Below are 72,089 nucleotides of genomic sequence, written 5' to 3'. Positions count from 1 at the left end.
ACACTTGGCTAAAATGTAGTGTGTATAGACGTTTTACTATTTTTAAATTGTTGATCATTGGTGCCATTTACGCAATATACCTGTGGTTTTTCACTACACACACACACACACACACATATATATATATATACATACATACATACACAGTGTTCCCTAACTACGGTTCTCTTTCCTATAGAACAGGTCTACACCTTGTTCTTTTATTAAACAAACTAAACGGCCGTATGTTATTTATATTATCTTCGCAGCGGCATGTCATTTCTGTCTCTACATGGTCGCGGATTTATATATGGTCAGACTATAATGTTCATAAGGATATGCAGACAACAGTTTATGAAACACAACTCAGTTTAACCTAGAAGTGTTGACTTGAAAATTCAACACCAGAGAGAATATCAATACAGCAGTTTATCACTTTGCAGCAGGTTAAACAGATTATTGAAAGTATTTCCAAGTTATGATAATAGTTATTGACATGATCTGTGTTTGTCTTCATGATCGTTTGTTCTCGTGAACGGCCGAATGATACGTCACTTTGAATGTTGCCGCCGCAAGGAATTGTGGGTCGGCATTGTCTCCTTTCGTAAAGGCAGGTCCAGTGTTTCCTATGCTAAAGGAGCTAAGTTAGGAATCAAGAGGCTGAGCTAACAGTGAGCTAGCGCTAAGCTAACGCTGAGCTAGCTTTACGTTCACCAGCACGTCTCGTTTCAACAGTAAAGATAAAGCGAGTCAACCACACGTCGCTACAATAAGTACATCTGATACAGCACGACGTTGTAGTTCAAACTGAACACGTTTAAAAGTCACAATATGAACTCACCAGTCACGAGCTGTTTATGGAGCGAAGCATCGAGCGGTATCAAGCTAGCGACAACGACTTCCGGTGGAAAGCATTTCCCTTTTCAAAATAAAGTCCCACAGATTTATTGATAAGTTATTAACGGGTAAATTAATATATAACGAAAGAAATACTCATGTACAGATGTTTTTGGTGGCAAATCAAACGTGTATTATTACGGGGCTTTGACCTTTGCATGAGACAACATAGTTTAAGACAGCTTTTCAACCTTTGTTGAGCCGTGGCACATTTTTTTCAATAAAAAAAAGTCCACCAACAACCAAAAAAGTTACAAAAGTCACATTGTAGCATAATATAATGACAATGTAAGTCTCTTAATTAGTTGACACTTACTCAGTGTGAAACCTGGGCCTGTTTGGATGAACACAGAGCTGATAGACCTGAAGAAAGGCATACAATAAGTACATCTGATACAGCACACTAATCTCTTCTTCAACTGCTCATATAGAGATGAATGTAGACTTCCGAACCTCAAGAAAAGACACTTTCATGACCCCTGGTGGATGATTATTAAAGTAGCTCAAGAAAACAGTCCAGATGAGCATGAAGGAAGGTGCTGCATTTAAACCTCACTGAACCTCTTCATGTCACACTGATTTAAAATACTGTGTCAGATTGGGAAGTCCATCCTGTATACACCTCTCTGACACCAGAGTATGTAATGTCTGTATGTCTGCAACAAAGCAGGGGTCACTAATAGGAGGACCGTGGTCCGGATCCGGTCCTAGACGCGTTGTGTCTGAACCCTGAACCTAGAACCCAGAGATCATTGATTATTACATTTTGATGGAGCACTTCTATTTAAACTTTTCCAGCCTTCAGGGCACTCGTTCAGCGGTCCAAGAAACACACCACCAACTACATGCATGTAAATCATCTCACGTGACGCTACTCAGATAACCAAATATGTATTCTGATCAACTTCCTGCCTCGTGATGTCTCATATGTTCAGAGACCGAGATGATTATTAAAAGCAGCAATGTGAAGCTCCACTACGAGACAAAGCACAGAACCTTTGATCAAACGTACCCACTCACATCTGAGATGAAGTACAGGAAATAAACCTGAGAGCTCAATATGATCAGAATGCTAACATTCATTTACTGTCCAATAATGATGTAAACAGAGAGGAATAGAGCTGAAACAAGTGGTTTAATAACCACAGATGAAGTCCCTTTTTAGAATATGAGATCAATATAACAGGTTTTCAGTGAATTCAGTGGAATTAATTTTTTTTAAATGAATTACTTTATTTTAAGTCATTCATTTAAAATTCATTCATAAATACATCCCATATTTTAATTGAAACAAGATTTTATTTTATGATTCATCTAATTCAATTTGAAAACTGACTATCAATATTGTTGAGATATTATTTAATTGAACTTCATTTGATTTGACAGTCAGTTGTTGACTTCATACAGACGTTAACACAACTGTTTCACACAATACATGCATATATTCAGAGTCCTGGGTTTCCTCAACATGAAGAGAGGGTTTAAGTGAAGGACGAGGCATATCAGGAGCATACATTATTATAGTATAATGCAGTAAGTACACACATTCATAGCAAGTTCACACTGTGTAAAGACAACATGACAATAAGACACTTCAGTACCACCAACCCTGAAATCTCATTAATCACATGACTGTCCTGTTTTCTGTTTTACAGGCTGGGGACTCTGGAACGATGCAGCATGTCATTGGTGGAAGCCCTATGTGTGTCAAGTGAGACTCTAGTAGTTCAGAGTGAAACTCTAGTAGTTCAGAGTGAGACTCTAGTAGTTCAGAGTGAAACTCTCGTAGTTCAGAGTGAGACTCTAGTAGTTCAGAGTGAGACTCTAGTAGTTCAGAGTGAAACTCTCGTAGTTCAGAGTGAGACTCTAGTAGTTCAGAGTGAGACTCTAGTAGTTCAGAGTGAACATGAAGAGCTGCAGTTGGACTCGTCTTCATCAACTGTAACCACTGCAAGCTTTCACATTTACTGCAATAAATATCCAGCATCATAAAGACATGTTGATGGTTCCTGTGTCTTCTGTTTGTATTCAGCTGTATGACAGTTGATCCATCTGTCTTCATGTCATGGCATCAGTAGAAAACACAGCTTCATCATATCACTCATCAAGACAGACTGAAGGCTGAGAAACCAGAGGGAACCAAACACTGATGAATCAGGACAACATGAAGCAGGATAACAATGACATGATGAAGTCTGACTTTGAGACAGTGTGATGTATACAGTCACGTTTCAATGAATAATTCATTTGGATAACAACAAAATGAAGTAATTCTCATCTGTAGACTGTAGTCACTGCAGTCACATTAACACATTAGACTTCATAAGAGAGGGAACCCAACCTTCATGTTGACCTCACCTATACACCAGTAAAAATAATAAACTAGCATCTGGTTGCTAACTGTTTTAATGTACGAGTGGGCTGTGATGATGATGATGTTGATGATGACGCATTAATTTAGCGTGTTGCATTAATTTAGCGCATGAATGCTAAAAGCTGAAATGCATGAAAGCTAAAGTGTCAAATTAAAATGAATCAGCCTAAAATGCCGAAAGAATAAATGCTTTCATTAATTATTAGAGAGATGACCTGCACTGCTGAACGCAGGAGAGCTGAAATGTATTTGAAGTACATAAATGCATCAAAAGGTAAGCTAGTGTCAGACATGGTATCAAGCATGATCCAGATCATTCTGCATGAAATCATTATAACAATAATCACTACCTGGCAGTTTATCTCAATGTTCATGAACTCATTAATTAAACATGACATGGCCTGCAAGGGGCTAAATGAGGGGTGACACACTGATGTCCAGTGTACATATATACATCCATTTATAGAAATGTAAATGTATATGTAAGCAAATGTTTCTGTTCTTAGAACATACATCAATTTGTGGAATCAGCTTCCACTTTCAGTTCGGGGGGCAGGCACGGTCACCTCATTTAAGAGTAGACTTAAGATTTTCCTCTTTGATGGCGCTTATAGTTAGGGCTGACTCAGGTTTGCCCTGGTCCAGCCCCTAGATATGCTGCTATAGGCCTAGACTGCTGGGGGACATCTTAGGATACACTGAGCTCCTCCTTTCCTTCTCTTCCTCTTTCGCTCCTCCTTTCCTGCTCTTCCTCTTTCGCTCCTCCTCTCCTCCTTTCCTCTTCACCTCTTCTTGCTCTCCTAAATGATTGTCTCTTCAATGCATATTACTAACTCTACTTTCTTTTTCCATGGATTCATGGCTGCCTGGAACCAGAGGGAGGACCCCAGTCCTCCTGGCCTCCTGGCCCTGCTGATGCAACCATGGCCCTGCTGATGCAACTGTGGGACAGGGGCAGTGGGAGGAGAAAGCAGGGCCATGGCAGCTGGCAGGACCAGCTCCAGGTCCTGCCAGCTGCCATGGCCCTGCTTTCTCCTCCCACTGCCCCTGGGATGCCCCTACTCTCTACCTCCTTCTGCTTAATGGATCGTGGCTATCTGGATCATGGACCATGCATACTACTCATATGAATAATTTCTGTCACATTCATTGAATGTGCTGTAACTCCGTTACGTTATTCATTCTGGCCACATGACATCTATTGCTTCTGTCCATCCGGGGAGAGGGATCCTCCTCTGTTGCTCTCTCTCTGGTTTCTTCCCCTTTTTTTTCCCTGTGAAAGGGTTTTTACTATCTTTATTGGGGGAGTTTTTCCTGATCCGATGTGAGGTCCCGGGACAGGGATGTCATATGTACAGATTGTAAAGCCCTCCGAGGCAAACTTGTATTTGTGATGTTGGGCTATATAAAATAAACTGAATTGAATTTAGGGCTAAGAAACCCACATTACTCAAAGATCAAACTAGAAACAGAAGAAAATAACAAAGACAAAGATCAAACGCACGTTATTACAACTTTGTTCAAAGCTTTTTGTAATAAAGAAGACAAAAACCCAAAATATTTGCTCATTTTTATTGATCCATGAGAGGAGACATGTCGTGTTCATTTCCAGTTTCATACTTGTATTTTGGGTTTGTCCTAGAACACGTTTACACAGTTTAAAAAAAAAATCAGAGTGGCTTCGTTGGCATGAAAGCTCAATAAAATGAACTACTACATTCTGTCTGTTTAAATCTGTATTCATCCTCTGAAACCTGCGTTTGTGCAAGTTTAAACTGAAGTGTCGCTCAGCAAAAGCTTGGGTCCATGTTTACTTCCTGTCAGCTGATGTTATTCACCTGTTATTCAAGTCACCTGTTATTTAAGTTTAAAACTGTGAAATGGTCGATGTAATTATTGTTTAGTTGTGATCCTGACGGTTCGTTTAAAGGCACAGTGACTGAATACTTGTGCATGATTGAGCATCCCAATATTTTTACAGTATTTAAAAAAGATATATGAAAATCTCCCTTTTTATAATAGGGGACCTTGAAGCAAGAGTATCATAATTGACTTAAGTCTAGTCGTAAAAAACCTTTTGAAATGTAATAATAATAATAATAATACATTTAATTTATATAGCGCTTTTCCAGATGCTCAAAGACGCTTGACAGAGACAAAACAGAACAAAACAAAAATAGAAACAAAACAAAAAATCCCAAAAAAATAAAATAAGAAAAAAAAAAACTGGAGAAGCTGCAACAGAATTAGTCCTGCAGTGGAGGGTAGGGAGCAGGGGTTAGCAGGTGGAGGGTAGGGAGCAGGGGTTAACAGGTGGAGGGTAGGGAGCAGGGGTTAACAGGTGGAGGGTAGGGAGCAGGGGTTAACAGGTGGAGGGTAGGGAGCAGGGGTTAGCAGGTGGAGGGTAGGGAGCAGGGGTTAACAGGTGAAGGCGAGTTTGAAGAGGTGTGTTTTGAGGGCTTGCTTTAATGACGATAGGGTGGGAGCTTGACGAATGTGGATGGGGAGGGCGTTCCAGAGGGGGGGTGCAGCAGCTGAGAAGGCCCGGTCACCCCAGGTCCGACGCTTGGTCTTGATGGTCTTCAGAGTGTTCAAATTGGCAGACCTGAGGCAACGGGTAGGGGCGTGAAGGGGGAGGAGGTCTGAAAGGTAGGGAGGTGCCAGATTGTTTAGGGCTTTGTAAGTGGTGAGTAAGATTTTAAAGTCAATCCTTTATTTGACCGGGAGCCAGTGGAGGTTGCGTAGGACCGGAGTGATGTGGTCATAACGGCAGGTGGAGGTGAGCAGTCGAGCGGCAGAGTTCTGAACATACTGAAGTTTGTTGATGATTTTGTTGGGGGAGCCGTAGAGGATGCTGTTGCAATAATCAAGTCTAGATGTTATGAGGGCATGGATGAGAATTTCAGTGGTGGCAGAGGACAAGGAGAGCCGGAGGCGAGCAATGTTCCTGAGTTGAAATGAGGCAGTTTTGGTGATGTGGTTGCCGTGGGGTAGGAAAGAGAGGGTGGGGTCGAGAATGATGCCGAGGTTGCGGACCTGGGTGGAGGGGGTGACGATAGAGCCATCAATGTTCAGAGAGAAGGTCTGGGCTGAGCGGGTGAGGGAGTTAGGGCCGATGATGAGCATTTCAGATTTATTGCAATTGAGTTTAAGAAAATTCTGCTGTATCCAGGATTTTATATCAGTGAGACAAGAGGTGAGAGTGGAGTGGGTGACTGAGGTGATGGTCTTCGAGGAGAAATAGAGTTGGATGTCATCAGCGTAGCAATGGAAATCAAGACCATGACGATGAATGATTTGTCCAAGGGGAAGGATGTAAATGATGAAGAGAAGGGGACCAAGCATGGAACAACCAAGCACATGTCAATCCCCCATCGAGTGGTACAACCTTTCAGTGTTGATTATTATAAAACTGCAAACTGGTTACCTCTTTGCACCGGAACAGATTTGTCCTCACTAAAGTAAATTTCCTCTTAAAGGTGTAGACATTTATAAAGACACCCCAAAACTCGATATAGAATGGCAAACCCAATCAAAAAACCTACACGTAGTCAAATGTGATTAACTCAGAGCTGGCATTCTGCGTGCCGTCTTAGCTCTCAAATGTGGACAAAGGTTGGTATTTGACCTTTGTCACTTTGGCCTTGTACATGGCCACTGCACTGATCATGCCAACAGCTGCAAGAAGACATCCAGCGATGAATACCAGGTTCAGATTCAGGTGCAACGCTGGAGGAAAGAGAAGCGCAATTATACATTTGCTCTGGTCCAAAGTGGGGCTCAAACAAGTGAAGTGTGCTGGTAATACATGAACCCTCTCTGTTTTCACACCTGAGCTTTCGTTGCTCTCCGCTGATCTCTTCAGGCGCAGGGGACCCTGGGAAACGAAGTGCCTTGAGCTCTGAGTGACAGCCTCTCTCTTTCTGCGGTGATGATGAGGCGTCCGGCCGCTCGTCTTCGTGGAGTTGATGCATCCCTGCGAGCACCTGGTGTCGGGACTCCCTGCTTCACACATCAGGACATTGCAGCTGATGTACACCTGAATGCAACGCTGTCATGACTTCAGCAGACGGACTCTTACAGTGGAGAGCAGCTGGGGTCAGATCCAGTATGGAACCGACCGTCAGTGATGTTCTAGTCCTCAAGTCCATCCGTGTCAAGTGGTACAAGCTCTTTATTTAAACTGGTCCATGCTGAGTTTATAGAGGTACAATTGCTCTGTCATGATCATTAGACATCAGATTCACAATGTGAAGCCACAGGTTGAAACAAACAATCAAATTCATAATAACCACATTAAAAAAAGTATTTGAAATTGAAGAATTACAATTGAAAAGGTATGAAAGGAGTTGCTTCACGTTGTGTGTTTGATGCTTGATGATTCATTGCGCCTCTAATAAAGTTGCAGGAAGTCAACCTCTTTTTCACATTCCTTTGCACCTGTCCACTTCATCAAGTTGATTATCACTTATTATAATACGGGTAGATCAAATTAAGCATTCTGATTGGTTGAGAGTGAGTCACAGGTGTAGTTTATTCAGCCATAAAGTACTGTACAGCCTGTTTACATTTAGAGCGTTCCATATCAGTGCGCACTTAAAAATAACAGGTAGATTTAAATTGCGCGACCGCTAGTTGTCATTTCAAGCTTGACAGTTAAAACATGTTGGTGTAAACTTTGATATTGTAACGTCCGCAGTAACGACGCAGACGTTGGTTTCCTTAACTTGCAGGTGTATTGCTTGAGTGTTCACAGTATTGCAACGGGGCTCTTCGCTAACAGTAACGTTAGCTCAAACGGAACAGCTAACAAGCTCACGTAGCATCCCCCACACTAGCATAACGAACGACAACACACACGTCACTTCCTCCCCAAAAATGAGATGAGGAATGATATTATGATGCATTTATCCCGAATAAACAAATAAAAAGAACAATATTCACCTCTGAGATGTAGTAAAGTAAAAAGTACAGTACGTACCTCCAAGATGTATAATAAAAAGTACAATATGCACCTCTGAGGTGTAGTACAGTAGAACATTCAAATATGTACCTCTAAGATTTACAGTGAAAAGTACAATATGTACCTCTGAGATGTAGTACAGTAAAAAGTACAATATGTACATTGTGTTCCATCAGTGTAAAGTGATGAAGAAACAAACAGAACCAACTTGCTCTTTGTGTCCGGACTTCCGGGTTGAAAACAGCGTCCAGTAGTCTCCGTTGTCGCTCGTTCTCCTCTTTTGATCTAGAAAGTTCCTCCTCGTTCTCTGCTGTCGTTCTTTCAAACAGCATTTTGACTTTAGACATCTTCTCAACGACAGAAACGTTTCCTCCACACAAACTCTGTCACAAACCCTGTTTCCTCTCCATTAAACTGGGATGAGCTGACACAGGGGCGTTTCTAGGATTCAAGGAAAGGGGGGGCTTAGCCCCTAAGGATGTATGTGTGTGCACGCAACCCACGGCAATTCTTTTTGGGGCCCATTTGGGGCCGCAGATGTCCATTGTTTCAGACAGTTCATAGATTGGTTCAATCAGAAAGAGTGACATTTTGCCCTATAGTTTTGCATTCATCCAGTGTATGATAACAGAAAAGACAGACTTTCAGGGTCATAGTGAACACAAATATGAACTTTTCTCAAATAACGAGAGAGAAATACTTTTCCTGCTTGTAAAGGAAAGACGGATAAACTAGCTTTCATATCCGCGTCACTCCCAAATCCAATGGATGGAGAACGGACCATGTCGAGGACATTTTGACATTTGAAGACGGGGATCAAACTGTGTTTGAAGGATGACCCTCTTCGCCCACTGACCACCGACCAAATGGCAGGATCGTCAATATTTAATAATGTTTTAATGATTTATCGATTACTTGTTTAAAAAAGAAAATGACAATTATGATCCAACAACATATATTATTACTGCATCCAGGATGCCAAGGTCACCTGTTAAAATGACATGTGTGTTTGTGCTCAGGTGCAGTTTGAGGTCTGATTTCTATAAATAGCAGTAGTGCCAATTTATATTGTCACACCCTCTATAATAATAACATTATAATATAATATGACATCGTAATGTATTATTTATCAGAACTGAAATGTAACTAAAGTGGAAAGTGAGACATTTACCTCTGAATCGCAGTGTAAGCGGTAAATACTCAAGGAAAGTACAAGTACCTCAGTATTGTACTTGAGTAAATGTTTTCATGTTACTTTACACCACTAACATGAATATTACAATAAAAACTCAGGTTGAGTAAAAGATATACGAAAATCAGTAGACAGTTTTATTAAATTGACAACTTTTTATCTGAACAGCAAAATCAAACTTCAGAGATTAACGTCACGTCGTCGTTTCACGTGAGAATGTAAAAAATAAAAAGCACAGCGATGAAGTTTGTTCATAAGACCTTTAGAAAGTTTACACAAATAATCTGCAAATGTTTCTAAATGAGCAGAAAACATCCCATTTATGTCGTTCACAAATATTAATATTTCAACCAAAAGGCTGCAAAACAGCTAAAAAAGGTTACTTTTTAGAAATCTCCTTTTATTCTACAAATGAAAAGGATTTCGAACGAGGCTCGTTGTCCTGTGTATAAGTTTCAATAATCTCTTAAACCTGCTGGAAAACTACAAACATTACATTGCTGTTGCTGAAGACTGCTGTAAAGTGATCAAACTGCTGTAAAGTGATCAAACTGCTGTATTGATATTCTCTCTGGTGTTGTACTGCAGCTTCAGCCCTCATTCTTTTATTTGACTTCAGCTACAGAAGCTTTGATGAAAGAGTTAAACTGGACGAGCTCTTCAGTCTGACTCATGTTTCTGATTATCATCTTTTGAATCAACTATTTTGTCACATTACAATAAAACATATCAAGTCAACACTTCTAGGTTTAAGTGAGTTGTGTTTCATAAACTGTTGTCTACATATTCTAATGATCAGATTATAATCTGCATATAAACCATAACAGCATGAAGGGATATGAAACACACATATATGACACACATTATTAGTGATATAGCGTATTTAATTTAGCATGGTTGAAACTGAACAGAGAGACAGTTTAGTAGCTTTGTACTCTGTGAAAAATACCTTTGTTTCACTTTCATATACCTTCTTTCATTTCTATTCCAACCTCGTTAATAAAGTAATACTATGAACCAGGTTGTTTAAATCGTCTGCTACAACGTTGTAGTTTCAACGCTGCAGACTGACGTCACTAACATGCGCCTGCCGTCGCGTCATAACTACGTGACTTATTGAAAGTGGAGTCGGATCCTCTAAACACGCGGTTGTCTTTTCCTAACTCCTCGTGAAGTCTCCTTTCCATCTTTCCTTGACCCCGTGACGTGTCCACGGGTCAAGGAGAAGTGGTTTTAGACGTCAGGAGGAAATGTGTTGACTCGTCGACTGCAGCAGCTGAGCTAACGCTAAGCTAACGCTAAGCTAACGCTGAGCTAGCTTTACGTTCACCAGCACGTCTCGTTTCAACAGTAAAGATAAAGCGAGTCAACCACACGTCGCTACAATAAGTACATCTGATACAGCACGACGTTGTAGTTCAAACTGAACACGTTTAAAAGTCACAATATGAACTCACCAGTCACGAGCTGTTTATGGAGCGAAGCAACAAGCGGCATCAAGCTAGCGACAACGACTTCCGGTGCAAAGCATTTCCCTTTTCAAAATAAAGTCCCACAGATTTATTGATAATGTATTAACGGGTAAATAAATATATAACGTGAAGAAGAAGAAAATACTCATGTACAGATGTTTTTGGTGTCAAGTCAAACATGTATTATTACGGTAAAATCCTGACTTTGACTTTGCATGAGACGACATAATTTAAACTTTAAACACACACACACACACACACACACACACACACACACACACACACACACACACACACACACACAGACACAGACACAGACACAGACACAGACACAGACACAGACACAGACGAGCGAGAGAGGTGTTATAACCCTCAGAATATATGTAGGAATGAAAGAGTAAAGTTTGGTGATGTAAGAGCTGCTGAAGTGGAGATTTCTGGATCAGAGTCTGGGAACAAACTCATGGAGAGAAAACGTCCTAAAGCCCCAAGGCATTTTTTAGGATTTAGCTCGAAATAGCATACCCAAACTAAAAAGGGTGTATCTCTGCAACCACAAGGGCTATTTGAAAAATTCTGGTGTTATAATAAAGGCAACCCTTGTGAGCTTTTGGTCAGATGTGTAAATATTAGTATATATGTTGCTGGCTAAGAGTAAATAAAGATTGAAACACAGAACAAATAGAAGTGCCAGGTCCGCCTATAGAAAAAAGCACTTTCAGGATGATTATCTCCTTGAAATGATGCTTCACTAAGAAGAAGAAGAAGCCCTGAGGCTCTCCCAAATCATAGCACAATATGTGAACAGTCTCTCTGCACTGTTTTCACTTGAAAAAGTGAAGCAGAACAAAGTCAGATTGGGTATAGTACAGAGAGAATTCCAGCGAGGTTTCCAAAATTTGCATTTCGGCACATTTGCGCATCTGTGACATTTGAATTCTTTCATGTAGCAAACCTTATATTTCACTTTCATATGACTTATGGTGTTAAATAAACTTGTATCAGTGTGGATTTACTGGGGGAAATGCATTTTTTCAACAAAAAAAAATAAAATTTCAAAATGTGCTGACTCATTGACTGATTTATGTGGCTGTGTTCTTTGGTTCATATCTCAGTGATGCTTTGCAGCAGAGGGATTTGGTGAATAGATTTGGAATCTGTGTGGAATTGTCTTGCTTTTTGCTATTTGTCTTTTTCTGATAGCACCAAGCTACGGGCTGCTAGTTCCGGAAACATGCAGAGTGGGCTGACTCGTGACAAAATTATAACTATTTTATTTTAATAATTATTTTAGTTGGTGTTTGAGTTGTGTTGAAATGGCTGACTAATTATTGTAGCCCAGGTTCTCTTGTTTAATTTGATGTGTAGCATCAATATATTTGTTCATGATTATTGTAATGTTTTACACAGTTTAATTAAAATTTTAAAAAGGACCTATATAGGTCCATTCGGGGCTTTAAAGGTTAAAGAGAAGTTTAGTGACATTACATCATGATGAAGACTCTACAGGTGAAGAGGGTCAAAACATGAACTCATAGATATCACCATTTCATCACTCACATTAGGAAGAATAAATCACTGAAGAAGAGTGGCATAACATATTTTACAGTGTCAAGTCCAAACAATAAACTCAAGGTTCAAGCTTCTCCAGTATAAATGGGTGATGTTAAACAGAGCTTGACTGCCAGATATACCGACTCAACACAAGTTCTGAGAAAGCACCAAAACAACGTTTATTTTGCCCAGGTGCATCAGCTTATATAGACGACAGTCACATGACACTCACACCTGAAATGCATTGGCAATAATTGGGCGCAAAATCAGTTGCTTCAATTAACACCCCCACTTGATCACACATTATTGACAACCATAAATCATACAAACAAAACAAACAAACAAACAAGAAAACCATCTGCACTTAACTGGCTATGCCCCAAACAAGAACATGGAAAAAGTAAGTAGCTTTGCTTTAGTAGCTGGTTTTGTCATCAGGTCAGCTATTATCTGGTCTGTTGGGCAATACTCCAAACATACTTTACAGTCATTAACAGTTGATCTCACACAATGGTATTTTACATCAATGTGCTTACATCGCTGTCTGCTGACTGGATTCTTTGCTAATGCAATTGTACCTTGGTTATCTTCAAAAATCTTAGGTACATCATACAGACAGTCATCAAGATGTTCAAGCAGTTGAGTTGAATAAGTAAAGACACTCTTGTGTGGTGGCAGCCAACGCCATATACTTTGCCTCACAAGTCGACAGTGCTACAGTTGGCTGCTTCTTGGTCTTCCAGGAAATCAGAGGACCATTCTCACTCAGACTAACACACAAACCAGTTGTCCTGCATCTGTCAGTTGCATCACCTGCCCAATCTGCATCACTGTAAGCAAACAACCTCAGCTCATCACATTTTCTGTAACACAACATTTTGTCATTTGTGCCCTTCAAATATTTCAGTACATGCTTAACAGTTGTCCACTGCTCTTCTGTCGGCTCACTGAAATGCTGTGACAGTTTGCTCACAACAAAACTCAGATCAGGTCTGGTGCATGAGGTTAGGTAGATTAGGCTACCCACTGCCTCTCTGTATTTTCTGGGGTCACCTAGCTTCTTATCAGTGTAATGCAGCTTTGGTTCACAAGGTGTTGACCTGGGTTTACAATCCTGCATATCAAACCTGTCAAGAAGCTTGTCAACATAGCTCTGCTGTGACATGGTCACACATCCATTAAACTGGTCAAAAGTGATACCAAGAAAATTCTTCAGTCTGCCCAAATCTTTCATCTGGAACTTCACAGTAAGCATCTCTTTTACTGCTTTTGAAGCACTCTCATCACTGGCTGCAATAACCAGGTCATCAACCCAGATCAGTATGATCACCTTGTCATGTTCCATTTTTCTCTTATAAACACAGTGATCGGCTGGATTCTGTACAAACATGTTTTCACATAGTTTCGCAACATTCTGTTCCAGTTTCAACCTGATTGTTTAAGCCCATATAGTGACTTATCTAGTCAACACACCACCTTCTCATTTGTCTGAGATTTTACATCATAACCCTCTGGCTGTTCCATGTAAATCTCACAATCAATTGGTGCATGTAGGTAGGCGGTTTTAACATCCATCTGATGTAGGATCAGATCCTCCTGGGCAGCTTTCTGCATCAACACTCTCACACTAGTCAGGTCGTCAGTAGGAGAAAACGTTTCTCCATAATCTACACCTATTTGTTGACTGTATCCCTTGGCTACATAGTGGGCCTTGTACTTGTCAGATCCATCAACATTGGTTTTGAGAGTATACACCCATCTACCCCCCACTGCTTTATTGCCCTCAGGTAAGGTGGTCAGAGTAAATGTGTTGTTATTCCTCAGTGCCTTCATCTCCTCATCCATTGCATCTACCCACTCTCTTGAGTTGGATGAAGTCACAGCATCTCTGAACGTCTGAGGTACATTACAAACCATCCTGTAGCAATAATCAATCTTGACCTGAGCCTGATCACTCTCTATCCCATAGAAGTCTGGCCTCCTCCTCTCTCTAGCAGGGTATCTCCGTGGAGACTGGGACTCGGGCTTGACTTCACCTGTCTGTAGGCCTATCTGGCTTGGACCTGGCCTAGCCTCTGGGATGTCGTTCTGCTCGGGTTTGTCATGGTCAGGTCTGGTTGTGTTAGACTGCACACCACTGTCATCGTCGGACATGTCATCAGTCTGTGTCCCTCAACACAGGACATGAACCTCACCAGTCTGTGCTTCATCACCTTCCTGCTGTCAGGGTAGTAGACCATATAGGCTGGACTGTTCTTGTCATAACCAACGAAAATGCCTTTGTCAGACCTCGACTCTAGCTTCTTCCTGTCCTGCCTGTAGGCGTAACACACAGTACCAAACTTCTGCATCCTGGAGACATTAGGTCAGTGCGCAGTGCGTCTCGGACTGGAATCGGTCATCAAAGTTTTTGAACTTCGCCAGGTCAGTGATGATATGCGCCGTCGCACCGGTGTCCACCATCAAGCCCTTTCTGGTGACACTGCTCCCTGGCTCGCTGGTCACCAGCTTCAACACGAAGGTGTTGTCATCCGTCTCCTCGGACACTCTGCACGCGTTGTCCCGCTGCCACTGTCGCCATTCTCCTTGCCGTCCGATACTCTCACCTTAGTTGTTCCACTGTTGACCACCTGACAGTCTCTTACCTTGTGACCTCTCTGGCCACAACGGAAACACACAATGTCCCCGCTCTCGGTGCTGCGCGCACTTGCGCCTGCTGGGGCAGCCCTACTTGGATGCGCACGGGCCCCCATGACATTGTCATCGGCCGCAGCTGTGCGCATACCTTCAGTGCTCTCTGCGCAACTTAGTCTTGAACTCCGCAAAAGAGAGAGGATCATAACTTTGAGTGACAAAAATAGAAAAAAGGCTGAAATGAGTCTGGCAGCCCCTTCAAAATCATTGCAACCAATAGTCCATCGCTTAAAACCTCTCCAGCATTACGCAGCGCTGTGATCGAAGTCTCCGCACGTATGACATAGTCAGTCACACTCTCACTACTCATCTTTTGCAAAGAAGTCAGTTCTGTATACAGGCATACAATGCGGGGCTTACCCTTGCCTGCATAATAGTCGCGCAAAATCCTGAGCGCTCTACGCCCGTCATCCGCTGCCTCTCCCATGACCAGAGACAAACTTTTGTCATCAAGGAATTGGATCAGTTCCGTGTACGCTTCCGCGTTCTTCGCCACATCCTCAGCCAGTGCGTTTTCTTCTACGCCATCGGCGGGCTGATTTAAGATGGTGTCCTTCAGTTTCTGCAACCGCAGGTGTCCCAAAAACTTCGTCTCCCACAGTTCATAGTTCTTTTCGTCCCCATTAAAAACAAGACGAGACCAACGTGAACTCGTATGTTCGCTCATGGTGCTGGCACTCCAATTCGTGAGATACACACAAAAGCAAATCTGGGCCCATAACCTGTTTTACACAGAGCTTGATTGCCAGATATACCGACTCAACACAAGTTCTGAGAAAGCACCAAAACAATGTTTATTTTGCCCAGGTGCATCAGCTTATATAGACGACAGTCACATGACACTCACACCTGAAATGCATTGGCAATAATTGGGCGCAAAATCAGTTGCTTCAATTAACAGGTGATGAGAACATACATTACACCAGAGTTACTGCATGGCATTTACCCCAATACACCGGATGCTTGTGTTAAATGTGGTATACAGCAGTGGTGGGCCGTCAGGGACCATTGCCTACAGCTTCCGTGTTGGGGTCTCCACGGTCTCTAATATTGTCCCAGATGTTGCCACAGCTATTTGGGACTCCTTTGTGGAGGAGTTCATGGCTGTGCCCACCACAGAGGACTGGAGGTCAATCGCTGTGGGGTTTGAGGAGCGTTGGAGTTTTCCTCTCTGCTGGGGAGCATTGGATGGAAAGCACGTGGTCCTCAGAGCCCCTGCAAATTTAGGATCCCAGTTCTACAACTACAAGGGAACCTTCTCATTGGTCCTCCTGGCAGTTGTTGATGCGCAGTATTGATTCCGGCTGATCGATGTTGGGGGCTATGGCAGAACCAGTGATGGTGGGAGTCTGGCCAACTATCAGGAGCTGATCACCGAGGACTTCAGCCACACGTCTTGGTTGCTGACGAAGCCTTTCCAATGAGGAAAACCCTCATGAGGCCCTTCTCCGGCCGCATCCTTCCGAGGGAGCGCCGGATCCTCAACTACCGTCTCTCCCGAGCTCGGCTGGTTGTGGAGAATGCCTTTGGGATCATCAGGGTGAGGGAGGCCTTCACATCCTTCTTCTCTGCTGAAGGAACCGTGTAACACCGTTCCCAAGCACACCCCAAACAACCACACATTACTAGTAAAGAAACTTTCCTTTGTTGGTTTTCTTGTAAATGAAATAAAGAACATGGAATAAGTAACATTGAATAAATGTATACATTTATTTTAACACAATTATATTAACACATAATAATACTATTCACATTAATATATAATAATGATATATATAACATAATATATATATATATATATATATATATAATAGAATATATATACAATAATGTACATAATAATAATATATATAACATTATATATATAATAATAATATAATATATACAATTATATAATATATATAACAATATTTACAAAGTATCAAAGTATTTACAAAAAAATAGAAACACTGGTTCCTTCCATGGAAAGATTGTCCCCCAGAGATTACATTTAGCTGACGCTTTTATCCAAAGTGACTGATTGTTAATTGTTTTGTTTGTTCGCCTGGCATCTGTTTGTTTATCTGCAAGGGAGGTTTGAATGATTTGAGGTTAATGTTGGTTACAAGGATTTAAGTTCAGGCGGACTTGGGTGAGCTAAGGGGTCCTTCGGGGTAAAAGCGAGGGAAAAAGCTACGCTCGCGCTATTCAGTAGGGACTAGAATAGCCTGTTGTAGTACGTAGTGTGGAGCTGATTAGTGTGTTTCTGTACCTTTCAGGTAGGTGAAAGTGATTAAATGGTATAAAAGTAGCGACACATGGGCATAACTGTTAGGAAGGCAAATATGAATGTATGTCAGTTTGGAAGTTGAATGTCATGACATGTCTGAAACATAATGAATCACTTAGCTTAGCTAGCTAGCGACCGGAAAAAACGTAGTAACCACCTGTAGCCTGTGAGAATGACAGTGTGTAGAATGTTGCCAGTGTGAATGAAGTAGTTAGAGTAATAAAATACACTGATATGTATATATGTATAAGAAATTGTTTGATTCAGTAGGGACTAGAATAGGCTGTAGTACGTAGTGTGGAGCTGATCAGAGTGTGTTTCTGTACTTTTCAGTGTGTTCGGGTACTTTCAGTGCTGTTGATTAAAGAAATTCATACAAAACCATGCACGCCTGGATCTCCTGTGTCCAAGTGCGCAACATATACACCCAGGCAACGTTTCGGTTTCTTATGATTTATTCATCCAAAAACAGGCAACCAAAAAAGAAGAACAAATAAAATCCTAATTAATCGCTACCTCTCTTGCTCTGGTTAAAAAGAAAAAGTAATTTTGGTGAAAACATTGGCTAAACTTTTCAACTGGTTGAGAGCCACCATGAAATCAATTAGAACGGATTACTGTTTTATTACAACTATTACAATAGTAGTAAATCAAAGAGAAAGTTTGGTCAACTAAAGGTAAAATATTCACGTTCTAAAACAAAGGACATGAGATCAAAGAGATGCGATCAGTAGATGATGATGTTGAAGAGGAAGAAAGAAGGATGGAGATAATTAAACACAATTCTTTTCTCAATTCAGTCATTCTTCAGTTATGGAACAAAACTGCAGTTTCTACAGTAAAACTAAATCAAGGAAGTAATGAGTTTAAACTGGAGAGAAAACGTTGCTGAAGAGAAAGAAGGTTAAATATTTCCTTCAGTTTCATCACCTATGACAATTCAGCTCAAACAATAGTGCTGCATAGGGGACATGGAGCACTTTGACAACTTAAAACAATTATAATTAATATATACATGATAATATATACATAACACATGAGACAATATCATAGAAACAAATACCAACAGAATTGAAATGGATGTGTAGCTTCATTTTAGCTGAATACACTTATTTTACAATGGTGTAGTAGTCGTATGAACCCCAAATGAGTTCTAAAACTTGTTATTTTATATCATTTTTTTCAGAATTTATTTGTGAAAAAAACGTATATTTTCAAAATAAATCACGTTTATAACATATCTTGATCATAACTATGAACATCCAGCATGATATGAGCAAGATTTCCCCAAAATGCCTCCTGGACCCAACCCCGAATTTTTCCAACTCCATGGTTCAAGGCCTAAATCACAATAAAACAAAGCCATGGGGAGCTACCATGGAGTTTTAGTCAAAAAACTGTGTTGTTCGGTTCAAAATGTAAAAGTTACAATCTTTATGCCTAAACATGATCGGATTGGCGGATGCTGGGATTTAAAATTTGCTTACATTTCCGCTGAAGACGTGTGACGCAGTCTAAGAAACCTCCCCCGACCACAGAAGCCAACACAGTCGAAAAACGGAACAAGTAGGAAAAAAACTGTTTGGGCGCATTGGAATTTTTTAGGTACTAATATAGTACAATGAATGATTTTGAATGCTTTATTATACTCCTACAAGCTCATAGGGTTACAAAGAGGTGTCTTTATACTGTACTTATGAACGATCTAGTGAGACGCTACGGCCGCTGCCCTGAAATGACGGCGAGGTTACAGGGTTTATGTAATTACATAAACTTGACGGTACGTTTAATTATTTCTGTACGGCTAGAACTCTTCCCACAAGGCTTTACTGTATTCAGTAATTTAAATGAAGTAAATCAACGTTGTGATTTTGGTAGTCCTTTAGGTAACGTCGCTTGACTTATTCGTCTCTTTTTTTTTGTCCGATAATGGCCGCCGCGGGGCTTGAGGTGCATAAGGTTTTAACCCTATGACCTCGGGGACCGCAGTTTCGCGGAGTGACACCCATTACGTTTCTATTCGTATTCCACATCTGCAGCAGTGAACAACATGCAGCTTCGCTCCAGCTACGTCGTTGTGAAAGACTGACGACGACCCAGACACAGTTTACCAGGTAACGTAGGTACACAGCTCAATTGCACATGTACACCTGTGAACTGTTCAAACTGTGTAAAGTTAGGTTTTTCACAAGCGATATGAATAATTAAAAAAATAAAAAAAATAAAAATCGAGATTACATTTTTCAGCTTTAGTGTCATATTGTAACGTTTTTCTCTTTACACTTTTGCCTTATGACAATGGTGCCTCATTATATAGATAGCTGAGATTGTTCTGCAATTCATGATGTAAAACATGGGTATGTATCTTATATGCAAGTGGCTTAAAAAGGTGAATTGAAGACATTATGTCAAATCGAGAACATCGACTGAAAATGACCTGTGTCTCATATATTTCTGATGCTCTCATCAATACAATTGTGATTTGATCAATAACAGAGATGAGAGAATATTGTTGAGCAAACTCCACGACTAATTTGTTTCTCTAGTGTGGATTTTTAAATGTTTTTTCATATTTTGCTTTTGTGAACATGTTTTACCACAAACTGAGCAACTAAATGGTTTCTCCCCTGTGTGGACAATCACGTGATCGTTCAGGTGTCCCTTTCGTGAAAATGTTTTACTACACAGGGAACAACAAAATGGTTTCTCCCCTGTGTGGACATGCATGTGATTGTCCAGGTCTCTCTTCCGGAAAAATATTTTACTACACATGGAACAACTAAATGGTTTCTTCCCTGTGTGGATAGTCATGTGAGAGTTCATGTGTCCCTTTCGTGAAAATGTTTTACTACACACGGAACAACTAAATGGTTTCTCCCCTGTGTGCACACGCATGTGAACGTTCAGGTCTCCCTTTCGTGAACATGTTTTACTACATACAGAACAACTAAATGGTTTCTCCCCTGTGTGAACACTCATGTGAACGTCCAGTTCTGTCTTTCGAAAAAATGTGTTACTACACACGGAACAACTAAATCGTTTCTCTCCTGTGTGCATACGCATGTGAGTGTTCAGGTGTCCCTTTTGTGAAAATGTTTTACTACAAACGGAACAACTAAATGGTTTCTCCCCTGTGTGCATACGCATGTGAACGTCCAGGTCTCCCTTTCGTGAAAATGTTTTACTACATATGGAACAACTAAATGATTTCTCCCCTGTGTGAACACTCATGTGAACGTCTAGGTCTCCCTTTCGTGAAAATGTTTTACTACACACGGAACAACTAAATGGTTTCTCTCCTGTGTGGACAATCATGTGAGAGTTCAGGTGTCCCTTTCGTGAAAATGGTTTACTACACACTGAACAACTAAATGGTTTCTCCCCTGTGTGGACACGCATGTGAACATCCATGTCTCTCTTGCGTGAAAATGTTTTACTACATACGGAACAACTAAATGGTTTCTCCCCTGTGTGGACACTCATGTGAACGACCAGGTCTCCCTTTCGTGAAAATGTTTTAGTACACACGGAACAACTAAATCGTTTCTCTCCTGTGTGGATAGTCTTGTGACGTTTCAGGACTGAATTTCGTGAAAATATTTTACTACACACGGAACAACTAAATGGTTTCACTCCTGTTTTGGAGCTAGTGAGTCTCTTCAGACATACCATGTGGTCAGAGCTTCCAGCACATTCAGGCGAGCTGATTGATGTATTTCCAGTACTACAGTTCACATCAATTACAGGTACTTCATTGTTTTGCAGAGGGTTTGAATCTGACTGAGGTTCCTGGGTCTCCTTCCAATCCCTACCGTCATCAGTCTCAGGTTCAGACTGGTCTTCAGTCTCATAAGTATCTGGTTCTAATCCTCCACAATCCGCTCCATAAGCTTTTGTTTCCATCTGTTCAGTTTGTATTTGATGAAGCTGTGAGGAATGAGCTTCTTCATCTTCACTCTTTACAGGAGTGAATGAGAACTTGATACCAGCCTCCTCCAGCCCTTGGAGCTGCTCTCCCTCCTGACTGGTCCAGAGTTCCTCCTGTTCTTCTTTAATGTGTGGGGGCTCTGGGTCCTCATGTTCCTCTTTAATGTGTGGGGGCTCTGGTTCCTCCTGTTTCTCTTTAATGTGTGGGGGCTCTGGGTCCTCATGTGCTTCTTTAATGTGTGGGGGCTCTGGGTCCTCATGTTCCTCTTTAATGTGTGGGGGCTCTGGTTCCTCCTGTTTCTCTTTAATGTGTGGGGGCTCTTGGCCCTCCTGGTCCAGACTAGAGCTCCAGACCTGCTGCTCAGGGGGAACCTCTTCTTTAACCACCAACAGCTGCTGGACATCTGTGGAGAATAATAAAATACATTCATACGTCTGAGAAATCTTATATTAAACTCTATTATTTAAGAGGTTGTAACAATTCACCCTCTGCCTTAAATTGAGGGGGAAAAGCACAACGCTACATTAAAAAGGTCATGGGCGGATCTGTTGTCAATACTGGTAAATCGGACTACCTAACACATGAAAACAAAAACACCCAGAAACAAACAGGTGGTTGAGCGTCTCAGTATTATTAACAAATCAAATTCAATGCCACAAGGCAAGACATATGACAAACAATTAACCCCTCCCCCCAAACACAACTTAATCCCCCAGCTCCCAACAGTCCCAAAGTCACCCAGAGTCCCGGAGGAAGCGTCCAACGGCGAAAGAAACCCCCCCCCCAAAGTCGGTATGCACCGCTCCGCATCAGGCGGAGACGTGACGAGCACGCCTCGCCGCGTCCACCTGCCCCGCGCTACCTTATGCCGTGCGTCCGGCAGCTGTGCTTTGGCTGTCAGCGCAGTCCTCTGCTGTTACATCCACGCCCGATGGGTCTGGAAAATCGCGCAGGGCAGCCGCCGTAATCCCATCCAATAGCACCCGAGTGCCATGTGCGCCGAAATCCGCTCGGGGAGACAAAAAAAAACCCTCGCGTCACTTCCCCCCAGTCACCTTAAATACCCATGTCACAATAAAAGTAATAACAACAACAAATAATAAACGGTCCCGTTTAAACCCGTGTCCTTATTCAGGCCGCCGATAATATCATCGGTACAGCAATAACGTGAAAAAGAACGACCAAGGTGCTTCTTTTATCAATGCCGTATCCCAGGCGGACCTATGCGATCTTTACATTCACCCCTCGCCCCCAGCCAGCGGCTTCTCGGGGCCATAATAAGGTTTCATGTCAACCACATTTACACTGTCCACCTTCATCTTACCAGTCAACCATTGGACACGGTAGTTTACCGGACCTAACTTCTTCTCTACCCTGACAGGCCCTAACCATCTGGGTGCAAATTTGGCAGAGAATTTGTCTGAGGCTTTAGACAGTGGGTGCGACCTAACCCAGACCAGATCACCCACCCCAAAGTGTACATCTCTGCGGCGTGCATTATAATACCTGGCTTGTCTGGCCTTGGCCACACCAACATGTCTTTCGACCTTCCTCAACATTTGTATGTGTGTAGCATGTTGTATGTGGAGGTGTTGGGTGCAGGGGTCTGGTGCAAGAGATGTTCCAGCGGGCCTCTGACGTTGCGGCCCAGAGCCAACGCCGCAGGGGTCACGCCAGTGGTCTCATGCACCGCCGTGTTGATAGCCAACCGGAACTCCGGCAACCACCGGTCCCAGTCCTGATGGCGGTCCCCTACAAACGAGGCGATCATGGTCTTCAGCGTCCTGTTGACTCTCTCGGTCAGATTCGTCTGGGGGTGGTAAGCCGTAGTGAGCTTTTGCGTCATGCCCCAAGTCTCACACATGCTGGACATCAGATGGCTTGTGAATTGGGGTCCTCGATCCAAGACCAGGTATGCTGGTACCCCCCAGCGGGTCAAGATGTTGTTTTTCAAGATCTGACAGACCTTTGGCGCTTTGGCATCTTTCAGAGCAAAAAGCTCTACCCACTTAGTGTAATAGTCCACCACCACCATCAGGACTGAATTACGGGACTTGCTAAGTGGGAAGGGCCCCATGAAGTCCACACCTAACATCTCCCCGGGCTTGTCGACCTCAGTCGTCTGAAGCTGACCAGCCGGCTTGGTGTTAGAGCATTTATATTGCTGACACGTAAGACAGGCCCGAACATGCCCCCAAACATCCTTGCGGACTGTTGGCCACCATGCCACCTCTAGGATCTTTAAGAGGGTCTTCATCCTTCCTAAGTGCCCTCCAAAGGGGCTATCATGGAAGTAGGCCAGAAACTCCGGGACTAGTACGGCCGGAACAACTAATTGGTAGTTGAACCCTCCATACTTGGACGGTACACCACGATACACCACTCCCTGTTGTAGCTCATGGTGAATACGCCCGGGTGTGGGCTGGCAAACCGTCTGAGCCAGCTCTCTGCAGAACTCGTCGTTCTTCTGTGCCTCTTCAATGCCCTGCAGGGAATTGGGCAAATCGGACCAGCGCGTTTTGGCAACGGCCACACACACACACACACACACTACCTTCTTGTGGTGGAGGGAGTGCCCGGGACAACGCATCCGGAACGACGTTGCAGCAACCCTTCTTGTACTGCATTCGGAAAGAGAATGCCTGCAGGCGCAGAGTCCATCTGGTGAGCCGTGATGTAGCTTTGGGACAGTTGAAGGCCCAGGTCAGAGCGCTGTTGTCTGTGAACACATCGAAGGTCTCTCCTTCAAGGAAATGCCGCCACTTTTCCACCGCCCACACAACCGCCAGGCATTCCTGCTCCGAGGTGAAGTACCTCAGCTCAGCACCCTGCAGAGCCCTTGATGCGAAGGCGATGACTCGTTCGTTGCCCTCAATGGTCTGCATCAGTACGGCTCCAAGACCCACCCCACTAGTGTCACAGTGAACATGGAAAGGAAGGTGGGGCCTCGGCTGAGCCAGCACCGGTGATGACTGTAGCCAATCTTTCAGCTGCTCAAAGGCAGCCTGGCAGGTTGCAGTCCACTCCCACAATACCCCTTTTTTCTTCAGGTTGTTGAGTGGGGCCACAATGTCAGCCAGCCTTGGGATGAACTTGTGGTACCAGCCCACTAGACCCAGGAACCTCTGGAGACTTTTCAAGTCCGTGGGAACTGGGTAGGCTGCGATGGCATCCACCTTTGAGCGGTCAACTTCCACCCCTTTCCCGGATACCACGTGCCCAAGAAAGGTGAGTTGCGACTGGAGAAGATGGCATTTTTTTACATTGAGGGTCAGGTGAGCCTGATGGAGTTTCTGGAGAACTGCATCGAGGTCCCGCAGGTGCTGATCTTGCGTTTGAGAAAAGACGATAATATTGTCTATATAGACGAAGCAGATCTTGCCTTTCAACTCCCCAAGGACTCTTTCCATCAGTCTCTGAAAGGTGGCGCCTGCATTCCGCAAACCGAATGGCATGACCTTGAACTGGAATAGGCCGAGATGGGTGATCATGGCGGTCTTCTGCTTGCTCTCCACATCCATTGCCACCTGCCAGTATCCACTCTGGAGGTCTAGGGAGCTAAAATACTGAGCCCCCTGCAAGGACTCCAAAATTTCATGCACCAGCGGCACTGGGTAGGCATCATGGTGGGTTTTGGCGTTAACCCCCCTGTAGTCCACACAGAAACGTGGAGTCCCATCTTTCCTCGGGGTCAAAACCACCGGGGAGGCCCACGCAAAAGAGGATGGTTCAATGACGCCATCACTTAGCATCTTGTTAAGTAGTCCCTCTATAACAGCTTGCTTCTGTGGCGACACTCGGTAGGCTCTCCTTTGTACTGGCCGCACATCTGCCGTCCAAATTGTATGCCTTGCAACGTCGGTGGCACCAGTAGACTCCGTCCACACCATGGACCACTTCTGCAACAGTGGCCTGACCACCTCCGGTTGAGTCTCCCACCGCGGAATCGCAGGCGGTTTCACGTTGGCGTCTTCCATTACTGCCATGTAAAAGTTGACTGCAGGCTCTGCATGACTCCATTTCAGTGACTCACGGGTCTTGGGTAGGAATGTATACTCCTTTCCCCCGGGCATGCTATATTTTCTCCGGTGTGGCTTTAAGACCATCTGGCTTGCGCACATAAAGTCCAGGCCGAGCAGTAGCGGCATGCACAACTGGTCGTCGCCGAGTACATGCATGCTAACAGTTATGGGGGTATCATGGATGTTAAGGAGCAAGACGGTTCTACCTAATGACTGGCTTTCTTGCCCATTGGCCATTATAAACTTAGGGATCTCACTTGCCCCTAATGTCTCCCCCGCCTTCCTAATGCTGCTCCACAGCGTTCTACTCATTAAGGAGTAAGTGCAACCTGTGTCGAGAACTGTGTCACCTTGTAAGCCTCGGATCTCTATTGGCACCACTAGAAGAGTGGGAACCCCGAGCACCGAGGCTACCTCCCCCCGGCCCTGTCCATGTTCGGATTTCTTGTTGGGTTTCCTGGCAGGGTGCTCTGAAGGGGGTGTCTGCTGTGTTCTGCTCCAGTGATCTTTAGAGTTACTCCAGTCCTTTTCAATCAGGGAGCCCACCTTGACCACTTGGTCCACCGTAGTGACGATGCCCCGTAGGCCACTTGCCAACCTCGGGTTACAGGCCCTGAGAATACGCCGCACCATTTCCTCCTCAGACATCCCGGGTCTCCATTTCAGGCAGAGCGCACGATGATCATAAGCAAAGTCCCTCAGGCATTGGGTGTGGGCTTGCACATGTGCGCGCAGCTGCTCCTCAATCTCCGACTGATAGTCGGTGGGTAGGAAAGCTTCAAGGAAAGCCTCTTTGAACTTTGCCCAAGTGGATATTTTGCCGCGGGTCGCTACCCACCAGCTCCGCGCTGGGCCCTTTAGCACAGCATTGAGCGTGCCTACAAGTTCAATGTCACTCAAGGGTCTAAGGGTGAGAAAATTCTCGCACTGCTCAATAAAGTCTGTGACATCTGTTGAACTTCTTGATTCACCAAACTGAGGAAAATCCATTCTAACGGGTAACCTGCCCATCGCCGCAGGTAGGGACGCGAGACTCGTACTGTCCCCAGCCCTCTGGGCCCTCTCGAGCGGTGGCCCTGCAGGAGTGGAAAAGCTGGCGGGCGTCCAAGAGAGACGATTCTTCTTGAGGGCTTTCTTCAGCTGTTGTTCCCATCGGCTATACATCCGTTGCAAACATGCCACGATGGTCCGGTCCAAGCACTGCAGCCGGGCGTCAACATAGCCTTTGGCCGCCTCTCCCACAGTCCCAATGGCAGACCTGAGCCCTTCCTCCCGATTGAGTGTGCTGTCAACTGCCTCTTTGAGTCGATTCGCTAGGGTGTCAACCCTTGAATGGAGGTCTTGAAGCTGCTCTCTGAGCGCCATGACCTCACCATTCTCCTCATCATCAAACGGTTGGTCTTCCTGATCCGACGGCTCAAGATACATAGATTCCAGGCGGCTGGTCAACTCTAAGAGGCCACTTTGGTTGTGTCTAGAGGTGACGTGACGGTAAGGGTCAGCATCCACGTCAGCACCAGCACCAGAAAGCACCGGGCTAGCATCTTGGTCTGACTCTGAGAAGGGGGATGCATCTTCTTTAGGTGTCCCACCATCCATGGCTGCCCCCCGGTGGCTCATGCCGTACATGTATGTGGAGATGTAGCTATGCTATCAGGGATAATATGTATGTAGGGTGTTTGTTATGCAATGTGTATTGTCTTAGCTGTGTGACGGGTACTACAGTCTACGTACTAAACATCTAAACACATTCATCAAAAAAAAACTTTGTGCAACAATTAAATGTAATTGTCTTAGAGTGCACACCTCACCAGGGCCATACTTACGTTATTCACACAGCCCCAAGTACTACAACTGTAACTGGCTTGGTGTAAAACAAAAACACTCAAACCAAATATAGGTTAAGCAGCAAACAATTAACACAAATATCACAACCAATTAATCCTCCCGGTCCCCATACTGGCCACCACTCTGTAACAATTCACCCTCTGCCTTAAATTGAGGGGGGAAAGCACAACGCTACAATAAAAAGGTCATGGGCGAATCTGTTGTCAATACTGGTAAATCGGACTACCTAACCCATGAAAACAAAAACACCCAGAAACAAACAGGTGGTTGAGCGTCTCAGTGTTATTAACAAACAAAATTCAATGCCACAAGGCAAGACATATGACAAACAATTAACCCCTCCCCCCAAACACAACTTAATCCCCCAGCTCCCAACAGTCCCAAAGTCACCCGGAGTCCCGGAGGAAGCGTCCAACGGCGAAAGAAACCCCCCCCCCCAAAGTCGGTATGCACCGCTCCGCGTTGGGCAGAGACGTGACGAGCGCGCCTCGCCGCGTCCACCTGCCCCGCGCTACCTTATGCCGTGCGTCCGGCTGTCGGCGCAGTCCTCTGCTGTTACATCCACGTCCGATGGGTCTGGAAAATCGCGCAGGGCAGCCGCCGTAATCCCATCCAATAGCACGCGAGTGCCATGTGCGCCGAAATCCGCTCGGGGAGACAAAAAAAAAACCCTCGCGTCACTTCCCCCCAGTCCCCTTAAATACCCATGTCACAATAAAAGTAATAACAACAACAACAAATAATAAACGGTCCCGTTTAAACCCGTGTCCTTATTCAGGCCGCCGATAATATCATCGGTACAGCAATAACGTGTAAAAGAAAAAGAACGACCAAGGTGCTTCTTTTATCAATGCCGTATCCCAGGCGGACCTATGCGATCTTTACAAGGTTAATCACTGAAAAAGCGGTGAATTAGTTGTAAATGAGAGAAGCAAGACCGCTAAATAAAAACATGCTGCTGCTGTCGTAAACATCACACAGCAACTCGTGTTGCAATGACTGAACTAGGGCTGCAACAACAAATCGATAAAATCTATTATCAAAAGTGTTGGTAACAAATTTCATCATCGATTCGTTGTGTCGCACGGTTGTTACGGCATTCAATAAGTCGTGGAGAAGAAAAAAAAGAGAGCGTGATGAAACATGCCGTAACCCCCGGTCTGGTTCAGTTCACGCAGTCACTCGTTAACGTTAAACCGGCGGACCTGGCTGCAGGTTTATATTTTTTTTTTTTAATCAAAGTGGAATTAATCAAATCACGTAGTTGGGCTTAGCCAACAACATGACGTCGTGGTCATAAGAGACCCAGATATTGATCAGATGATGTGAATGAAAGAGTTTAAGGCAGGTGGAGGTCAAAACAGACATGAGAGGAGCAGTACAGCTTCCCACTGTCCCAGTGTTTCACACATATTGATAATGCAGGGTATGTAAATGCAGCCTCTGCTCCAAGGAGATCAATTACAGTAAAAAGGGCTCACATTTGGCAGAGGTAAAGCATACATGTGTATGTTTTTGTTAGTCCATTTTTATTAAATTAACAGCTCAGGGATGTTCAAGGAGCAACCTGTTTGTGTTTTCTGAACATGTTTTGCACTGTCACTTCTGTTTTTGAATAAAGGGTTGGAAATGAATGCCTTTTTGTTTTTTTATCCGATTCAGCAATTAATCGAAAAAATAATCAATCGATTAATCGATTATTAAAATAATCGTTAGTTGCAGCCCAAGACTAAATCACTCCCCACCGGCAGTAACAGACCCTCAGTAGCAGATGCAGAGACTACATGTTCCACCAACTGTAACTTGCTCCACTGACCGGCTACTTTTAGTTCCCCTCTAGTACACCAACAGAGGTCATGTGTAGCTAATATAGTGAAAGAAGGAGTATACATATAACTGATTTGGTTTAAACCACACCACATGGTGCCTCATTGGACGAGCCCCACTAGGAACCCCAGGGAGTCCCTGTGACACGGTCACGGCGTCACCAAGACAATCTACATGGTGCATTCCTTCACCCTGCATCGTCCATGAGACTCACGTTGCTCAAAGGAGGTGAAACAACGTTGGTGCCTTTAAAGAAAACACCCTGCGGTAATAGAATGACATTCTCTGGTCCAACAACAGACTGCTTCTGGATCCCTCTCCACCACCTACTGCAGGGTCGGCGGAGCACTTTCTCCAAGAGATTCTTCAGCTCCGCTGTCACAAGGACCGCTACAGGAAAACATTCCTGCCTACGGCATTACGGCTTTATAATAAGTCACCGCTTGCCAGATGTTATTGTGTATTTTACGGAACGTCGAGCCCCGTTCAGTTCTGTGTAACATAACTGTTGTGCTTGTTGCTGCTGTAATAGTTTTGTTCCACGCAGTTGAGCTTTGTTGAGTTTTAATCCTCCACAACGAGTAAAGTCAGTAGACTACAGATGTAGTACAGTAAAAAGTACAATATGTACAATATGTAGTATATTAAAAAATACAATATGTACCTCTGAGGTGTAGGACAGTAAAGAGTACAATATGTACCTGTGAGATATAGTATAGTAAAAAGTACAATATGTACCTCTGAGATGTAGTACAGTATAAAGTACAATATGTACCCCTGAGATGTACTTTTTTAATATACTACAATCTGATATGTAGTACAATATGTACCTTTGAGGTGCAGTACAGTAACAAATACAATATGTACCTCTGAGATGTAGTACAGTATAAAGTACAATATGTACCTCTGAGATGTACTTTTTTAATATACTACAATCTGATATGTAGTACAATATGTACCTTTGAGGTGCAGTACAGTAACAAATACAATATGTACCTCTGAGGTGCAGTACAGTAAAAAGTACAATATTTACCTCCAGGATGTAGTCCCGTAAAAAGTACAATATGTACCTCTGAGATGTAGTACAATATTTGCCTCTGAGAAGTATTACAGTATAAAGTACAATATGTACCTGAAATGTAGTACAGTAAAAAGTACAACATGTACCTCTGAGATGTATGTTTTTTTTATTTAAACCTTTATTTAACCAGGAAGTCCCATTGAGATAAAAACAATCTCTTTTTCGAGGGAGACCTGGAAAAGACAGGCAGCAGCATAAAACCCCCACATAGTTACAGACAGAAAACACAGAACAAGACAAGTTAAAAAGAAACTAAAAGCTAAGAGACAGTGACGTAACAGTCAATTTAAGAAACATTTACATTGTTGGGAACCTGCCTCTATTTCTTTCATTCTAGATTTAAAAGCAGTCAGTGATATTAGTTCCCTGAGCTTTAAAACATTCTGCAACATATTCCAAGATGAGGGGGCAGAGAACCCAAAAGCCCTTTTTCCCATATCCGTTCTGGCATTTGGAACAGTGAGAATAAAAAAAGTCCTGAGAACGCAGAGAATATTGTCCAACACTTCTCTGCATGATACAAACACACAGGTAGTTTGGGAGCAGACCAAGGATTGCCTTATAAATAAGGGTGTACCAATGAGAGAGCCTACGGGGCCAAAGCAGGCCGTCCTACAGAGAGTATAACTCACAGTGGTGAGTCAGAGCCTTACAGTTTGTAATGAACCGCAGCGAAGCTGCTAAGCTGCGTCCACCATACGAAGACACCATAGTCCAACACAGGTAAAAAAGTAGCAGCAACTAATCACGTTTTTACATTATTTGAAAAGCACAGCTTATTTCGAATATAAAAACCCAGTTTTAACCTCAACTTTTTCACCAGGTACTGTACATGTGGCTGAAAAGTGAAGGAGTCATCAATCAGAATATCAAGATATTTATAAGAGTCAACAACCACTATTTCACTTCCTTCAAGAGTGACCACCGAGGGGATATTCTGTGGCCTACTCCGACTGTTTGAAAACAACATACGTCTAATCTGTATTTAAAACAAGTTTCAGTTAAAAAAGGGTATTTTGAACAACATTAAAAGCATTTAACAGGAGATCGATTGCCTGCGCAAGAGTTGATGTTCTTATTTGCTCACAATTATTTGTTGGACCAGTTATGTCCTTCTCAACTGTGACAAAAAAGCTTTGAAGAAAGTTAAAATAATAACGTGCGTTTGATCTTTGTTATTTTCTTCTGTTTTAAGTTTGATCTTTTATAATTGTATATTTATTATAATTTAGTAATGAGGGTTTCTTAACCCTAAATTAAATGGATTTCTGTCATAGTAACAGAGAAATTTACTTACATATATTTTTACATTTATATAAATGCATGTACACTATGTTTACACTTGAATAAACAATAATCTAATACAAAGACAGTTAACATTATGGTCGGGAAGAGTTAAATGTATACAGTGTTACAGTTACAAGCGGCCCTTTGAGGACGACCATGATGCTGATGTGGCCCTTTGGGGTGAAAATGAGTTTGACACCCCTGGCCTATACAATCAGGCCCTGAAGGTTTTCTATGACTTAGGCTTTTTAGGGCTTTATGAACTTCCTGCATAGGAAATGGGGTCAAATTAAAAGGCTGACTAGTATAAACTGGAACACCAGTACAAGGTTTCACAGACCGTAGACAACAAGAGTCAAACAGAGAGCCAGAAGATATGAAGTGTGTGTTAAAACAATTCAGTATCTCATGAACAGCGACAGAGTCCTTCATAATAAAAACAGGTAAAACTTGTGAGTTCTTGCTCACAGAGAGGGGTTTTAAAGTTTTCCAAAATCTCTTCGGATCATTTAAATTTTCAGTAGTAACAGATAAATAATATTCAGATTTTGCTTTCTTGATAAAAGAGGAACATGTGTTTCTTAGCTTCCTAAACACAAGCCAGCCAGCCTGTTGTTCTTGTCATAGCCCAAGCTAGGTTTCGCTCATGAATACTGTCTGCTACATCAGAGGAAAACCAGGGATCTTCACGTCCCTGTACTCTGTATTTCCGTGTGTGTGGACCCCGTGGAACCCATGACCGTGGTTGGCGGTGACGGGTTCTTAATTATGTTTTCATGTCATTTCTTTTGCAGCCGGTGGACCGCTGCCTTGGTTTCTTGTTTATTTTCCGTTTTGTTTATTGATTTATTTTGTATTGTCACACAGCATTGCTTGTGAACTCCTCTGGCGCATGAAGCCAGCGGCCACTGAAGAGCCCAATAAATGCTATTCTCAAACCACACGAGATAGCTGCAGAAACACCATTGACTCTTTGTGTGTGTGTGTAGCTGGACCTAGTTATTGCAGCAAAGGGGGTGCTACAGTACCAAATTCACCTCTGAGATATAGTATAGTAAAACAAATGTAGGTTCATATATATATATATATATATATATATATATATATATATATATATATCAGTACAGTACCTGTAACTCTACCTCAGTACATGATGTGAATACTTCCTCCAGAACTGCTTCCATCAGTTTAAAGTGATGAAGAAACAAACAGAACCAACCTGCTCTTTGTATCCGGACTTCCGGGTTGAAAACAGCGTCCAGTAGTCTCCGTTGTCGCTCGTTCTCCTCTTTTGATCTAGAAAGTTCCTCCTCGTACTCTGCTGTCGTTCTTTCAAACAGCCCAAATATCTCTTCAGCAGCCGCAGTTAGTCGCTGGTTGACTACAGATCTCAGCATTTGGACTTTAGACATCTTCTCAACGACAGAAACGTTTCCTCCACACAAACTCCGTCACAAACCCTGTTTCCGCTCCATTAAACTGGGACTAGCTGACACTTGATCAACACAACAAAGAGACGCTGATGTTGCTACTGACGGTAGCCGCCATGTTGCTAATGGAGGAACATCCGGGCCTCCTGGAAGGAAAAGAACACAAAATGTGGATCAGCTCAGAAAGCAATGCATGGTGTTAATAATATCAACAACAATGTGTTTGAACAGCACCTTTTAAAACACTGTTTATGAAGTGTGTCACAATAACGGAACACATTTAAAAACACAGGTAGTGAAACACACTATAATGACATAAAACAGTCCACATTCATTTGTATGATAGTTACAGTAGAAAAGAAAAAAGCAACAGATCAACTAATATGATTTATTTTGGTGTGTCATTAGAGGCCCATTTATACCAAACTCTAATCTAAAAAAAAAAAAAAAACATGTTATTGATAATAAATGAAACTCAATTACTCTTAACTTAATTTATAACTTACAAAACACCGACTAAAATGTAGTGTGTATAGACGTTTTACTATTTTTAATTGTTGATCATTGGTGTCAATTACGCAATACACCTGTTGTTGTTCACTCCTACTACTACTAAGCCAGGGGTCGGCAACCCGCGGCTCTTTAGCCAGTCTTTGACAAAAAAACAAAAAAAGACGTTTTTATTTTATTCTTTTTTTTTTTTTTTGCCCAGTGGAAAAACTTTCAAAAGGGAATTCCTCTTATCTTGAGTTTTAGGTAATATTGGGTCACTACAAATCAAAATAAATGCTTAAATATTTCTTTAACTAAAATGTGCGTCACATCCTGTCACGTCTCTTCCCCTGCAGGCGGCTACTCGTGATTCAGAGCCCCGCCCTCGCTAAACTATCAACGGATAAATAAATAAAAAAGAAAAGTCACGGAGGAAAGTAGAGAGTTTAATTCTGCGTGGACATTTTTCATTTGCTTTCACTGCCAACGATGCTGCTGACCTGTCTGCTGATATGTGGCGAGAAATTAGCAAACAACTAAAAATGTAATGTTGAAAGACTCTTCCAGAACAAGCATCTGCTGAAAGGTGTCAAGCTGCAGAAGAGCGATTCCTCAACTGCTGCAGTAAACTGAGCAAAGTAAATATATTTTCAGGAAGCTGATCAAGTCTCCAGACTCCACTGCTGCTGCTGGTTCTGCGGCAGCTCATGAGACCCTGAGGCGTCCGCTATGAAGACGGATCCTCCTCCTCCGTTTGCGGAGCTCACGTAGCAAAAGATATGCGTTTAAAATGTAAAACTCACATGAAGACAGGGTTCGAACCACTTGTTTTTTAATTCAAATACAAGTTGGATAAGATCTCCATTTATCCTCTCCTTAAATGTAGTCAGGTGTCAGTAGGTAGAGCTAAAAGAGCCGCTGACTCGCCGCTCTCCTGTCTGACGTCACACGCTGCCACGGACTCGCCGCTGCCAGTAATCTCACTCGCTGTCTCTCCAACAACGTTAGCTAACGTGTTAGCAGGCTGACTAGCTTGCCATTAAAAAAACTGGCCAAGACTCGACAAGTCAAAGATCTTCTATTTGCGAAGAGCACAACTTCATTTTTTTTGTGTCTCACTCTGATCTCAGAAACAAAAATTGTCTTTATTCTTGTTCTATAATTTCATAAATACAACAAACTATAGTTTTTTGTGTGTATATATATATATGTATATATATATATATATATATATATATATATATATATATATATTTATATATTATGACTATATATAAAACTTCAGAAGCTGTGATATCAAATAGCTTTTGTGGCTCCAGACATTTTTTTTGTGTGGAAAAAAGGTCAAAATGGCTCTTTGGATAGGAAAGGTTGTTGACCCCTGTACTAAACTGTCAGCAGGCGTAGGTCACGTGATCTGTGTTTGTCTTCATGATCGTTTGTTCTCGTGAACGGCCGAATGATACGTCACTTTGAATGTTGCCGCCGCAAGGAATTGTGGGTCGGCATTGTCTTCTTTCGTAAAGGCAGGTCCAGTGGTTCCTATGCTAAAGGAGCTAAGTTAGGAAGCATTGAAGCTCCTTTCCTTTGCGTTTAGAGAACTCCACCGGCTCTTATCATGGCGGACACTTCGGTACTTCCGGTTCGTTTCACTCAGTTAGGAAGGTTCCTCACCAGAAAGAACTGTTCCACTGGAGTCTGTATCAAGAGGCTGAGCTAACGCTAAGCTAACACTGAGCTAACGCTGAGCTAGCTTTACGTTCACCAGCACGTCTCGTTTCAACAGTAAAGATAAAGCGAGTCAACCACACGTCGCTACAATAAGTACATCTGATACAGCACGACGTTGTAGTTCAAACTGAACACGTTTAAAAGTCACAATATGAACTCACCAGTCACGAGCTGTTTATGGAGCGAAGCAACGAGCGGCATCAAGCTAGCGACAACGACTTCCGGTGGAAAGCATTTCCCTTTTCAAAATAAAGTCCCACAGATTTATTGATAATTTAATCACGACTAAATTAATATATAACGTGAAAAGAAGAAAATACTCATGTACAGATGTTTTTGTTGTCAAGTCAAACATGCATTATTATGGTACTTCAGTATTTCTAAAATCCTGGCTTTGACTTTGCATGAGACGACATAGTTTAAGTTAGTTTGTTTTTAATGTGTTTCATTTCAGTGGGTATGATTCAGTGATCACATGTAGTTTCACCTAAACAAGAAAAATATATAATATTATAAACTGTAATTACATTTGTAATATGTTGGTTTCCCTCTCTCATTATTCATGTTCAGGGCTTTTAATTTGAAGGACTAAACGCAGTGCAGGACCAGGTGTTTCTGTGATTTATCTGATCAATTAAATCAATAATCAGCTGCTTTTGAGCCTTAGAAATCGATTTAATTAAAGTGTATGATCCACAGAGAGTAAAACATGAGTTGTTATTATTAAATAAAAATGAATAAAATGTTGCAGTCACATCACAAAGCTTTTTCCCAATTTGTTTCCACTTTCCCTTTTGACCCCACCATTGTATCATAGAGTCAGACACTATATTAATAAGTTAATTATTTATGTATTGGCATCACAAACATCATTCATTCATTTACTCAACTCAAAGCTTCATACATCAAAGCCATGGTGTCATTATAATCACTCTGTCTGCTTTACAGGTAACGTCCACTTGATGGCGCAGTAGACCAAATTAAGGCCATGAAGCTTCAAGAGAACCAATGCTCATCATTTATGTATGTATGTATGTATGTATGTATATATATATATGTATATATATATATAATATATATTTATATATATATATATATTTATATAAATAAATCTGATCCAGAATCTGATCAAAGTCATCTTTAATGTATGCATAATATATATATATATATATATATATATATATATATATATATATATATATATATATATTTATGTGTGTGTGTGTGTGTGTGTAAGTCAAAGTAATCTTTAATGTAAATTCTTCCACATGTCCAAACATACAGAAGATTTGAAAGTAAGAAGAAGAAGTTTAGTTACATTACATCATGATGAAGACTCTACAGGTGAAGAGGGTCAACACATGAACTCATAGATGTCACCATGAAACTTCACCGCTAAGAGGAGGATTTATTGTGTTACAAGTTTTATGAAATATTATGTTTAAATACTCAAATGAAGCATTATGTAACGGTAACTTTTTGTGAATTTAGTAGAACTCTACAGACGCAAACACACAAAGTAGTAAAATAAACTGAAAGAAGGCGTGTTATTAAAGAAAGATGGCGTCTCATGTTTCTTCCTGTCGCGTCCACACCATTGATGACGATGTCTCACTATTGAGCAATGTGTTTCTATAACTCATGATGCTGCATTCAGGTGCCGTTGAAACGTGGGTTTTCGTTTAGATTCGGGACTCTGTTTATTTGTGTGTGTGACTTCTGTCCTTTTCATTCAAATGTGCAAACAAGACGATAACAACAATGAAAAATAATCAGCGGCACTAAAAACATCAAAATAAAACGTTATAAAGTATATATTACATAAAAGAAGTTAAAAGTGGCCGAAAATGGAGGCAAGTACCTCTAGATTGTACTCAGAGTAAATGTACTTGGTTCCATTCCACCACTGAACAGTACGATATGTTAGTTTTCAGTAAAACGCAGTACAACAAGACTTTATAAACACGAGTGCAAACGTTATAGGTCCTTCTTTAAAAGTGCATTAAAATGTATTGAAGCACTACTACTTTGTTAGATCTTTATACATTTGTTCATCCGCTGGTACCTTTTTAGTATATATATATATATATATATATATATATATATATATATATATATATATACAATAATTGGTGCAATGTCATCAAAAGTCAAAAGTTATCAAAAGCTTGTTGATATGTCATTGTGTGTAGAAGTGGGTCACACTGAGCTGTGAAGACGCATCATTCTGACGTCTCCAAGTGAGACTTCATACAAAGAGATCTAATAACCAAAAGGTGATTGTAATATTGATTCTGTTGCTGTAAAATATACTTTAATACTTCATATTTTGCATGACGAATCCTTAAACAATATCCGTTTTATAAAATGTATTTTTTGTGCAAAGCCATGAAGCTTCAGAATAACACGATGGAAAAATTACTGGGTGTTTCGCAATTTATTAGATATGAAGAATTTTACATGTTTAGTTTGTGACATCAGAATCAGAATCAGAACCATTTATTTGCCATGTATGTTTCCACATACAAGGAATTTGTCCTGGCGGGAGGTGCATCACACTGAACATTTAACAATAAACAAACAAAAAACATTCAACAATAAGCAGAGTGCAATAAATGGGAGCATTAGTATTTACAATTGAGTAGAGTTTACAGTAAAGTGCATGGAATGTAAGTGTTATGTGAAAGTAACAGGTGTGCGAAGATTATTTACATATATTTGTAAAATGTAGTTCCTGTATGATACTAAACGGTCTGAGATGTTTTAAAAAAAAAGGTCAGTCTCCACTATAAAAGAAGTAGAATGTATTTTATTCCCTTAAATTAAGCAGATAATTAATTACATTTGAATCAGTGCACCATTAAACATCTTAACCTCTTGGGCTTTAGTTATATATTTAAATATAATAAGTACATTTATAAAAATCTTTAGTATTTCTGAGTAACATCAGAGTGGATATTTGCCAAAAACAATCTAAATGTAACATGAACCAAAGGGCCACTGACGCACTGAGTATGTGATACACGCAGGCAACATTTCTGTTTCTTATGATCTATTCATCCAAAAACAGGCAAACAAACAAAAAGAACAAATTAAATCATAACCAATCACTGCCTCTTTTGCTCTGGTTAAAAATAACAACAGGCTGCTGCAGCTTAGCTACAAACACTGGAGCAAATATGGAAGAACAACATTGAACTGAAGTCATTTTGGTGAAAGCATTGACTGAACTTTTCAACAGTTTGAGAGCCACCATGAAATCAATTAGAACAGATTATTTGTGTATTATCTCAAAGAGATGAAATGAGTAGAGGAATATGTTGAAGAACAAGAAAGAAGGATGGAGATAATTAAACACAATTCTTTTCCCAATTCAATAATTCTTCAGTTATGCAACAAAACTGCAGTTTCTACAGTAAAACTAAATCAAGGAAGAAATGAGTTTAAACTGGAGAGAAAACGTTGCTGAAGAGAAAGAAGGTTCCCTAAGTTCACTCAGCTGAAACTGTAGTGCTGCATAGGGGACATGGAATACTTTGACAACTTAAAATAATTAAAATCACTTGACAATACATAACACATGAAACATGAGACAATATCATAGAAACAAACCAACAGAATTTAAATATATGTGTAGCTTCATCTTCGCTAAATAAACTTATTTTGCAGTCTGTATCAGCCTGACAGTTTTTAAATGTTTAAATACGTCTCATTTATTTCTGATGCTCTCATCAATACACTTGTGATTTGATGAATAACTGAGACGAGAGAATCTTATTGAGCAAACTCCCGACTAATGTGTTTCTCTAGTGTGGATTTTTAAATGTCGTTTCATATTTTGCGCGAGTGAAAATCTTTCACCACACACGGAACAACTAAATGGTTTCTCCCCTGTGTGGATAGTCATGTGAACGTTCAGGTTTCCCTTTCGTGAAAATGTTTTACTACACAGAGAACAACTAAATGGTTTCACTACTGTGTGGATTGTCATGTGGACGTTCAGGTCTCCTTTTTGTGAAAATGTTTTACTACACAGAGAACAACTAAATGGTTTCACACCTGTGTGGCTAGTCATGTGAACTTTCAGGTCTCCCTTTCGTGAAAATGTTTTACTACACATGGAACAAATAAATGATTTCTCCCCTGTGTGGATAGTCATGTGATATTTCACGTATCCCTTTCGTGAAAATGTTTTACTACACATGGAACAACTAAATGGTTTCTCCCCTGTGTGGCTAGTAATGTGTTTGTTCAGGTTTCCCTTTTGTGAAAATGTTTGACTACACAGAGAACAACTAAATCGCTTCACTCCTGTGTGGACAGTCATGTGGACGGTCAGGTCTCCCTTTCGTGAAAATGTTTTACTACACACGGAACAACTAAATGGTTTCTCCCCTGTGTGGATCGTCATATGACGGTTCAGGTCTCCTTTAAGTGAAAATGTTTTACTACACACGGAACAACTAAATGGTTTCACTCCTGTTTTGGATCTAGTGTGTCTCTTCAGAAGTCTCTTGTGGTCAGAGCTTCGAGCACATTCAGGCGAGTTGATTGATGTATTTCCAGTATTACAGTTCACATCACTTACAGGTACTTCATTGTTTTGAAGAGGGTTTGAATCTGACTGAGGTTCCTGAGTCTCCGTCCAATCTCTACTGTCATCAGTCTCATCAGTATCTGTTCCTGGATGTCTTTCTGGATCTGACTTCCTGTCTGGTTTTGATCCTCCACAATCCGCTCCATCAGCTTCTGTTTCCATCTGTTCAGTTTGTCTTTGATGAAGCTGTGAGGACTGAGCTTCTTCTTCATCATCATCATCATCATGACGACTCTTTACAGGAGTGAATGAGAACTTGATACCAGCCTCCTCCAGCCCTTGAAGCTGCTCTCCCTCCTGACTGGTCCAGAGTTCCTTCAGTTCTTCTTTAATGTGTGGGGGCTCTGGGTCCTCCTGTTCCTCTTTAATGTGTGGGAGCTCTGGGTCTTCCTGTTCCTCTTTGACGTGCAGGGGCTTTGGGTCCTCCTGTTCCTCTTTGATGTGTGGGGGCTCTGGGTCCTCCTGGTCCAGACTGGATCTCCAGTCCTGCTGCTCAGGGGTAACCTCTTCTTTAACCACCAACAGCTGCTGGACATCTGTGGAGAATAAAATACATTCATTCTGAGAAATCTTATATTAAACTCTCTATTATTTAAGATGTTTATCACTGAAAAAGCGGTGAATTAGTTATAAATGAGAGAAGCATGACCCCTCAATAAAAACATGCTGCTGCTGTTGTAAACATCACACAGGAACTTGTGTTACATTGACTGAACCACTCCCCAACAGCAGTGACAGGCCATCAGTAGCAGAAGCAGAGACTACATGTTCCACCAACTGTAACTTGCTCCACTGACTGGCTACTTTTAGTTCCCCTCGAGTACACCAACAAAGGTCATGTGTAGCTGATTTTTTTTTATATATATATATATATATATATATATACATACATACATACATATACACACACACACACACACACAATTGAAAAAGAAATCAAGCCGTTTTCGACTCCCTTCCTGATGGATGCAGAAGAAGTGGAAGAGAGTCTGCAATTAGAACTGATGGAAATGCAGTGTGATGATTCTGAAGAATCAGCTTCTCTATCTATTTTTAAATATATATATATAAATAATATTTTAAAAGTAGCATAATTGACCTCACTTGATTAATTTTGCGATATACCTCACCTCTAGTGAGTGGCCCAGACTGGATCCTGAAGGAGAAACGGATAACTTGCTCCGCTCTCCTCTACTTTAACCTGAGGAATGAAGACCACTAAATTCCTGAATTCTTCAAGGAGACATTTGTTGTTTTCTCCGCCGCCAGATGAGAATCAAGTAAGAGGCTTTTGTCTTGTCACGAACCCCTGTGTCAAATAACTTGTACTTGTTGCTGATGTAATAGTGAGCTTCAACGCTGCTGAGCTTTGTTAAGTTTTAATCCTCCACAACGAGTAAAGTCAGTAGACATAGAGATGTAGTACAGTGCAATATGTACCTATGAGAAGTAGTGGAGTAAAAAGTACAATATGTACCTCTGATATGCATCTTAATAAAAAGTACAATATGTACCTCTGAGATGTGATGCAGTAAAGAGTATGTAGTACAGTAAAAAGTACAATATCTACCTCTGAGATGTAGTATAGTAAAATGTAAATATGTATGTCTGAGGTGTAGTACAGTAAAACGTATAATATGTACGGCTGAGGTGCAGTACAGTAAAACGTACAATATGTACCTCAGATTTAATACAGTAAAGAGCATGTAGTACAGTAAAAAGTACAATATATCAGTGTAGGGAGGACAATGTTTTCCCCGACTTCCTTAATTACCACTGCATAATTATGCATTATTTGCAAAAATGTTAAACGTGAAAGAGATCATGGATGTGGCAACGAAGATCCTCTTAATCGAGCGAGAGCTCTTCAAAGACGGCGTTTCCATGCGCATCTGGAGGAGGCTGACTGCGACCTGCTGGTTCCATTCAGTGAAGTCATCAGAGTAAAATGTAATGACCAAAAATGTACAGAATTGGATTGTGTCATAAGGGTTCGTGCAGTAATACAAGGTACGCCAATATTGTAAATATAAAGTATACTCAGAGTATCTATACATTAATAAGTACAATATTCACCTCTGAGACGTAGTAAAGTAAAAAGTACAATAGGTATCTCTGAGGTGTAGTTCAGTAAAAAGTACAATGTACCCCTGAAGTAGGGCAGGGCGGTAAGGCCAAAAATCACGGTATTTTGTACGATTCTGGCAGTTTCGCGGTAGATCACAGTATTCTTCCCCGCCCCCGAGTAAACACATTCACTCATTGACGCCGAAAAGGACTGCCGGCCAACTGAACAGCTTTTAGAGTGGTGAGCAGCTGTTTGTACGTTGGTATATAGAGGGTGTTAGGAAGCTAAACATGGAGGGACTTAGGACCCAGGGGAATGTAGGTGAAAAAAAAGACAGACCCTTCTGGTCTGTCTTTTTTTGTTTTGTTGTGATAGTGGGTGAGTTGTACCCAGCATGCAGTTTGGCGGTGTAATTTCATAAATGTACAATTATTAGTTTTACAAATTGTTTATGTGAGGTGTAGTACAGTAAAATGTACAATATGTACCTCTAAGATGTAGTACAGCAAAAAGTACAATATGTACCTCAGAGAGTTATAATAAAAAGTACAATATTCACCTCTGAAAACTAGTAAAGTAAAAAGTACAATATGCATCTCTGAGGTGTATCATAATAAAAAGTACAATATGTACCTCTGAGGTGTAGTACAGTAAAAAAGTATGAAGGTTTATACATACTTCAGTACCTGTAACTCTACCTCAGTACATGATGTGAATACTTCAGTACAGTACCTGTAACTCTACCTCCGTACAGGATGTGAATACTGCAGTACCTGTAACTCTACCTCAGTACATGATGTGAATACTGCAGTACCTGTAACTCTACCTCAGTACATGATGTGAATACTGCAGTACAGTACCTGTAACTCTACCTCAGTACATGATGTGAATACTTCCTCCAGAACTGCTTCCATCAGTTTAAAGTGATGAAGAAACAAACAGAACCAACCTGCTCTTTGTATCCGGACTTCCGGGTTGAAAGCAGCGTCCAGTAGTCTCCGTTGTCGCTCGTTCTCCTCTTTTGATCTAGAAAGTTCCTCCTCGTTCTCTGCTGTCGTTCTTTCAAACAGCATTTTGACTTTAGACATCTTCTCAACGACAGAAATATTTCCTCCACACAAACCCCGTTTCCGCTCCATTAAACTGGGACTAGCTGACACTTGATCAACACAACAAAGAGACGCTGCTGTTGCTACTGACGGTAGCCGCCATGTTGCTAATGGAGGAACATCCGGGCCTCCTGGAAATATGAACACAAAAAAAGAACACAAAATGTGGATCAGCTCAGAAAGCAACGCATGGTGTTAATAATGTCAACAACAATGTGTTTGTACAGCACCTTTCAAAACACTGTTTACAAAGTGTGTCACAGAAAATAATCACAGATCAAGATCACTTTGCAGCAGTTTGATCATTTCACAGCAGTTTGATCACTTTACAGCAGTCTTCAGCAACATCAATGTAACGTTGGTAGTTTTCCAGCAGGTTTAACAGATTATTGAAAGTATTTCCAAGCTATAGCAACGGTTATTACTGCGGTGAGGCCAGCCCGCACGTAATTTTTCGGGACAAGGCGATTTCAAAATAAAAGCTCTTTGGAAGGAAATTACCCCTAGTTATAAACTAATTCCACTTCATATTAATAGTAGACCACCTCAAGATGTAACTCAAAGACAATCAAGACATTCTGATGTTGAATTACAAAATAAAAGCCCTTCAAAGTCTCCTTCATGAGCTGAATCTCCGCTGACCTGTGGAGTTGCCCAAGGGTCAGTCCTGAGACCTTAATATTCCCTTCACATGTGTTCTGTAGTACATATTAGGCCACCAGTTTGGCCATGTCTCTTATTTACTTATTTGTTAGGGACAATGCACATAAATCTGATAGATTTATCCAAAATGCTGAATTGAATCTGCCGGCTGATGTTCTACATTGAAAGAATAAAGAGCAGACAAAAGCACATATCACTGTGATGCTGATGATGTCCAGCTCTGTGGATCTTTGAAACTTTCAGATTTGGCCATATTATTATTATTATTATTATTATTATTATTATTATTATTAGGATTGACTACCAAATCAGTTGTACTACTTTAAAATCCCAGTCTGTCTTGATTGTGTGAAGATCTTCATTGACTGCAATCACAGTCTCTTTTTTTTGTTGCACTGATAGAGTTGTTATTTTGTTATGTTCTTTTCTTACTATTTTATTTACATATTTTCTCATTTCTTTATTACTCTAATAATTGAACGTCCGAACATACATATCTTAGTGTTGAGTTGCTTTTTCTTACTATTTTACTTAAGTATTTTCTCATTTAGGTATTTATAAATATGTTTGCACCTAGAAAATGTGTGTCAAAGATAAAATTATTAATCTTAATGTTATTTTTAATAATCTATTTTGCACCTTAACAATATATATTGTAGTGCTATGTTAGTATGGTAATAATTATATTGAATGTACTCATGTCTTTTATTTATACACAACTAAATTTGAATTTAAATAATCATTTAAAACATCTCATTGAAACAATACATTAAAAATGTATGCAAGAAAACAACAAAACAATTAAATACCACTAAACATTTCAGTTTTTCTGACCGCAGTCTGTTATTTACATGATCTATGTTTGTCTTCATGATCGTTTGTTCTCGTGAACGGCCGAATGATACGTCACTTTAAATGTTGCTGCCGCAAGGAATTGTGGATCGGCATGATATCCTTTCGTAAAGGCAGCTCCAGTGTTTCCTATGCTAAAGGAGCTAAGTTAGGAAGCATTGAAGCTCCTTTCCTTTGCGTTTAGAGAACTCGACCGGCTCTTATCATGGCGCTTCGGTACTTCCGGTTCGTTTCACTCAGTTAGGAAGGTTCCTCACCAGAAAGAACTGTTCCACTGCAGGAGGAAATGTGTTGACTCCTTGGCTGCAGTCTGTAACAAGAGGCCGAGCTAACGCTAAGCTAACATTGAGCTAGCGCTGAGCTAGCGCTAAGCTAACGCTGAGCTAGCTTTACGTTCACCAGCACGTCTCGTTTCAACAGTAAAGATAAAGCGAGTCAACCACACGTCGCTACAATAAGTACATCTGATACAGCACGACGTTGTAGTTCAAACTGAACACGTTTAAAAGTCACAATATGAACTCACCAGTCACGAGCTGTTTATGGAGCGAAGCAACGAGCGGCATCAAGCTAGCGACAACGACTTCCGGTGCAAAGCATTTCCCTTTTCAAAATAAAGTCCCATATATTTATTGATAAGTTATTAACGGGTAAATGAATATATAACGTGAAGAAGAAGAAAATACTCATGTACAGATGTTTTTGTTGTCAAGTCAAACATGTATTATTACGGTACTTCTGTATTTCTAAAATCCTGGCTTTGACTTTGCATGAGACGGCATAGTTTAAGTTAGTTTGTTTTTAATGTGTTTCATTTCAGTGGGTATGATTCAGTGATCACATGTAGTTTCACCTAAACAAGAAAAATATATAATATTATAAACGGTAATTACATTTGTAATATGTTGGTTTCCCTCTCTCATTATTCATGTTCAGGGCTTTTAATTTGAAGGATTAAACGCTGTGCAGGACCAGGTGTTTCTGTGATTTATCTGATCAATTAAATCAATAATCAGCTGCTTTTGAGTCTTAGAAATGGATTTAATTGACGTGTGTGATCCACATAGAGTAAAACATGAGTTGTTGTTATTAAATAAAAAATAATAAAATGTTGCAGTCACATCACAAAGCTTTTCCCCAATTTGTTTCCTCTTTCCCTTTTGACCCTGCCATTGCATCATAGAGTCAGACACTACATTAATAAGTTAATTATTTATGTATTGGCATCACAAACATCATTCATTCATTTACTCAACTCAAAGCTTCATACATCAAAGCCATGGTGTCATTATAATCACTCTGTCTGCTTTACAGGTAACGTCCACTTGATGGCGCAGTAGACCAAATTAAGGCCATGAAGCTTCAAGAACCAATGCTCATCATTTATGTGTGTGTGTATATATATATATATATATATATATATATATATATATATATATATATATATATATATATATATATATATATATATTAAAAATAATAATAATGAAGTGCAAATATGCAAAAAACAAACAAATAACATATATATTTAAAAAAAAACTATCGGTCTGTATTTTATCAGCATTCAAATGTCATATTTCCTTTGAGTGTAAAGTCCTCCATGTTTTTATTAATAAATGTGTATATATGAGGCTCTGAATGCATTATAAACAAACCCCTCTGCATAAACCCTCAGAATATATGTAGGAATGAAAGAGTAAAGTTTGGTGATGTAAGAGCTGCTGAAGTGGAGATTTCTGGATCAGAGCCTGAGAACAAACTCATGGAGAGAAAACGTCCTTTAAGAGAAGTTTAGTTACATTACATCATGATGAAGACTCTACAGGTGAAGAGGGTCAACACATGAACTCATAGATGTCACCATGAAACTTCACCACTAAGAGGAGGATTTATTGTGTTACAAGTTTTATGAAATATTATGTTTAAATACTCAAATGAAGCATTATGTAACGGTAACTTTTTGTGAATTTAGTAGAACTCTACAGACACAAACACACAAAGTAGTAAAATAAACTGAAAGAAGGCGTGTTATTAAAGAAAGATGGCGTCTCATGTTTCTTCCTGTCGCGTCCACACCATTGATGACGATGTCTCACTATTGAGCAATGTGTTTCTATAACTCATGATGCTGCATTCAGGTGCCGTTGAAACGTGGGTTTTTGTTTAGATTCGGGACTCTGTTTATTTGTGTGTGTGACTTCTGTCCTTTTCATTCAAATGTGCAAACAAGACGATAACAACAATGAAAAATAATCAGCGGCACTAAAAACATCAGAATAAAACGTTATAAAGTATATATTACATAAAAGAAGTTAAAAGTGGCAGAAAATGGAGGCAAATACCTCTAGATTGTACTCAGAGTAAATGTACTTGGTTCCATTCCACCACTGAACAGTACGATATGTTAGTTTTCAGTAAAACGCAGTACAACAAGACTTTATAAACACGAGTGCAAACGTTATAGGTCCTTCTTTAAAAGTGCATTAAAATGTATTGAAGCACTACTACTTTGTTAGATCTTTATACATTTGTTCATCGCCAGTACTTTATTATATATATATATATATATATATATATATATATATATATATATATATATATATATATATATATATATATATAATAATAATTGGTGCAATGTCATCAAAAGTCAAAAGTTATCAAAAGCTTGTTGATATGTCATTGTGTGTAGACGTGGGTCACACTGAGCTGCAAGTTAGACTTCATACAAAGAGATCTAATGACCAAAAGGTGATTGTAATATTGATTCTGTTGCATAAAATATACTTTAATACTTCATATTTTGCATGACGAGTCCTTAAACAATATCCGTTTTATAAAATGTATTTTTTGTGCAAAGCCATGAAGCTTCAGAATAACACGATGGAAAAATTACTGGGTGTTTCGCAATTTATTAGATATGAAGAATTTTACATGTTTAGTTTGTGACATCAGAATCAGAACCATTTATTTGCCATGTATGTTTCCACATACAAGGAATTTGTCCTGGCGGGAGGTGCATCACACTGAACATTTAACAATAAACAAACAAAAAACATTTAACAATAAGCAGAGTGCAATAAATGGGAGCATTAGTATTTACAATTGAGTAAAGTTTACAGTAAAGTGCATGGAATGTAAGTGTTATGTGAAAGTAACAAGTGTGTGAAGATTATTTACATATATTTGTAAAATGTAGTTCCTGTATGATACTAAACGGTCTGAGATGTTATAAAAAAAAGGTCAGTCTCCACTATAAAAGAAGTAGAATGTATTTTATTCCCTTAAATTAAGCAGATAATTAATTACATTTGAATCAGTACACCATTAAACATCTTAACCTCTTGGGCTTTAGTTATATATTTAAATATAATAAGTACATTTATAAAAATCTTTAGTATTTCTGAGTAACATCAGAGTGGATATTTGCCAAAAACAATCTAAATGTAACATGAACCAAAGGGCCACTGACGCACTGAGTATGTGATACACGCAGGCAACATTTCTGTTTTTTATGATCTATTCATCCAAAAACAGGCAAACAAACAAAAAGAACAAATTAAATCATAACCAATCACTGCCTCTTTTGCTCTGGTTAAAAATAACAACAGGCTGCTGCAGCTTAGCTACAAACACTGGAGCAAATATGGAAGAACAACATTGAACTGAAGTCATTTTGGTGAAAGCATTGACTGAACTTTTCAACAGTTTGAGAGCCACCATGAAATCAATTAGAACAGATTATTTGTGTATTATCTCAAAGAGATGAAATGAGCAGAGGAATATGTTGAAGAACAAGAAAGAAGGATGGAGAAAATTAAACACAATTCTTTTCCCAATTCAGTAATTCTTCAGTTATGCAACAAAACTGCAGTTTCTACAGTAAAACTAAATCAAGGAAGAAATGAGTTTAAACTGGAGAGAAAACGTTGCTGAAGAGAAAGAAGGTTCCCTAAGTTCACTCAGATGAAACTGTAGTGCTGCATAGGGGACATTGAATACTTTGACAACTTAAAATAATTAAAATCACTTGACAATACATAACACATGAAACATGAGACAATATCATAGAAACAAACAAACAGAATTTAAATATATGTGTAGCTTCATCTTCGCTAAATAAACTTATTTTGCAGTCTGTATCAGCCTGACAGTTTTTAAATGTTTAAATACGTCTCATTTATTTCTGATGCTCTCTCCTCAATACACTTGTGATTTGATGAATAACTAAAACGAGAGAATCTTGTTAAGCAAACTCCCGACTAATGTGTTTCTCTAGTGTGGATTTTTAAATGTCGTTTCATATTTTGCTCGAGTGAAAATCTTTCACCACACACGGAACAACTAAATGGTTTCTCCCCTGTGTGGATAGTCTTATGAACGTTCAGGTTTCCCTTTCGTGAAAATGTTTTACTACACAGAGAACAACTAAATGGTTTCACTCCTGTGTGGATAGTCATGTGGACGTTCAGGTCTCCTTTTTGTGAAAATGTTTTACTACACAGAGAACAACTAAATGGTTTCACACCTGTGTGGCTAGTCATGTGAACTTTCAGGTCTCCCTTTCGTGAAAATGTTTTACTACACATGGAACAATTAAATGATTTCTCCCCTGTGTGGATAGTCATGTGATATTTCACGTATCCCTTTCGTGAAAACGTTTTACTACACATGGAACAACTAAATGGTTTCTCTCCCGTGTGGCTAGTAATGTGTTTATTCAGGTTTCCCTTTTGTGAAAATGTTTGACTACACAGAGAACAACTAAATGGTTTCACTCCTGTGTGGACAGTCATGTGGACATTCAGGTCTCTCTTTCGTGAAAATGTTTTACGACACACGGAACAACTAAATGGTTTCTCCCCTGTGTGGATAATCATATGACGGTTCAGGTCTCCCTTCAGTGAAAATGTTTTACTACACATGGAACAATTAAATGATTTCTCCCCTGTGTGGATAGTCATGTGATATTTCACGTATCCCTTTCGTGAAAACGTTTTACTACACATGGAACAACTAAATGGTTTCTCTCCCGTGTGGCTAGTAATGTGTTTGTTCAGGTTTCCCTTTTGTGAAAATGTTTGACTACACAGAGAACAACTAAATCGCTTCACTCCTGTGTGGACAGTCATGTGGACGGTCAGGTCTCCCTTTCGTGAAAATGTTTTACTACACACGGAACAACTAAATGGTTTCTCCCCTGTGTGGATCGTCATATGACGGTTCAGGTCTCCTTTAAGTGAAAATGTTTTACTACACACGGAACAACTAAATGGTTTCACTCCTGTTTTGGATCTAGTGTGTCTCTTCAGAAGTCTCTTGTGGTCAGAGCTTCGAGCACATTCAGGCGAGTTGATTGATGTATTTCCAGTACTACAGTTCACATCACTTACAGGTACTTCATTGTTTTGAAGAGGGTTTGAATCTGACTGAGGTTCCTGAGTCTCCGTCCAATCTCTACTGTCATCAGTCTCAGGTTCAGACAAGTCTTCAGTCTCATCAGTATCTGTTCCTGGATGTCTTTCTGGATCTGACTTCCTGTCTGGTTTTGATCCTCCACAACCCGCTTCATCATCTTCTGTTTCCATCTGTTCAGTTTGTCTTTGATGAAGCTGTGAGGACTGAGCTTCTTCTTCATCATCATCTTCACTCTTTACAGGAGTGAATGAGAACTTGATACCAGCCTCTTCCAGCCCTTGAAGCTGCTCTCCCTCTTGACTGGTCCAGAGTTCCTCCAGTTCTTCTTTAATGTGTAGAGGCTCTGGGTCCTCCTGTTCCTCTTTAATGTGTGGGTGCTCTGGGTCTTCCTGTTCCTCTTTAATGTGTGGGTGCTCTGGGTCCTCCTGTTCCTCTTTAATGTGTGGGTGCTCTGGGTCTTCCTGTTCCTCTTTAATGTGTGGGGGCTCTGGGTGCTCCTGTTCCTCTTTGACGTGCGGGGGCTTTGGGTCCTCCTGTTCCTCTTTGATGTGCGGGGGCTCTGGGTCCTCCTGATCCAGGCTGGATCTCCAGTCCTGCTGCTCAGGGGAAACCTCTTCTTTAACTACCAACAGCTGCTGGACATCTGTGGAGAAAAAAAATACATTCATACGTCTAAGAAATCTTATATTAAACTCTCTGTTATTTAAGATGTTTAACACTGAAAAAGCCGTGAATAAGTTATAAATGAGGGAAGCATGACCCCTCAATAAAAACATGCTGCTGCTGTTGTAAACATCACACATCAACTCGTGTTACATTGACTGAACCATTCCCCACCGGCAGTGACATGCCATCAGTAGCAGATGCAGAGACTACATGTTCCACCAACTGTAACTTGCTCCACTGACCGGCTACTTTTAGTTCCCCTCGAGTACACCAACAAAGGTCATGTGTAGCTAATGTATGTATGTGTGTGTGTGTGTGCGCCATTGAGAAAGAAATCAAGCCGTTTTCGACTCCCTTCCTGATGGATGCAGAAGAAGTGGAAGAGAGTCTGCAATTAGAACTGATGGAAATGCAGTGGGATGATTCTCTGAAGAATCAGCTTCTCTATCTATTTTTAAATAATACATATATATATATATATATATATATATATATATATATATATATATATATATATATATATATATATATATAAATAATATTTTAAAAGTAGCATAATTGACCTCATTTGATTAATTTTGCAATATACCTCACCTCTAGTGAAGAGGTTTTTGTCTTGTCACAAACCCCTGTGTAAATTAACTTGTGCGTGTTGCTGCTGTAATAGTGAGTTTCAATGCTGCTGAGCTTTGTTGAATTTTAATCCTCCACAACGAATAAAGTCAGTAGACATAGAGCTGTAGTACAGTGCAATATGTACCTATGAGAAGTAGTAGAGTAAAAAGTACAATATGTACCTCTGATATGCATCTTAATAAAAAGTACAATATCTACCTCTGAGGTGTAGCATAATAAAACGTAAAATATGTACGTCTGAGGTGTAGTACAGTAAAACGTACAATATGTACCTCTAAGACATGGGTGCCCAATACGTCGATCGCAAAAGGTAGTCCGGGTAGATCTCATGCCATTCCAAAAAAAATATTAAATGAATAAATGTCAATCACCACGGACGCTTGAATGGATGTATTGCCCAGTGCAGGGAGGACGATGTTTTCCCCGACTTCCTTAATTACTAGGGCTGCAACAACGAATCGATAAAAATCGATTATCAAAAGTGTTGGCAACGAATTTAATGATCAATTCGTTGTGTCGCGCGATTATTACGCCAGTCAATGAGTCGCGGAGGAAAAAAAAAAAAGAGCAGAGCAACTGGCCTGCCAGCGTGTCTGAGATTGGAGTGAGACACTGAGAAAAGTTTAGATAGTGATCTTCTCAAAAATAGAACATCTTTGACGAGTCTTGGCCAATCAGAGTTATGATTTCTCCAGCGTCTTCATTTCCCTCAAACTTGTTTTTAATGGAAGCCAGTCAGCTTGCTATCATGTTAGCAAACGTTTTTGGGTAGTGTTGGCATTAAAGTTCCGTTACAGTTCAGTCTTGCTTGTAAAAAAACGTAACGTTATGAAACATGCCGTAATTATTACGGCATGGGACCTCACTTAAGTCCAGTTCCTGTGTATCGCAGCCGGGCGCTGTGGCGTTCCAGTCCACCTCGTACTGCTCACAGCTGCTCTGCTGCAGCGTCCCGGAGCTGTTGACCAGAGGCACCGTCAGCCTGCGACTCTCCGCCAGGCTCCAGCCGCACGCCTGCCTCCTCTCCACAACCGCAGGGTCCCGGCCAGGTCTGGTTCAGTTCACGCTGTCACTCGTTAACGTTAAACCGGCACACCAGCAGATCTGGCTGCAGGTTTTTTATTTTTTTTACTCAAAGTAGAATAGCCAACAACGTGATGTCGTGGTCATAAGAGACCCAGATATTGATACGAGGATGTGAATGAAAGAGTTTAAGGCAGGTGGAGGTCCAAACAGACGTGAGAGGAGCAGTACAGCTTCCCACTGTCCCAATGTTTCATACATATTGATAAAGCAGGGTATGCTAAATGCAGCCTCTGCTCCAAGGAGATCAATTACAGTAAAAAGGGCTCACATTTGGCAGATGTAAAGCGTACATGGGTATGTTTTTAGTGTTATTCCATTTTTATTTTCTTAATTAACAGATCAGGGATGTTCAAGGAGCAACCCGTTTGTGCTTTCTGAAGATGTTTTGCACCGTCAGTTCTGTTTTTGAACAAAGGGTTGGCAATTAATGCTTTTTTGATTTTTTTTTTTATCCGATTCATCGATTATTAAAATAATCGTTAGTTGCAGCCCTAGTGTCGAGTCTTGGCCAATCAGTGTTAAGATGTCTACAGCGGCTTCATTTCCCTCAAACTTGTTTTTAATGGAAGCTAGTCAGCTTGCTATCACGTTAGCTAACGTGTTTGGGTTGTGTATTGTCGCTAAAGTTACGTTATGTTTCGTTACAGTTCAGTCTTGCTTGTAGAAAACCGTAACGTGATGAAACATGCCGTAACCCCCCGGTCTGGTACAGTTCACGCTGTCACTCGTTAACATTAAATCGGCACACCGGAGGATCTGGCTGCAGGTTGTTTTTTTACTCAAAGTAGACTGAATCAAATCACGTAGTTGGGCTTAGCCAACAACGTAATTTCGTGGTCGTAAGAGGCCAAGAATGAAATAGTTTAAGGAAGAGGACGCTCTATATGTAGCACACCTTGATGCAGAGCTGAGATGAGGTGGAGCTGGGCCTGGAGGTTTTGGTCAAAATAGACGTGAGAGGAGCAGTACAGCTTCCCACTGTCCCAGTGTTTCATACATATTGATAAAGCAGGGCATGCTAAAGCAGCCTCTGCTCCAAAGAGATCAATTACAGCAACAAAAAAAAGGGCTCACATTTGGCAGATGTAAAGCATACATGTGTATGTTTTAGTGTTAGTCCATTTTAATTTAATTTTTTTAATTAACAGCTCAGGGATGTTCAAGGAGCAACCTGTTTGTGCTTTCTGAACATGTTTTGCACTGTGAATTTGCACTGTCACTTCTGTTTTTGAACAAAGGGTTGGAAATTAATGCTTTTTTATCTGATTCAACGCCAATATTGTAAATATAAAGTATACTCGGAATACCTATACATTAATAAATACAATACTCACCTCTGAGAAGTAGTAAAGTAAAAAGTACAATAAGTATCTCTGAGGTGTAGTTCAGTAAAAAGTACAATGTACCCCTGAAGTAGGGCAGGGCGGTATGGCCAAAAATCACGGTATTTTGTAAGATTCTGGCGGTTTCGCGGTATATCACAGTATTCTTTTTCCGAGTAAACACATTCATTCATTGACGCCGAAAAGGACTGCCGGCCAACTGAACAGCTTTTAGAGTGGTGAGCAGATGTTTGTACGTTGGTATATAGAGGGTGTTAGGAAGCTAAACATGGAGGGACTTAGGACCCAGGGGAATGTAGGTGAAAAAAAAGACAGACCCTTCTGGTCTGTCTTTTTTTGTTTTGTTGTGATAGTGGGCGAGTTGTACCCAGCATGCAGTTTGGCGGTGCAATTTCATAAATGTACAATTATTAGTTTTACAAATTGTTTATGTGAGGTGTAGTACAGTAAAATGTACAATATGTACCTCTAAGATGTAGTACAGCAAAAAGTACAATATGTACCTCAGAGAGTTATAATAAAAAGTACAATATTCAATATATTATATATATTTAATATATTGAAAACTAGTAAAGTAAAAAGTACAATATGCATCTCTGAGGTGTATCTTAATAAAAAGTACAATATGTACCTCTGAGGTGTAGTACAGTAAAAGTACAATATGTACCTCTAAGATGTAGTACAGCAAAAAGTACAATATGTACCTCTGAGATGTAGTACAGTAAAAAAGTATGAAGGTTTATACATACTTCAGTACCTGTAACTCTACCTCAGTACATGATGTGAATACTGCAGTACCTGTAACTCTACCTCAGTACATGATGTGATACTTCAGTACCTGTAACTCTACCTCAGTACATGATGTGAATACTGCAGTACAGTACCTGTAACTCTACCTCAGTACATGATGTGAATACTTCAGTACCTGTAACTCTACCTCAGTACATGATGTGAATACTTCAGTACCTGTAACTCTACCTCAGTACATGATGTGATACTTCAGTACCTGTAACTCTACCTCAGTACATGATGTGAATACTGCAGTACAGTACCTGTAACTCTACCTCAGTACATGATGTGAATACTTCAGTACCTGTAACTCTACCTCAGTACATGATGTGAATACTGCAGTACAGTACCTGTAACTCTACCTCAGTACATGATGTGAATACTTCCTCCAGAACTGCTTCCATCAGTTTAAAGTGATGAAGAAACAAACAGAACCAACCTGCTCTTTGTATCCGGACTTCCGGGTTGAAAACAGCGTCCAGTAGTCTCCGTTGTCGCTCGTTCTCCTCTTTTGATCTAGAAAGTTCCTCCTCGTTCTCTGCTGTCGTTCTTTCAAACAGCATTTTGACTTTAGACATTTTCTCAACGGCAGAAACGTTTCCTCCACACAAACTCCGTCACAAACTCCGTTTCCTCTCCATTAAACTGGGACTAGCTGACACTTGATCAACACAACAAAGTGATAATATAAATCCTTATATTCTGCAGATATTCTCCATTACTCTTCATGCCTATTAAAGTTCAGGTCAGCGAGGTCAGTACAACACAGCTATCAGCTGGAGTTGGTTGTGTCTATGAAAGGTCCAGTTCTCAAGGGAAGTCAGTCACACGCCTGCGCACTTCAACACTCACAACTGTTTATCAGTATGTTGACATGAGTGAAGCAGACGGGTCATTGTGGTCCAGTCTTGTGAGAAAAGACGAGAACATGGGATTCTCCTCCTCTTGACAGGATAGAGCCAATCAGATGTGAGGACGAGGCGAGACCAACCTGTGACGATAACCTGTGTATGAAAGGCCCCACTTCCGTTTGGGGGGCAGTGGTTCTGGACCCAACCTGCGTGTTGCTGTACCACTCACTGCTTTTGCAATTGCAGCGCTGAGTACTTTGCTTGTGATCATTTAGTAAATAAATATAGAGAACGAGAGAAGTTGTTGAACTGAGTTCTTCTGGAGGCTACACCAGGCATCCAATAATTAGCACGCATTAACAAAAGAGACGCTGCTAATGGAGGAACATCCGGGCCTCCTGGAAGGAAAAGAACACAAAATGTGGATCAGCTCAGAAAGCAATGCATGTTGTTAATAATGTCAACAACAATGTGTTTGTACAGCACCTTTTAAAACACTGTTTATGAAGTGTGTCACAATAACGGAACACATTTAAAAACACAGGTAGTGAAACACACTATAATGACATAAAACATACAGAAGAATCACAGAAAAACTTTAGATTGTATTAAGTCCACATTCATTTCACTGATAAGCTACAATTCCTTGCGCGGCAACATTTAAAGTGACGTATCATTCGGAGATATTAGTTGTTTAAGCATCAAATCTGTGGTCGGTTTGTCAAGAATCAGCCGACTTAAAAAGATACGCCGACGGTTTGAGGTTTTGAGCCCCGCAGCACCGGGCCGTCAGCGCTCTGCTGCCCGCCGAGAGCAGCCTAATCTCGGCTGGACTTTTTGAAATGATCCGCTGGCTCCGATGTCTCCGTATCGATTAAACATGAGATATAATTCTGTTTTGAGGATCTAACAAGCAATCATTATTATTTATTCACAGTCACATTAAATCAGTTTGACTGAGGGAAAGGTTAAGATTTATAACTTAAGATTTTACTTTAACTTTTACTTTGAACTACAGCGGTAGAGATGGGCTAACAAGACCAGAGCTCCGAAGCTTGTGTCAGTCTACTGAACTGCCGTGTGTCGGCGCAATGTGTCGGAGCTTGTATCAAATGACAACTGTCACGTGACTGATGACGTCCGAAGCTTCGGACGTCATCAGTGCTTCACGAAGCGTTTCATTGGTTTGACGCGTTTGACAGCTTGAACGATTTGGCACCAAACCCTGCTTTATAAGATGCCTCAGTGTCCATCAACCATGTGGGGTTTGAGAGAGGAGGTAGTGATAATTGTGAGTTCACAAGCACGTTCCAATGCCACTTCTATGAAATCTTACCTCACTAAAATGAGCTATAAAGGACAAATACTATTTATAACTCTGTTGGCATAAAAGTTTAGAGCAATTAGGGCTGCAACTAAAGATTATTTTAATAATCGATTAATCGGTTGATTATTTTTTTGATTAATCGATGAATCGGATAAAAAAATGTTTTTATCAAAAAAGCGTTCATTTCCAACCCTTTATTTAAAAACAGAAGTGACAGTGCAAAACATCTTCAGAAAACACAAACAGGTTGCTCCTTGAACATCCCTGAGCTGTTAATTAAAACAACAAAATGGACTAACACTAAAAACATACACATCTATACTTTACATCTGCCAAATGTGAGCCCTTTTTACTGTAATTGATCCCTCCAGAGGCTGCATTTACATACCCTGCTTTATCAATATGTATGAAATACTGGGACAATAAAAATATAAAGAAATCTATTCATTTGTAAATGTGTCCATAGTATAGTGGGTTACGTACATGCAGAATAGTCTTTTTCATTCTGTGTGGAGAGGTTCGAATCCCATCATGAACACGTCGTTTCATATTATTGACCTGCATTTTTATATTTATATATATATATATATATATATATATATATATATATATATATACACACACATACATACATGCATAGTGATATGTGTATCTGTGTGTGTATATATATACACACAATATATATATGCAATGATATGTGTATCTATATAAATATATATATACACACATATACATATATACATATATACATATATATATATATATATATATATATACACACACACATACATACATACATAGACACACAATATATATATACAATGATATGTGTATGTCTGTGAAACCAGTGCAAAAAAAGCAGGGTTGTCATATTCTGTTTGATTCTTCACTGTAAAGTATTTCAGAGTATGTCAGAGTAACAATGACAACAGCTGGTGACGTCATCAAGGCAGCTGCTGTCCCAACTGCAGAAAGACGTCCTCCTTCCTTGAGAGTCCAAACTCCAAAAGTACACAAGTCTGTACTTAGCGTACTTGGTATTGAGAAACGATCCTCTAAACACGCCGCTGTCTTTTCCTAACTCCTCGTGAAGTCTCCTTCCCATCTTTCCTTGACCCCGTGACGTGTCCACGGGTCAAGGAGAAGTGTTTTAGACGTCAGGAGGAAATGTGTTGACTCTTCGGCTGCAATCTGTATCATGAGGCTGAGCTAACAGTGAGCTAACGCTGAGCTAGCGCTAAGCTAACGCTGAGCTAGCTTTACGTTCACCAGCACGTCTCGTTTCAACAGTAAAGATAAAGCGAGTCAATCACACGTCGCTACAATAAGTACATCTGATACAGCACGACGTTGTAGTTCAAACTGAACACGTTTAAAAGTCACAATATGAACTCACCAGTCACGAGCTGTTTATGGAGCGAAGCAACGAGCGGCATCAAGCTAGCGACAACAACTTCCGGTGCAAAGCATTTCCTTTTTCAAAATAAAGTCCCATATATTTATTGATAAGTTATTAACGGGTAAATGAATATATAACGTGAAGAAGAAGAAAATACTCATGTACAGATGTTTTTGTTGTCAAGTCAAACATGCATTATTATGGTACTTCAGTATTTCTAAAATCCTGGCTTTGACTTTGCATGAGACAACATAGTTTAAGTTAGTTTGTTTTTAATGTGTTTCATTTCAGTGGGTATGATTCAGTGATCACATGTAGTTTCACCTAAATGAGAAACATTTTCAATATTATAAACTAGAATTACATTTGTAATATGTTGGTCTCCCTCTCTCATTATTCATGTTCAGGGCTTTTAATTTGAAGGATTAAACACTGTGCAGGACCAGATTTTACTGTGATTTATCTGATCAATTAAATCAATAATCAGCTGCTTTTGAGCCTTAGAAATGGATTTAACTGAAGCGTGTGATCCACAGAGAGTAAAACATGAGTTGTTATTATTAAATAAAAATTAATAAAATGTTGCAGTCACATCACAAACCTTTTCCCCAATGTGTTTCCACTTTCCCTTTTGACCCCACCATTGCATCATAGTCATACACTACATTAATAAGTTCATTATTTTTGTATTGGCATCACAAACATCATTCATTCATTTACTCAACTCAAAGCTTCACACACCAAAGACATGGTGTCATTATAATCACTCTGCCTGCTTTACAGGTAATGTCCACTTGATGGCGCAGTAGAACTGAAGCCCCATGAAGCTTCAAGAGAACCAATGCTCATCAGATATGTATATATATATATGTATGTCTTTTTTATATATTTGTGTGAACAAACCTCTCTGCATAAACCCTCAGAATATATGTAAGAATGAAAGAGTAAAGTTATATAAATGAGGTCAAGGGGATCTTTTCTTACCCGAGACAACCTTCACCTTAGTGGGTGCAATGGCATCAATAACATTTTTAACTTTAGAATTGAAGCCATCCACAAGCTCATTGACTGAGATGCAAGAGAGGCCTGGTGTGGAGCAGGACTTCTGAATAAATAGTTCACTCGTGTTTTCAGTGATGTAACGCTTTGTCACAACCTCGGTTTGGACATTTGTGTGCAGGGAGATTGCACTCAAAGAAAACACAGGAATGATCAGAGAGTGCAACATCCATCACAGCAACCTTGGAAATGTCCAGACCTTTGGTGATGATTAGGTCTAGAGTGTGCCCCTTATTGTGGGTGGGACCTGTTACATGCTGAGTCAGGTCATAGTTATCAAGGACACCACATAGCTCTATAGACCCTCTGTCCTGGGGATTATCAACATGGATATTAAAATCACCAACAATGACAACACAATCAAAATCAATGCAGATTATAGACAGCAGTTCAGTAAACTCATCAAAGAAGGTTGCACAGTATTTAGGTGGTCTGTAAATGTTGAGGAATAAAACTTGCGTGGAATTGAGAGCCACATATTCAAAGGAAGTAAAATGACCAAAAGACATCTGCTTGCATTGAAGAGACTCATTATATAAAATAGCAACTACACCTCCTTTCTTTTGCACTCTTGTTTCACTCATGAAACTGAAGTTGGGAGGTGTTGATTCAATAAGAACAGCTGCACTGTTATCTTGGTCTAACCAAGTTTTGGTTAAAAACTAAAAATCAAGTTTGTGCCTAATGATGAAACATAGAGACCTGGCATTTAATAAAGCTAAAGTAAAGGTTTCAAAAGTATCCAGTGTGTGTGACTTCTGTCCTTTTCATTAAAATGTGCAAACAAGACGATAACAACAATGAAAAATTGTTGTTAAAACTGTTCAAATCAAGTTCCTCTCTGACGAACAAAGGAAGTGTATCCTGACGAGGTCATAATGTGGGCGTGTCTAAAGCAAGGAATCAAGTCATGAGTAACTTTAACCAACGGCACCAATGGAACAACGGGACAATAACTAGAGAAGACTCGGGACGTCGAGTTGGGACTCGACGCGGGACACCGTCCGTTACTCAGCGGAGGACAATAGGACATCGTCCATATACTTTGATACTTCATATTTTATATTTTGCATGACGAGTCCATAAACAATGTCCGTTTTATAAAATGTGTTTTGTGTGCAAAGCCATGGAGCTTCAGAATAACACGATGGAAAAATTACTGGTTATTTCGCGATTTATTAGATACGGAGAATTTATTTTATTTAGTTTGTAACATATGAAGATGTTTGGAATAGATTTGTAAAATGTAGTTCCCGTATGACACTAAACGGTCTGAAACATCACAGCCTCCACTATAAAGTTGTGGGAGAGAAGGAGTGAAAGAAGAAGAATTAATTTATTCCCTTTAATTAAGCAGATAATTAATTACATTTTAATCAGTGCAACATTAAACATCAGAACCTCTTGGGCTTTAGTTATATATTAAATATTATATAATATATAATAATATATATTAAATATAACAAACAAGTACATTTATAAAAATCTGTTTTGAAAACAAATCTAAGTAACAGCCGAGTGGATATTTGTCCCAAAAAAATCTAAATGCAACATGAATCAACAGAGCACTGATGCAATACGAGTATGTGATACATGCAGGCAACGCTTCTGTTTCTTATGATTTATTCATCCAAAAACAGTCCAAAAAAAATAAATAAGGACAAATTAAATCATAACCAATCGCTGTCTCTCTTGCTCTGGTTTAAAAGAACAACAGGCTGCTGCATCTTAGCTACAAACACTGGAGCAAATATGGAAGAACACTGAACTGAAGTCATTTTGGTGAAAACATTGACTGAACTTTTTAACTGTTTGAGAGCCACCATGAAATCAATTAGAACAGATTACTGTCATTTAAATCTGATGCTTTCATCAATACACTTGTGATTTAATGAATAACAGAGACGAACCCCACGACTAAATTGTTTCTCTAGTGTGGACTTTTAAATGTTGTGTCAGAGTTCGCTTTTGGGAAAATGTTTCATCACAAACTGAACAATTAAATGTTTTCTCCACTGTGTGGGTAGTCATGTGACGATTCAGGTCTGTCTTGTGTGAAACTGCTTTACTACACACGGAACAACTAAATGCTTTCACTCCTGTGTGGACAGTCATGTGACGTTTCAGGTCTCTCTTTTGTGAAAATGTTTTACTACACATGGAACAACTAAATGCTTTCACTCCCGTGTGGACAACCATGTGATAGTTCAGGTTTATCTTATGTGAAAACGTTTTACTACACACGGAACAACTAAATGGCTTCTCCATTGTGTGGCTAGTCATGTGACGGTTTAGGTCTCCCTTTTGTGAAAATGTGTTACTACACATGGAACAACTAAATGATTTCTCCCCTGTGTGGATATGCATGTGACGTTGAAGGGCTCCCTTAAGTGAAAATATTTTACTACACATGGAACAACTAAATGGTTTCTCCCCTGTGTGGATAGTCATGTGATCGTTCAGGTGTCCCTTTCGTGAAAATGTTTTACTACACATGGAACAACTAAATGGTTTCTCTCCTGTGTGGATAGTCATGTGATCGTTCAGGGTTCCCTTTCGTGAAAATGCTTTACTACACATGGAACAACTAAATGGATTCACTCCTGTGTGGATAGTCATGTGATCCTTCAGGTTTCCCTTTCGTGAATATGTTTTACTACACACAGAACAACTAAATGGATTCACTCCTGTTTTGGATGTAGTGTCTCTCTTGTTGTCAGAGCTTCCAGCACATTCAGGGGAGCTGATTGATGTATTTCCAGTACTACAGTTCACATCACTTACAGGTACTTCATTGTTTTGCAGAGGGTTTAAATCTTCCTGAGACTCAACCCAATCTCTACTGTCATCAGTCTCAGGTTCAGAGGACCAGGAGGACTCCTCCTGTTCCTCTTTAATGTGTGGGGGCTCTGGGTCCTCCTGTTCCTCTTTAATGTGTGGGGGCTCTGGGTCCTCCTGTTCCTCTTTAATGTGTGGGGGCTCTGGGTCCTCCTGTTCCTCTTTAATGTGTGGGGGCTCTGGGTCATCCTGTTCCTCTTTAATGTGTGGGGGCTCTGGGTCATCCTGTTCCTCTTTAATGTGTGGGGGCTCTGGGTCCTCCTGGTCCAGACTGGAGCTCCAGTCCTGCTGCTCAGGGGGAGCCTCTTCTTTAACCACCAACAGCTGCTGGACGTCTGTGGAGAATAAAATACATTCATACGTCTGAGAAATCTTATATTAAACTCTCTGTTATTTCAGAGGTTTATTACTGAAAAAGCAGTGAATTAGTTGTAAATAAGAGAAGCAAGACCCCTCAATAAAAACATGCTGCTGCTGTTGTAAACATCACACAGCAACTCGTGTTGCATTGACTGAACCACTCCCCACCGGCAGTAACAGACCCTCAGTAGCAGATACAGAGATTACATGTTCCACCAACTGTAACTTGATCCACTGACCGGCTACTTTTAGTTCCCCTCCAGTACACCAACAAAGGTCATGTGTAGCTAATATAGTGAAAGAAGAAGTATACATATAACTGATTTGGTTTAAACCACAACACATGGTGCCTCATTGGATGAGCCCCACTAGGAACCCCAGGGAGTCCCTGTGACACGGTCACGGCGTCACCAAGACAATCTACATGGTGCATTCCTTCACCCTGCATCGTCCATGAGACTCACGTTGCTCAAAGGAGGTGAAACAACGTTGGTGCCTTTAAAGAAAACACCCTGAGCTAATAGAACTACATTCTCTGGTCGAACAACAGACTGTCTTTGGATCCTGAAGGAGAAATGGATAACTTTCCCCGTGCTCCTCTACTTTAACCGGCAGGTTGAAGAACACTGAATTCCTGGAATCTTTAAGGAGACATTCGTTGTTTTCTCCACCACCTGATGAGAATCAAGTACGAGACTTTTGTCTGGGCAAAGATCGGTCACAGTGTGTTGGTAACCTTGATTGTTTTGGTATGTAATATGTACATCTAAGATGTAGTAGAGTAAAAAGTACAATACGTACCTCTTGAGATGTGGTTCAGTAAAAAGTACTATATGTACATCTGAGATATATGTTAATAAAAAGTACAATGTACCTCTGAGATATAGCACAGTAAAAAGTACAATATTCACCTGAGATGTAGTACAGTAAAGAGTAAAATATGTACCTCTGAGGTGGTGGAATAGATGTTTTTTTGCAAAAACATCACTACAAGTTTAATAACCATCCCGGCTCCCTCCTCATTTGAACACCTTGTTTTTAAACTGTCTGGTCTCAAACCCCTAGTTACTGCAGTCATTTACCGCCCCCCAAAACCTAACCCTGCTTTCCCCTCTGTTCTGAATTCCTCACACAACTCTGCGCCATCTCTCCATCCATTCTGCTACTCGGTGACCTGACTCCACAAACTCTACAGAACTTCTGGACATCTTCAACTACTTCAACATCACCCAACATGTCAACTTTCCCACCCACAAAAAAGGACACACACTTGACCTGGTCTGCACCTCCGGCATTACCACCAGTAATCTAACCAGCATCGACCTCCCCATCTCTGACCACCTGGCTATCACCTGGACATAGACATCCCCATCCCCAATGTTAAGCACCATAACATTCCGGAAGATCAAGTCCATCAACCTCCACTTGCTCTCCATCCTCCTCGGCTGCTATCGTCTCTGCCTCTGCCCAATCACTAGAATGATGCACTCTCCTCCTGTCTTGACCTCAAAAACTAAAAAGTACAATATTTATCTCTGAGATTTAGTACAGTAAAACATATTTAGGTTTATAAATACTTCAGTACAGTACCTGTAACTCTACCTCAGTACATGATGTGAATACTTCCTCCAGAACTGCTTCCATCAGTTTAAAGTGATGAAGAAACAAACAGAACCAACCTGCTCTTTGTATCCGGACTTCCGGGTTGAAAACAGCGTCCAGTAGTCTCCGTTGTTGCTCGTTCTCCTCTTTTGATCTAGAAAGTTCCTCCTCGTTCTCTGCTGTCGTTCTTTTAAACAGCATTTTGACTTTAGACATCTTCTCAACGACAGAAATATTTCCTCCACACAAACTCCGTCACAAACCCCGTTTCCGCTCCATTAAACTGGGACTAGCTGACACTTGATCAACACAACAAAGAGACGCTGCTGTTGCTACTGACGGTAGCCGCCATGTTGCTAATGGAGGAACATCCGGGCCTCCTGGAAGGAAAAGAACACAAAATGTGGATCAGCTCAGAAAGCAACGCATGGTGTTAATAATATCAACAACAATGTGTTTGTACAGCACCTTTCAAAACACTGTTTACAAAGTGCAAGTTTACAACAGTTTGATCACTTTACAGCAGTTTGATCACTTTACAGCAGTCTTCAGCAACAGCAATGTAACGTTGGTAGTTTTCCAGCAGGTTTAACAAATTATTGAAAGTATTTCCAAGTTATAGTAACGGTTATTTACATGATCTATGTTTGTCTTCATGATCGTTTGTTCTCGTGAACGGCCGAATGATACGTCACTTTAAATGTTGCCGCCGCAAGGAATTGTAGGTCGGCATGCTCTCCTTTCGTAAAGGCAGGTCCAGTGTTTCCTATGCTAAAGAAGCTAAGTTAGGAAGCATTGAAGCTCCTTTCCTTTGCGTTTAGAGAACTCGACCGGCTCTTATCATGGCGGACACTTCGGTACTTCCGGTTATTTTCACTCAGTTAGGAAGGTTCCTCACCAGAAAGAACTGTTCCACTGGAGTCTGTATCAAGAGGCTGAGCTAACTCTAAGCTAACAGTGAGCTAGCGCTAAGCTAACGCGGAGCTAGCTTTACGTTCACCAGCACGTCTCGTTTCAACAGTAAAGATAAAGCGAGTCAACCACACGTCGCTACAATAAGTACATCTGATACAGCACGACGTTGTAGTTCAAACTGAACACGTTTAAAAGTCACAATATGAACTCACCAGTCACGAGCTGTTTATGGAGCGAAGCAACGAGCGGCATCAAGCTAGCGACAACGACTTCCGGTGGAAAGGATTTCCTTTTCAAAAAAAAGTCCCACAGATTTATTGATAAGTTATTAACGGGTAAATTAATATATAACGAAAGAAATACTCATGTACAGATGTTTTTGGTGGCAAGTCAAACATGTATTATTACGGGGCTTTGACCTTTGCATGAGACAACATAGTTTAAGACAGCTTTTCAACCTTTGTTGAGCTGCGTCACATTTTTTTCAATAAAAAAAGCCCACCAACAACCAAAAAAGTTACAAAAGTCACATTGTAGCATAATATAATGACAATGTAAGTCTCTTAATTAGTTGACACTTACTCAGTGTGAAACCTGGGCCTGTTTGGATGAACACAGAGCTGATAGACCTGAAGAAAGGCATACAATAAGTACATCTGATACAGCACACTAATCTCTTCTTCAACTGCTCTCAGTCTCTCTCTGTTTTAATGTTTTTATAGCAGCCATTCTTTAAAAAAGCTCATCTCACACAGATGTGTTGTGGAAAATAGGAGCAATGTGGAAATTTGAGCAAAGCTCAGCTTTAAACCACGGTCCTGTCTCAGTTCAGTTAGATCCTCCTGCTCGTCAAACCCTGAGCTACATGGGTCCCTCACCCAGTCACGGCATTCAGTGGAGGTTGAGGGGAAATACAATGACAACTTCACCTCAAGAGTTTTTAAGTGTCTTTCTATCATCTCACACAGTGTTGACATCTCCTTCCCTTTTCTGGGTGAGGGGGAACATGTCCTGATTGGCAACATGTTGTTGCCAGAGGTGCACTTTCGAACGGAATCCATTTATTGTGTTGTGTGGTTATGCGCAGGTGCAGAGGGAGAGAGGGGGGGAGCGATTCAGAGAACAGGTGCCGGGATGAGGGATAATCAGGCTCAGCTGGGTGCAATTGGCGTCTGTGTCTCTCCCGGTTTAAAAACCAGCAGTAGCGGAGGAGGAGGGCGCGCGACGCAGCTGATCGAGGAGCAGGAAGCGGAGGCGTGGACACGAAACGACGGGACCAGACAATAAAGCTTGTTACGTACCCCAGCCCGAGTGTGTTGCCTTGTGTGCCGAACTCACGTGGTAACGCAGAGTCGTTACAGTGGCACCCAACGTGGGGCGGCATGGATAACCGAGAGCAACAGCCGGATGCGCCACCTCAGCCGATCGTGGCGCTGGGGCAGATGTTGGCGGGGATCGCGGCCATGCAGCAGGAGCAGGCGGAGACGAACCGGCGGTTCCTGGGGGCTCTTCAGGACACGGCTGAGAGGCAGACATTCGCACTGGAGCAGATCGCCGCCCGGACAGCGGTAGCTGCAATGACGCCGGCCCCCTCTCCGGGCCCCTCTCCCCTGGCAGGGGTGGCCCTGCACAGGATGACAGCAGAGGACGACGCGCAGTCGTTTCTGGAGTCATTCGAGGCAACAGCGGGGGCGTGTGGCTGGCCGGCGGACGAGTGGGCGGTCTGGCTCTTGCCTCTTCTGGCCGGAGAGGCACAGACTGCGGCTCTGGGGCTGCCACCGGCAACAAGGCAGGTTTACGCGAACGTGCGTAAAGCCGTAATCGACCGGCTGGGCCTGTCTCCGGAGGACCACCGGCGGAGGTTCCGAGAGGCCAGGCTGGGAGCGGAGGACCGGCCGTTTGTTTTTGCCCAGCAGCTGAGGGACGCCGCCACCAGATGGCTGCAACCTGGGGCAGCAGGAGGGGCGCAGGCAGTGGTGGAGAAGGTGGTCCTCGAACGGTTTGTGGGCGGACTGCCGACCCGAACGGCAGCATGGGTCCGCTGCCATGGCCCTACGGCACTGGAGACCGCCATCACCTTGGCGGAGGACCACCTGGCTGTTCATCCCCCCGGCTCAGGGGACAGCAGCCGCACGCAGGCTGCAGCCCGGCCGGCACCCGGCCCACGCAGGAGGCCACCCCCGCCGCTCTTGGCGCGGCCCGCTTCGGCTCTGTGGCCAGGGCCCCCTCCCCGGGTCCCCGATACCACGACCAGCACCAGCACCCTTCTCGACCCACAGAGGGGTCCTCAGACATCAGGGCAGGAGTGTTGAAGGTGTGGGCAACCCGGACACTTCCGGAGGGAGTGTCCATTGATGGAAGTAGGCCAGGTGATTCGGGTTGCCGGCCCTCCAACACCCTCCCCCGGTCCGGGAGCGACGCACCGCGTTCCGGTAAGAATCCAGGGGGGTACACATCAGGCAATGGTGGATTCTGGCTGTTCGCAGTCTATGATCATCAGAGCCTGGTTCGACCCGGGGCATTGGTGGAGGCATTGTGGGTGAAGATTAGGTGTGTGCATGGGGACGTTCACGAGTATCCCATAGTATCAGTCGAGATCAGACACAGGGGTAAAAAGCATAGTTTAAAGGTTGCGGTTAGCTCCCGCCTTACGCACCCTCTAATCTTGGGAACCGATTGGCCGGGGTTTAACAAATTAATGGGGCAGGCAGCGGGGGTGCGGTCACGGCAGACAGGGTCATGCGATATGTGTGCTGTGCTCAGTGGTGACGCGAGGTTGTCCGACACTGCAGACGGGGAGGAGGAGGAAGGGGAACCGGCGGAGCCTCCCGTGGAGACTCCACCGGTTCCCGAGTTCCGCTCCATGGAAGATTTTCCACTCGCGCAGTCTCGTGATGATACTCTGCGCGCGGCCTGGGACCAAGTGATGCGAGTTGATGGTCAGCTGGTGCGCCCTGACGCAGCGCAGTCATATCCGCACTTTCCATTGATTAGGGACAGGCTGTACAGATTGAGTCGTGACACTCAGACCGGGCAGGAAAACACCCAGTTGCTGGTGCCGAAAAGCCGCCGGGAAATGATTTTCCAGGCGGCTCATTATAACCCGATGGCTGGTCACATGGGATACGAAAAGACACTAGACCGGATAATGACCCGATTTTATTGGCCGGGCATCTGGGCGGATGTGCGCCGTTGGTGTGCGTCCTGCCCGGAATGTCAATTGGTAAATCAACCGGCCATTCCGAGGGCGCCTTTGCACCCTCTGCCATTAATGGAGGTGCCGTTCGAGCGAATAGCCATGGACCTCATCGGGCCATTTCACCGGAGCGCACGCGGATATCGCTTCGTGTTAGTCCTGGTGGATTACGCAACACGATATCCGGAGGCAGTGCCATTGCGCAACATTTCTGCAAAAAGTGTTGCGCAGGCGCTGTTTCAGGTCATCTCCCGAGTCGGGATCCCGAAAGAGATTCTGACTGACCAGGGCACCTCGTTCATGTCACGTACACTGAGAGAACTTTACGGGTTGCTGGGAGTTAAATCTATTCGGACCAGTGTTTACCACCCACAGACCGACGGTCTGGTGGAGCGTCTGAATAAGACTTTGAAGTCCATGATCCGTAAATTTATTAATGACGATGAACGTAATTGGGATAAATGGCTTGATTCTCTGTTTGCAGTGCGGGAGGTTCCTCAGGCCTCCACGGGATTTTCTCCCTTTGAACTGCTGTTCGGCAGGACACCACGGTGCAGAGGGAGAGAGGGGGGGAGCGATTCAGAGAACAGGTACCGGGATGAGGGATAATCAGGCTCAGCTGGGTGCAATTGGCGTCTGTGTCTCTCCCGGTTTAAAAACCAGCAGTAACGGAGGAGGAGGGCGCGCGACGCAGCTGATCGAGGAGCAGGAAGCGGAGGCGACGGCGCGGACACGAAATGACGGGACCAGACAATAAAGCTTGTTACGTACCCCAGCCCGAGTGTGTTGCCTTGTGTGCCGAACTCACGTGGTAACGCAGAGTCGTTACATGTGTCTGTGCTTGTGAGCAGGTTTTCATGTCGCCCTTGCATTCATGTGTTCAGTTCATTCAGGTGCTGAAATATATCCGCCATGTATGCCAGCCTTGCACACCATGTCAGTAGACTCATCAAGTTGCAGTGCAAATTTCCCACTGATGCGTAGCAAGACACTTAACCCTAAATTGCTTCCATAGCTGTGCCTACGGTGTATGAATGGTTGATAATCCTGATGTGGCACTTTGCATGGTAGCTCCTCTCATCATTGTGTAAATGGGTGAATGATGTCATGTAGTGTTAAAGCGCTTTGAGTGGTCAGAAGACCAGATCCGGTCTCGAGATTTGGTCTTGAGGTGACGTTTCAGCTTGCTTGGGACCATGGCGCTGTTACCAAGCATAGCGGGATCGGTGCAGTAAGTTTCACTGTACTGTCTCGAGCTCACACTTTTCTCTTTACTTTTTTTTTACCAGCACTCGTACTGGGCTTTTCATCCAGGTTAGAGGTTGCCCAGGGCACAGTTCTGAGTCTAAAAAAAAATCTTTGGGACCATGAAGTAGAATTGGACATTTTCCCACAGCACACCTGACGATCTCTCACGGCACACTGGTTGAAAATCACTGGTTTAAGCACACACACACCCTGAGGAGTTAATATTCTACACATAGAGTCTAACTAGCTAGAGAGGTGTTGTTTGTTTGTGTGTCTCTGTGCATGGTGCTCATGTTGTGTTTTCCCCTCGTTTCAGAGCGACTGGAGACCCATAATGATGTTAAAGCAAGGGATGCTTTTACGGTTACTTGTCGGCCTTCATCACCATGATTTATGGGCATCGCCCAGGGGTTCTCACTAACATGACCCTGGAAGAGGTGGACCAGGCCAAGGCTGGACAGCTCCTTGCTGAAGATGAGGGATGTGTAATTTCGGTGAATGAACTCAACGAGACTTTGGCTGTGCTCAGATTTATCTAATTTTTTAGGAATTCTCCTGGATCGATAAGTGGTTGGCAATCCAGGCTCGCAGCAAGCCCAAAAACAACCGGGTTTTATTAACCACCGACTCAGGCCAAGTCAAAAGCCTTGTTCGCTTCATGCAGTCGCCGTGAGGGGAGATGGGTCTGCCTGGGAGGCCGACCTTCACCGACCTGAAGACCGCTGTGTCTGGGCAAGTGAGTACCAGGAGCACTTAGAAAAAATCCTCAAAAGTTCATTGAAAAACAGACTGGAGACAGCTCACCTGGACTGACTCTGGGATCTTTCTGTCTCCTGAATTTCACCTTTTGGGCTTTTAGCTTTATGTATTTGTCAGTTGACTAAAACAAACCCAGACCACATGTGGGGTCTCCCCATGCAGTCCAACCTTGAGCCAGGTTGTGACTGACAGATATATTTTAAATGTATTTAATATTTTACCATCCATACAGACATTTGCTAATAATGTCTGCACACTTATATAATATTAGATAAATATTAGAATATTTGTGCTTTCATTGGTGGCATTAACTTACATTAAAGCTCATATGATGCACTAATTCAAGCCTGCGTTCCTGTTTGGTGGTGCGGACACATGATCCACACCCACTACGGACGACCACCATGTTATGAGCTAAGAGGTTTTTGTCTTTTCACATATTTCTGTGCGATCAGGCTCTTTCTTTCTGTCCTGTTTCACCACCGTGTTTCTCTAAAGACTGTCTGCTCTGCCAACATCAATAAAAAAGACCTGAAGTCAACCGGTTCCTCCCTGTGCTCTGGCAATGTTTGCTTTACTGTTTGCTTTCATCATTAAATTAGTTTTCTGCAGGACTACTCCTCACCCTGAAGGGCTTTCACAGCAAACAGATCTACATGATGAACTTGAATGATCCTTAGATGAAGAAATGAATAATAATAATAATGGGCGTTCAGCAGTTTGAAACAGTATCAGCTCCTCTGAACACGACTCTTTGTCCTCTACCTGCATGGGGTTGGAGGGTGGAGTCAGCTGGTCCGCTCACCTGGACTGACTCTGGGATCTTTCTGTCTCCTGACTTTCACCTTTTGGGCTTTTAGCTTTATGTATTGGTCAGTTGACTAAAACAAGCCCAGACCACATGTCACGGATTCCCTGTTGTATTAAGTGTTTTCATCCTGTCTGTCAGCTCTAACCACTCTCCTGTCATTCCAGATCCTGCCACTCACACCTGATTACCCCTCATCACCGTCACCTGGCCCTCACGCCCATCTCACCTGCAGCCCGTTCCCTCATTAGCTCACTATTTAGGGCCCCTCACTTGCGTGTGTCCTCTGCCAGATTGTCTTGTCCATTGTGCCAAACTCTCCAGCATCTGACCCCGTTTATGTACTGTATTATGTCTGCACACTTCAGTCATCTGAATATTTGTCCTTTCATTGGTGGCATTAACTTACATTGAAGCTCATATGATGCACTAATTCAAGCCTGCGTTCCTGTTTGGTGGTGCGGACACGTGATCCAAACCCACTACGGACGACCACCATGTTATGAGCTAAGAGGTTTTTGTCTTTTCACGTATTCCTGTGAGATCAGGCTCTTTCTTTCTGTCCTTTTTCACCACCGTGTCTCTCTAAAGACTGTCTGCTCTGCCAACATCAATGAAAAAGACCTGAAGTCAACCGGTTCCTCCCTGTGCTCTGGCAATGCCCCGTGGATGTTTGATCACATTCATCTTCCACCCAAGGAAGTTACCCTTCGTTTTGGGAGGCGGATCATGAATACATTAATATTATTAGAGCGATCACAAACTGCAGACAGGAACGTACTGAACCCTAAAAAGTCAAGTCTTAACCCCAATATTGAATGATGGACATTGTGTAAAGATCTTTGACCCCACAATGCAATTCATACAAGGACACACACTCACCAACCTGCTGTCAGTTCATCAAAGTTCAAGTTCAATCGTCACTTGAAACATAAAAATACATTGTTTCAAATAATATGTGTGACTTTCTCTGAGGGAAACTGATGGAATTGGATGCAAACAAACCCCAGTAGTTAGTGAATGTGGCCCCTGGAGTACAGCAATAGAACCCCTGCATCCTGCATCAAGATGAGCTATAATGATAAGAACTATAATGAGGGGTGGGCTGTGGGACCATAGTGTCCAGCTGGTGAATATATTTTGCAAAATGTGGACTTTGAGAACTCTTTTAGTGAGTCCTATACAGGCCGTTCCACAAATCAACATTTAGAAAACATTCATAGAGCTGCAATTCATGAACTGGCCAACACTCAACCTAGTATTGAAGAAGTGCTTTGTTTGTTCATGGATGCTTCATATTATAATGTTGTAACTGAATAGAGGTGGATCCTACTTCTGGGATGACGTGGAAGTTAAACAGACGTGTTATTGAAGTAGTTCATGTTTTAACATTCAGACCAACAGGCATGGCTGTGAAAGGTATTTAAACAGACCTTCAGTATGAGATGCAACGAGGGAGA

General features: G+C 41.6%; 1 protein-coding gene across 1 annotated transcript in view; it reads left to right on the top strand.

The window, feature by feature from the left end:
- Positions 1-71,991: 71,991 nt before the first annotated feature.
- LOC306747554 (C-type isolectin Sp-CL4-like) overlaps positions 71,992-72,089 on the top strand; it is a 3,600-nt gene continuing 3,502 nt past the window's right edge. The window contains exon 1 of the mRNA XM_079230611.1: positions 71,992-72,089. This exon is cut by the window's right edge and continues 11 nt beyond it. The gene's annotated coding sequence lies outside the window, so the exon portion shown is untranslated.

This window comes from Taurulus bubalis (genome assembly GCF_910589615.1).
Source record: "Taurulus bubalis genome assembly, chromosome: 15".
In the NCBI taxonomy this organism is placed as follows: domain Eukaryota; kingdom Metazoa; phylum Chordata; class Actinopteri; order Perciformes; family Cottidae; genus Taurulus; species Taurulus bubalis.
The sequence above is the reverse complement of the archived record's forward strand: the minus strand, read 5'-3'. Positions and strand labels throughout refer to the sequence as shown.